Genomic DNA, 72,089 nt, shown 5'->3' with positions numbered 1-72,089 from the left:
TGGCTGGGCCATGCGTCGCCGCCCGGTGGAGGCATCCCCGCCGCTTGGCTCCACAGCACCGTCTCCGCCCTCTTCTTCACTTGACGCTGCGTAGAGGGAGACATAGAACACAAGCATCAGGGTACAGTACAAAATACCCTAGACAGGAAGCAATAACACATGAGTGGCACTGTCATCTGTCCTTCCACAACACATGGGTCAATGCATGCAACACACATGCAGAAACACTCCCGGCGCCTGCAATCAACATCAACACCCATGTACAAGTGCCCCTGTAAACCAAGATGTTGCCTTCAAAGTCACATGCATCCATGGCGTTTCAAAGTGAAACACACACTTCTCTGGCGCACACACACACACACACACACACACACACACACATGTGCACCATACATGTATATGACATCAGCACCCATTCCTCATCCCCCCTCCATGTCCAGGAACAGAGACTGGCATGTTTTCAGGTGTGCATTCTGCATAGAGGTCCCCATGTTGCATGAAAACACATGGACCTACAATGTGCTTCACACATAACTGGTCCCACATGCATGACCATGATGTCCCTGCACACACACATATCCATACATGGCCTATGTCACACATACAGGCAAGTATCAGACTACCACCACACTGCAACATGCCCTGTCTCACACAGCAATGCTTGGCCACTTACCGCTCAACTCCAGACGGGTCTGCCTCCGAAGGATCTGGGCGTGGAGCGCTGAGCGTACGCGTTCCAGGACCCTCATCTGGATGTTGCTCAGGCTGACCCGGCCCCCCTCTGCGAGGTGCCGGGCCTTGTTGAGGGTCCTGGACCTGAAGTCTTCCCAGCGCTTCTTGACATGATGGAATTGGTGGACTGCCACCCCCTCCGCGTTGATGGCAGTCACGATGTCCGTCCAGATCCTGGTCTGTCCTTTCTTGTTGGCGCATATTGTTCCGCAGAGGGCATCATAATGCCCCAGGACATGCTCAACCAGGACACCAACTTCGGTGGCAGTGAAGCTGGTGGCCCTCTGCCTCTCTGGCTGGGGGTTGCCAGTGATGGAGATGTGCCCGACATGGCAACCCCAGAGGCAGGTGTGGGTGGGCAACTGGGTCCTGGGGCTGGGCTGTGGAGCGATGGTATTCCAGTCGGGAGTCTTCAGTTCCAGCAGGGGTGGTCACAGCAACTGCACCCCTGGCTGATGTGCAGGCAGCAAATAGCAGGGCACGTGGGCAGCAGGCAGTCAGGCAGCAGCAGATGGCAGGTGGGAGCATGCTCGGGGCTCTGGGGGGCAGTGATTCCGCCTTTTGGGCAGGAGCGTGGTTTCCGTGTGTTTTCGCGTGGCCAGCTTGATACAGAGTGATTTGGCACGTGAAAAATGTGCACGTCAGTGTGAAAGGCCCATAGCGCGTAAGCGCGTCATCACTCGTACGCGCTTTCATTGGACCAAAGGCCCTTCAAGCGTAAGCGCCTCTGTGACGTGATGTGCGCGGGCGTGCGTGGGAGTTTCCCTCGTGACGTTAGCATAGTGGTTCAGCGCGCATGAAAAACTGCACATCCGCGTGTGAATGTGTGTAATCCGAGGAAAGGGCCTATGCCCGTAAGTGACGTGATGCGCGCGGGCGTTTCCCTCAGCACTGGTTAAAGCACTGGTTAAAGGTGAGCAGGGGCAGCAGTTCGCTGTACGTGCCTTTCGTGGAGACTGACGTGTGTTGCTGCTTCCTGTTGTTTCGCACGCCATCACAACTTCACAGCTATCAAGGACGTATCTCTTCTTTTGGCGGGGGTATAGGCTACGCGTGTTTTTCTGCATCGCGCTAGTCAGACGGTGAGTCGCACACGCTATTTTTCCCACTGCGGGTGCCCCTGTGTATCGCACCCATTTTCGAGGTCATAGTAGCCTGCGTGTCGCACGCGTACGCGTTATTCGTGTTACTTAACGCCCCTGTGTGCTGCGGGTGGATGATTCCCTGCACGTAGGCTGCAGGGTTGCGTGCACGGTTTTACTGCAGTTTTGGGGCGCTTGAGCGTTGCGTGACCCGTCACTACATCACCGGGGTCACATACAGCCTTGCAGGTGCAGGGGGGCTGTTAACATCTTGCTTCCCATCCCCTTGACCCCAATTGCCCTGGTCAATTGTGGTGTACACCTCCCATTGGCACTACTCCATCTGTGCCGGCACTACTACATCTGTGCCATGGTTGGGAGGCCACCAAAGGTGAGGGGCGCCTCAGCTGGGCGTACTCCTCGAGGCGGGCGTGGTCGGGGACGTGGCCGTGCTGACCAGGGAGTAGGGGGACTCCAGGGTGTCCAGGGGAGCCACAGAGGGGGAAGAGGCAGGGGTGCGCCACTTGAGCACAATGTTGTGCCATTTGTCGGTGCAGTCATGCCACCACCCTCTGTGGTTCCGGGAGATGCAGCTTCTGCATCTGGCACTGGCTCCCGTGTGACCCAGCAGTCCGTTCCATCGACTGCCACGGGCCCAAGGGTAGTGGTAGCTGCAGGTGTAGCTGTGGACACCGCCACCCAGGCTCACGGTCTGCCAGCGCAGGCTGCGTTGGCACTTGAGGAGCCCTTGGAAGATTTCCAACATGCCAGGAGGGAAACCGTAGAGGCACGCAGGGCTGCTCTGACCACGACACGTGTCCCTGGGGCAGTTATGTCATCTGCTGCCCCGAACAGCCGGGTGTTGGCAAGTGCAGGGGCAGATGCACCCAACAACACCCCGGTTGTGAGTCTGCCAACCAAGACCGTTGCGGTAAATGACCCTGCCACAACGGATGTTGCTGCGCAGGGTCCATTAGAGGGCACCCAGCTGCCACTGACACAAGTCAGGCCTTTGGTCGTCCCTCCACCTGCCACTCCCTTGGCTCAATCCACCGAACCCACTGGCCATACTGGTCAGGGCGGCATTAGCCAGCCAGGGTCTGCGCCACAGTCCAAGAGGAGGAAGGTTGCACCTGCAGCACAGGCTGGGACCCCACACACAGCCACGACCTCCTGCACGTCGAGGAAGAAGCCTTTCTGCAAGCAGGAACTGGACTTCCTCGTGGACTACGTGCGGGGCCACAGCCGTGACATGGTAGTGGGTGCCAATAGTCAGACTACGGCTGCCCACCGTGACACCCACTGGAAGCAAGTTGAGGAACATGTCAGTTCATTCGGCCATGAGGTGCGCACGGAGCAAGAGTGCAAAAAGCGTTGGAATGACTTCAAGCGCAGCGCTAAGGCTAAGCGTGCCTCAAATTACAACTTGACTCTGGTGACCGGCGGAGGGCCTGCATCAGAGGAGGAAGAGCTCACTCCGCATGAGTCACTTGTTGCGGAGTTCATACCATCTGAATCGGTTGAAGGAGTGGGAGAGATGCTGGACTTTGATGCCCAGTCCAGTGAGTGTTGATGCGTGTTTGTTGAGGACGTGTGTCTTTTACTTGTGAGATGTGTTGTGCATGATTGCCACTACATGTGACATGTGCATGGTGCTGATGTGCAAGTAATGCAATGCTTCCATAATGCATGTCTGCTGTGCTGGATGGTGGACATGTGGAGCAGACGGGGAGTGTCCGCATCACCACTATTGCACCCTACTCACATGCTGGTTACCAGTACACCCCTCCGGTCCATGTTCCAGCTCACTGGCCCTTCTGCATGTAGCGTGGGGTGACCTTCCTCTCAGCCCAGGCACAATGTCATAGCATGACTGACGTGCATGTGTCCTCTGCCTGCATGCGGGTACTCCATGTAGGAATGCTCCCTTGCCCCTCCTCCGCCACTCTGCACCCCAGTTCCACCTTTGCACTGGTCTGCTTCAATCTTGCCATTGGGTACTTTCCTGTTCATGCCTCCTGTGTACATGCTAACTTCCAGTGGACAATCTGCCTGACATATGCTGTGTGGTACAGCCTTAGTACTTGATGCAGGGTATCTCACTTGTACTGTGCAGAGGTCAGATGCCCCGCAGGGACATGAGTGCCCATTCATGCTCCATGTGCATTGCACGCATGCCCCTATGTGTCCTTGACTGGATGATCACTGTAATACAAGTCCTGGGTGACATACATTGCATGGCATCTCATCAGCTTTCCCATGTCAACTGTGGCTCAGTACTGCGTTGCACACATGTTTAGGGTCTGACAATCTGTGTGGGTCACAGGCCTCAGCCTGTTTAATGGCCAATGACTCTGTCCGACTGTTGTAGTGTCTTCTTCACACATGGGCGGCCTCCAGAGGTTTCATCATGTGTCCTGCTTACTGTCCCATCATCATTTGCAGTGTTGTCACTTGAATCACATTAAGCTGTTGATGCCAGTCAACACTGCCTGTCAATACACAGGTCTATGGTCAGCCTTTTGATACCATGCTAGGCATCCCTGCTTTTGCACTTGGGTGGAGGGGTGCTTTGCTTGTAGATATGCTACCCATTGAATGCACATTGCACGTGATGCCTGAAGTTGACCTTGCACTGCCTTCACATTTCCTGACACACACCATGAAGTCCTTGTACATGTAAGTAGTGAGTGACATACAAATTTGCTGCACTGCATAGACCCACTTCTATGCAAACTGCCACCTTTCAACAGGTCTGATCACAGAAGCAATTCAAAGTTGACCCAGCATGCATGCCAGGTTCTATTTTATGTGTCACATGTCTGCCTGGTGTGTTTGTTGTCGGTGTGTGTGTGTGTTGTGTGCTTCTGACATGTGTAGTGACCTTTTTTCTCTATATTTTTCAGATGATGACGCAATGGAGCTGGAGGATGGTGTTGTCATGCCAGACACAGGGTTGTTACTACTACATCAACCCGGCACAAGTGGGGGTCGTGGGGTGGTAGGCCACAAAAACCCCCAAGTGCTACAGTCCATCTTGTCTCTGGCTGCCTATGAGTCCAGCCCTGATGACGACTCTGACGTCCATGTCGAGTTGGATGAGCATCAAGTCCATGTGTCAGGGGTGAGTGATTCTGATGTGGATACTCCTCTGTCTGCGACACCTGCACTGAGGGGTCAGACAGTCTTGGTACCTCCGCCCGTGGTGGATCGGGACGCAGGGTCACCCTCCACACCAGTCACTGATGTGCCTGGGACATCACGTTGACGGGGGCATGTAGTCGTGCAGCCGCGGGCGGTGCCAACACAGCGAGGACACCCGTCCTTGGGTCCCGCAGGGGTCAAGCCCAGCAATGCGGTCGCCACGCGCAACCGCAGTATACTGAGTGGGAGCAAGACATGAGTGCCAATTCTGAACGGCAGGGGGCAGCAATGGAGAACATCGCTGGGAGCATGGAGCGTGTGGCCCGATCTGTGCCCCCCCCCCTGCTAGGCAGGTGCTTCTCCGGTAGCAGGCGGCACGGTCCACGGCCCGCTCGCTCAGGCTGGGCATGGCGGCCTCAGACAGGGCACGCCCGGCTGAAATGTCTTCTCTGCGTAAAGCAATTGCTGCTCACGCAGAGGCGCACATGGAGGCCCTGAGGGAGGAGTATGCTTCCCTCAAATCCACTCTGGGTGTCCTTCTGATGTTCCAGAGGCAGCGGGCAGAGGAGAGGTTTGCACAGCTTGAGCGTACCATCTCGGCTGAGCTACAGGCTTGCCGGTAGGTGCAGCGGTTGTCCAGCCAGGCCTTGCAGGAGGAACTCCGTGTTACACGTGCTACCTTGCAAGAGAAAGCACGTGTATCACGTGAGGTTCTGCATGCAGACCTACGTCACATCGCCACACAGAACCAGGCTCACCCGTCTGGCAGACTTGCTGCCGTCGAGGGGCAAGCTGCGGCTAGGCGTGGCCAGGCTACTGTGCCACGTCCTCCTTTCCAGGATGAGCCAGACTCGGACGACAATCTATCTCCCACATAGGTTGGGCTGTGCAGGCGTTGAGCCCATGGAGGTTTTTTTTTTGGCTCAGCATCATTGCATGTGGGTGTTGAGCAGCACCCTGTACCTCCCCCCTCCTGGGTGCCCCCCCCGGGTCGTATGTGGCCATTTTTGATTTTTCTTTTAGTTTAGTTAGTTAAGTTTCTGTTTGATATTTAGTTTAATTAGGTAATGTAGGTTTTTCATAGTTAGTGTAATTAGTTAATATAGTTTAAAATTGCTTGTCTGTTGTGCTTTCATGTGATGGTGCGGTGCTTTGTGGCTTTTGAAAGCATCCACTGTCTGTTCCAGCTGGGCCCTTCAGGCTTGTCTTGTGTATGTGTTTGCTGCTTGGGGTCCTTGACTCACATATGCCACTCCTGCTTCCCTTATCCATGGGCTCGCAAGGATGGTTCGGTGTAACAGCCTATTATAGAAGGGCTTTGGACTGTCATATCTGTGGCATGTCTGGTGCTGTGTAACTTGTGTTAACACCACTAGTGGGGATGATTGCGGTGTTATTGACCACTGTTCTGCTTTTGCTAGATGGGGTGTTTTATGATTAATGTGTACATTCATTGCTATGCATTGTGTAGTATGTTTCTTATCTTTACTGTACATGTGCTTGTTGCAAATCATGCCGTAGATAGTGTGTTCCACACTTTGGATGTGAAAGAGGGACTGATGGTGTGATTTCTGATGTACGTCTCTGACATGGTCCAGTAATGAGATGCCTGAAGAGACACACACAGATGACTCTAAAGCATTAATCATGTGTTTCATGCCCCTTCTGCAGGGGGATGAGCCTCCAGACCACCTTTGCCAGCAGACATGGCCCATTGGTGCCCACATGCACGTGTGTGCGCAAGCAGAGGCACAGGGATTGCAGACATACATCCTAGAACTGCTGACGTGTTTCAAGGGATTCCAGGCATGGTGAGCAGCACAGGGGGGCCACAACATAGCAAAGCTTCCACCAGGCCAGTTGCACATGCATGCTTAGTAGCAGCACTGACAGTGAGCTTGGACGAATATTGGTGTTGAAGCGCACAATACAGCTCAGATGTGTTGGTCGACTGATGGCTAGTTGATTGTAAGGTTGTCTGGGGCACCTGCAGGGGCAGTGGCACATACCCTCCGGTCCACCATGGGCCATTGAGGCACTTGTATCACCCATGTAGCCTTCCGAGACATGGAAAGGAGCACAACTTCTTCTGAAGTCATACCTTGCTATATGCGTCTGTCTGCTTACCCAGGGAACATTGCATGTTGTGTGAATCATGACACATTGGTGTTCCATTTGCCACACACCCACCAGCGCCTGACTTACTGCATTGACTGTGTATGAACCATCACAGGGGTAATGTTACGTATGGGTACGAAGCATCCACACCAGATTGCCTGTTTGTAGAGTAGTTTGTTGGTATAGGGCATATTTGGTGGTGTGTTTGTGTGTTATGGGCACGCACAGATTATTAACTGTGGCTCTCTTTGCGGCATTGAAGTGCTCCTGTAACCGGACCTGAGAGTGCGCAGGCAGGAGGCCAGCACTCAAAACCAGAGCTAAGTGTCTTGTTGTTTTTCTTTCGAACTGCTCTGCATAGGCTTGCTGGGCGTGTGTACTAATGCATGGATGAATGTGTAACTCAATTTGGTATGTTTTTTTTTCCCTAATCACCCCGAGTCCTATCCAATTCTAAACCCTGTACCCTCTACCCAGTGTTCCTGCTTCCCGTACCTATCCAACCAACGTTCCCTAACCCTCTTTCCCCGCTGGGGTTGCAGATGCCTGTGGAAGCCCCAAGCTTGCAGGCGCCAAAACCCTAGAGGGGGTGGTTGGTTCGTGCCACTCCTGCGCCTGGACTCCGGAAGGCCCTGACAATGATGTACAAGTTTGTTAGTATTGTGTATGTGTTAATGCAAGTACTACATTTTAGTGCATTCCCTACTTTCACGTGTCATTCCTACTCCCCTCTCCTGCCCCTCATTCCAGTTATCCAGTATGGCAACGCCTGTCCCGACTGCATATCCCTGACCCTCCTTCCCCACCAGGGTCTTAGAGGCCTGTGTGAGTTTGACCTTGCAGGCACCCAGGCCACGCTGGGGGTGGTTGGTTCGTGCCACTACTGCGCCTGTACACGGGAGCTGTGACAGTACACATCCGTTCGTGGTGCATCATTCTATGTTATGTACCACACATGGTTTGCATCCTGTTGTGACATTGTTTTACTGTGCTACCTTGGTTGTTACATCATTGTGGTAGTACTTGGCCTTTGTGAGGTACTGCTACTTACTTCAAGTCATCTACTGGAGGCTGTACTGGTCCGTTGTTCTGCCTTGGATTTTGTGTTTTTTGCAAATGAAGGTGGACTCTGAGGGAGCAGGCAACTTTTTACACACAAGGTGGGAGATGGTGACGAAGGGGAAGGGTGATCCTGTGGCCAGGTGAAATTGAGGGTTGAAGGCTCCATGACCCAGGTGCAGTTGTTCAGTGGGTCATGGTGATTTGTGAGGGGGGGGGTGGTTTGTTGTTGATAGTTGCCTTGCCCTGCAGTGTGATGGGAACCCTGAGATTGTAATTGTGGTATCCTATGTACATGATGTGTTCTGCTGATCAATGCCTGTTCATGTGTTGTGTTTACCTTTCAGGTGTGAGAGGATAGTTGTGGTTTGACATGCTGGGGTGTACACATGGTGAATGTTCACATGAGATGTGTAGAGGACACTGATGGTCACTTGATTGCACATGCATATGTTGAGTGCATGTCCTTACTGACCCACACACTCGCACTATGATGCACTACATGTACAACCACCCTTCGATATCCACGTGTACACTCTGTTTGCCTTCTGCTGATCACTGTGTCCCTGCAGCACATGTTCTGTGACCAATTATGGATCCTGTACATGCCTAATTTGCTTTTTGATGTGGTTTGTCGCTTAGATGTGATGCTCGGGGTGTGCATCACACACAATGGCTGTTCACTGTGCTGTGCGCTGAGCAGTGTGTTGCAGGAGTTGGACACAGCACACAGACGCTGCAGTGTTGATTTTGCAATGCACAATGTGCATGTAGACAGGCATTCATTGTTATGTTACGGCTATAACTTTTGTAATGCATTTGGGAATGACTTATTTTGGGTGGGAGGTTGTTGGTCAGTCATTTCATCTGATTCCATGTCAGGCATCATTGTCTGATGTCAATTTACATTTTTCACATGGCAATGTATACCTTATTGGTACTGTGTTGGTGTATGGCTATTGCTTGCCATGTCATGTTGCGGTTTGGGAGGGTTTGAGTGACGTAACAGTGATGGTCATGGCCTGTTTTGCAGGTGTGGTTGATTCACACCTTGCATGTCAGGGTCAGCCGCTTCTCGAAGCAACGAGCTGGGGGTAGATCTCTCTCCGCGGCAGGGGCCACCCTCTGGAACAGCCTTCCTGCCTCCCTGAAACTTGAGGAGAACCATCTCCGGTTCCGGAAGCACCTCAAAACCGTCCTCTTTGCTTCTGCTTTCTCTCTCCCTCTCCCTTGCTAATTTCTTCACTGAAACTGCACTGAATCTGCAACTGGGCCACTCTCACCGACCTCGGTCCCTGGCCCAGCCACTCTCCACTTGCACTGCCTCCCTGGCAACCCCTGCACTGTGGGACTGTCTCTGTAACCCTACAGCCCCCCCTTCCCAGCACTTGTCTGCACTTACCTTTGCGCTTGCCACCAGCTGGCCTATTTTTTTTTCTACTTACCCTGTACTGCACTCCTCCCCCCCCTTCCCCTTGCACTTTTCCCTTCCCCCTACCCCTGCACTTGCGCGATCTAAATGACACCTGGCCTAGTAGGATCGTTGTCTGTCTTCCCTTGTTCCCCCCTCCCTGCCTCGTCGCGCCTTGAAACACTTGTGTATAGGCGCGTTACAAAGGCCATATCATATCATATATCATATGTGTGCCTTTTGGTCTCACAGGATAGCTTGTGTTTAAGTAGCTAGGGATGCACACAATGTGGCACTTCCATGGCAACAATCTCAGGGTGGTAAGGTTGTGACAGTTGACTGTCTCTTTGTCATCATCGATGGTCACCTGGTATGTGCCAGGCCTGTGTGCACTCCGCAGGGGTGGGAGTTTAGGTGAAAAATGTGGCCACAAGCTGGGTCTGGCCTTCCTCGCCATGTGCCCTATCCCCTCCCATGGGCAGCGCCTGTGCCTGTGGTTGGGGATGTGGGGGCACCACCATGTCCACCGGTACGCCCTGCCGTGTTGCAACATTGTGCAGGACACATGCTGCCACAATGATCCTGCACACTACTGGGGGTGCATAGAGTAGCTGCCCGCCAGAGCGGTCAAGGGAGCGAGCGGAAGCGTGACTTGAGCACTCCGAATGTGCCCTCCACTATGGACCTGGTTGCAATATGGGCCGCGTTGTATCTTACCTGGGGTGGTGTGGTGGGGTTCCAGATTGGCGTCATCATGTGGTTGCTCAGAGGGTAGGCACTGTCCCCTGGGGAGGTGAAAGTGGTTGTGATTATTGGGGTTTGTGTATTTGTGTGTGTGTGTGTGACATGCATGCATGTGCAAGGGCATTTGTACTCACCTAGGAGCCATGTGTCGCCATGCTGCCCAGCTTCCAGGGCCCGGCTCAGGGCGGACATTCTGTATATGAAACTGCCATGGGTGGAGCCAGGGTAGTTTGAATAGACAGAGGTGATGATTCCCTTTGCATCACATACCACCTGTACATTGATGGAATGCCAGTGCTTGCGGTTTCAGTAGATGTGCTCAGTGGCCCTAGGTGGACGTGGGGCCACATGGGTGCAATCTATGGCATCGAACACTTTGGGGAAGTGTGCCACCCTGTAAAAATCCAGGACAATGGCCTGCCTTTCTGCGGGTGTTCTGGGCATGTATATGTGCCTGCGGACTGAGGGGCGCGCTGTCATGATTGCCAAGACCTGGTGTAGGCAGCGTGACTGCGTGGCCTGTGAGACCCCCCCCACTATGGCAGTAGTATGCTGAAATGACCCAGTGGCCAAAGAATGCAGGACATTGAGCACCTTCTCCAAGGGGCTCAATGCTTGGGAGCAAAGGGTGGGGGATGTAAGGTCATCTTCCCACTCCCTGACCAGGTCTAGGATGATATGGGGTGGAAACCTATACCTGCCGTAGACCTGGTCGTCAGGCATCCCAAAAAGGCTTGTCCGTGGTGAGAAAATGCGTGCCCTGGCTATTCTCCTCCTCCTGCGGTGTCCCACGATCAGTGCTGCGACAAATGGGGCATTCATTGTAGCTGTATATACGTGTTTGTTGTTTGCGCGCACTTTTATACTGTGCGTGGGGACGCTTCCGCCTGCCTTCGTGTGGCGGATGCGTTGACGCCTGTGCGCGTCTTTTAACGTGCGCGGGTTTCCCGAATTCAAATCCATGAATACAGGTTGTTCGCGTGCGTGTGGGCGTTCCGTGTAGTTCCCTGGAGTACTTCCCCAGTTACGCCTTCTTTTTCATGCGTTGTTCCCCATTCCGCGTGTTACGCCCACTGTTCCGCCCACTTTTGTTGTGTGCGCCGCGCTATCTGCACTTTTGCTGTGCGCGTAGCGCACGCCGTTTGATGATGTGTGTGCCCGTGTGCGACATGCATGGATTTGGCACACGACCAGCGGTAAACAAGCGCAGCGCCTTCCTTGAATCGCACGCGTGCGCATGCGCTTCATTTCTCACGCTTGCGCCACCTTTCTCCTGCTTGTGCTGGGATTTTCGGCGAACATTTGTTCCATGAATCGACCCCAATCTGTCTACCCTCTATGTGTGACTGTCTTCCTATATCATTCAATGAATCCCTGTATTTTCATGCTGATCAGTTTTTTTGTATAACTGATTTTTAAGAGAGCTGCAAAGCATTTAACTGTGATGCCTTGAGTATGTGGAATTACACAAGGTAAGTAGTGAAGAAAGTTTGGGTAAATTGCTCTGCCTCTCACCTCCTTTCCCCAGCCGTCCTTTGCGCATCTGCAGTCTCTATTCGATCAGCCTGTTTTCTTTCTTCTGGCCTGAAAGGGACACCACGGGAATCAATGGGCCATGAATATCACTGGGGTGGGGGCCATCACTGTTCAAAGTAGGCTTTCTACATGCTGGGCACACTATTGTTTTCCAAATGTGCATTTTACACTTTCATTAAAAAAAAAGTAATTTCCAAACTCAAAAATGCTGCATGCATTCGCTAGTTCACTGGTTTTCTTTGAAATGTGTTTTTTTTTTATTTTGTAGGACTACCACACAAATACTCTGTAATTTGTGTGCCCATTCCGCTGTGTTTTATCACAGGTTATATTTATAAGACGTTATATGCTTGTCAAACTTGTTAATCCCAAAATGCTTTTGTTGTGCTGACAGCAGTCATTAAGAAATTAAACTGTGGGGTTCATGGGTGCCAACTTTTGATTTTCACTACAGGGTCAGAATATCCCCACATCAGGCCTGAATATTAGCAAGCGACTAACCCACTCCATCCCCTGGCAAAACACATTTTATAGCACTTCTTTTTTTTAATAAGGAATTGCAAAAAGTCATACTATTAAACACCCAGTTTTGAATATATAACATCTCAGCAACTGTCCCTGAACCTGCTGAGCTACCCTGGTAGCCTTCTACTGTAGAGTGTGCCTATGGATCCCTTAATGTACTAAAAATCACTGCATTACCAACAGTACTTAAGGTGCACCGCTGTCATGGAAGTGATTTAAATTGGAATTGATGTACAGTGTGGAGCTGAAAAAGATGCAGCATAAAAGAAATTGCACCATTTTTAAACTATTATTTTGAACATTTCCTTTGAGCGGAATCCAACTGCCAGCTCTGCCTCCTCGGAACTCCGCCCGCTCTGAACTCCTCCCCTCCTCCAAACTCAAGCCCCACCCCGGCGCTTGTAGGAATCCCCCTAGACATATTTTTCCATTTCCACCACTGGATAAAATGGACTAGTGCCCCTCACGCCAAAAACCATGAAACACGGCCAGTGAAAGATCGGCATTTGCAGTGTAGTAGTACTGCTCTGTAATTCTGATCCCTGATGGGGTGTCATGGGGGAGTGGCTCCATTTTATCAGCACTCAGAAGGCACCCAGGTCAGAGTGTGTATGTGTATAGAAGCTGGTCAAAGCCACCAAACATGACGCCAGTCAGGAGTTGTGGCAAAACATTACTGTTATGTCTTTAAGCCGAAGTTGCAGCCTCTCGGGGACTCAGGCCTAGGGTCGAAGGCAGACTCTTCTGGTGGTGCAGTAAGGCACAGGAGACGTCTGTATGGTGCATTGCAACTGTTAGAGACCAGGGGCCAGATTACAGAAACGTTGCACCGGTGCGAGTGCAAAGTTTGCACGATAATAGCACTAGGGCAAAGTTAGCCCCATTTTAAAAAATAATGGGACACATTAAAAAACCACTGCACCTCAAAAAGTGCAGTTTGGCATATTAAAAGCACCAGGGCAAACCTTTCCCTAGTGCAAAAAAGAGGCATTTTCACATTTTTTCACCAGGGCAAAGTTTGCCCTAGTGCTAATACGGAATGGTATTAGCACTTGGGCAAACTTTGCCCTAATGCAAAAATGCATCAAAAATGCATCTTTTTTGAACTACGGCAATTTTAGCCAAGGTGATTTTATATGCTAAACTGCACTTGTCGAGGTGCAATGGTTTTTTAATGTGTCCCAGTGTTTTAAAAAAAAATAGGGCAACTTTTGCCCTAGTGTTAATGCCGTGCAAACTTTGCACTTGCACCGGTGCAACGTTTCTGTAATCGGGTCCCTTATGAGCATGGAACTGCTCTCTTTATTGATGCGCTGTGAGTTCACATGTCCCAGTCCATGCTTGTGTGCACACGTTGCGGGCATGTGACTCTGTGGCTCAACAGGAGCCTGCAGGGCTCAAACAAGTCGGTGCACGTGTATAGCATTCCTTTCATGATACAATACAAGTTGTACGCATTGCACACTCCATCGCATCCAAACATTGGCTAATAACCTGTCTCTTGTCTATCACAGTAACAACATTCCCACCCCTTTGAAGAAGTAGCACGTGTGAGAAGTTGAGTACTTGTGAATGAAAGTTGCATGCTCGTTTCTCAGGGTCACGCTGTTTCATTTTACTCCATGGATGTTTAGTGCCACCTTTGGATGTTTGTATGTACTACACCGGGGGTCCCTGACAACCTGTGAAGATCAGGACAATATCATATCTTCAGCACACACTCTTCATAGGTCAAAATAACCGTTACCGTGTACATCATAAATGTATTCAATAGGAACTGAATTCCTCATGTTACAGTTAAATATTGCATATCACAGTGGCCCGGCCATAGTGTGCAAAGCACTCGTATTTTATTTATTCACAACAATTCACAAATCCATTAAAAAAACACATCTGTGTACTAAAAAATACATTCAGTGCAAAGCATCATAACATTATAACCAATGCCAGTTTATCACACTCAAAACGTAAACACTCATTGTGTATAAACCCGGTAGTGTGGGTGTAATCGCTGGATGGCACACTCACACCCTTTGGATGGTGAGAAATGAACACTGAGCAGATCATTCAACAGTATCAGGGGGTCTGTTGCTACAACATGTCCCAATAATCATTCAAGGACTGCATAGCGCTGTGGGGATCACTGATGAACGATGATGACTCTTCACTCTTCTAGAGACATCGGTCTTTACAGGCTTGCATCTCTTGATGGCATTGGAGGTGAATGGCCAATATACCTTTACAGATGGACGAGTGCAGCCGACCAATATGAATGGGATTTGACCCAATATACTATTCCTGAATGAGAAGTCAATGACCCCCGGTGTGGTTTTGATTACACTAGCCCTAATTTGAAAAAGGCCGTTAGGGGCCGAAACACGTGTAATTAGAGGGCATTTATCTCACTACAGTTGAAATTAAAATTCATTTTGCAATTACCACTAACAAGGCGCTTTTGTCCTGGATCTTTTTGCATGCCTTGGCATACTAGTTTTACTATTTCTGATGGGTTTTCTTGTGGCTCACCGTCTATCGATACCTACAAGAAACAGAGGGGTTATTCCTGTCCCCACCCAAGATTTGGTTACAACCATATTTCACTTTAAATTAATGCTGAATGAGTCGCCCAACGGACCAGTTGTCACTGTAAGCCCAGTATATTTTTCTACCTTTACAGATGGCTCCTACTGTCCGACTAATGCTTCACCATGTTAACCCTCTCGACCTTTCCTGACAAAATTGTGGCCAGGGCCCTTTCATTTCCACTGAGGATACTGTAACAGAAGTTTATGTAAATGGTGGGGATGACCCAACCAGGGTGATTACTCGTGAGTGCATCCACGAAACAGAATCGTACCATAATGTCGTGACATCACTAAAATTGTGCCGGAGCACAGTACGAAAATCCCAATCCGCATTACTGCGCCCAAGCAGAGCAGGGGTTGCCTGGGTGTCCCCTGTTCTCCTTGGACGCAGTAACGGGGGCCGGGGGCTTTGGAGGTGCCCCCCACTTTCCATTACGGTAATCGGGGGATAATATATATATATTTTTTTTAAGGACAATGCAGCGTCAGCACCGCCCCACCTAAGTGGGAGGAGCTGACGCTGCAGGGGTACAAGGATGTCGGGGTGCACACAGGAGTGCACTGCAGTAAAGGTAAGTGCGGGGTGGGGGATTGCGGGCCAGGGCCCGGCAGGTGCAGTCGGGCAGAAGTGATCCATCTGATCACTGCGTCGCATCATAATTGCAGTCCACATTTTCGTCGGCGGAATTACGGGCGGCGCAGTCATCACATAGATTCCCATGAAACTATTACTATTACTGATGAAAAAGGAATAACTTGATAAACGTTCCCGAGTTTGAATCGGCAGTGCTGGTTGGATGGCTGCTTTGCATACCTCGCCAATGGGGACGCCTGGAGCAAGAGAAGAAATGGAATGAGGGTCGGGGGGCCTCGGTGCAGTGCTGGTCATACAATGGCCAATGAGCAACCGTTGCGAAAATACTGTAGCAAATGAAACACATGAGGTAAGATGATGTAATAAATGTGTGCATCCACGAATGACGGCAGACCCCAGGCAAGGAATACTGATCTCAGTGATGCTGGTCAGAACTTACAGGTAGTACGAATGAATTGGAAGAATACAATGCAGGGGAAATGCAAAGATTACACAGCATGACAAGATAACATGCAAGGTAAATGCATGTGTTACACAACCAGGCAATCGCATTGAAGAAATGTGGATTGCTCGCCAGAATATGGAAAACAGCTTTCGTCCCCTTTGGTCCTATCCCAGGACGGAGAAATAATCGCATTAAACTCTCACAGGCAGAGACACTTATTTGTGTCTTCGGATGGAGTGCTAGGATGTCCTGGGGCAGTTTGATTCTTTGCCTTTGTGCCTGCTGGTAAACCCAACATTATTCTCAAATCCTTAAGAGTCCACAACATGTTTTTTTTTTGTTTTTCTACAGCATGTTCTACCGTGGTGCACCTCCTTGGTTAACGCATACCTGCCTTCCAAGCAGGGGTGTTGCTAGGTCTGGATAAGATCTGGGGCTACTCTAATGTTGCGACGGTCGGGACTTGGGGTTAGCTAGCCTTTTGATTGTAGTTCCTGAGCATCTATCCGGGGCTACAACCAAAGACCCGGGGCTATAGCCCCCTCAGCCCCCACTCACCCTAGCAACGCCTCTGTTCCACTAAAATGTTGCTAATAGAGCCTCCAGAGAGTGGTAGACTTTTGTGCCTGCATATTTGTCTACTGACCGCTCTCGTCTTAGTTCTTCCAGTATTTGCTAAATGTCAGTTTTATTTCTCGCCTGATCTGAGGCCAAGTAGCGATTCCCTCATTTTGTATTAAAGTGATAGATTCTTTATGTTCTACAATGGCATCCGGCTCCACAGTGACTTCACCAGCAGTTCCTTCAGGCTGCACAAACACTGCATTGGATTCTGATGTAAGATATTCAAGAATTGCATTCAGGGACGTTGGCCTCCCTGAAGAATGTCAGTTTCAACTGTGGACGTCTGACCTATGTTATTGTAAAAAGGTTTGCCACGGTTCAGGTTATTAAGATCTTTTCCCACCGCCTAAGGACAGACGGGTGTTTAACCAAAGCTGTTTCTGCCACTGTCAAGGTACTGGACTATTGCTTCCAGGTTAGTGGTGTGCTGAAGAATTCACCAGATATAATATCACACAATCGCACTAAGATAGCAAGAACGCAGTGCAAGGCTATACATTCTGCTGGAATCAAAGTGGAATTATCTGTGTTGACTTCCTTCTCAGCTGAATGATCAGTTTCAGACACAGTTAAACACTCCTTACTTGCATGATGCGAAAGTGATCCCCCTACTGCAGAATTCATTAGAGATACATCGGGGATCCTCAGAAAGCTCTGATCACCTCCTTCCAGGCTGTTTATGACGATTTCAGACACATTGAGTGGATGTTTATGACCTGCAGCAGAGTAAATGCTGCTGGGCTGTCAGGCATGTGGTTAGGCACATTCTCCTTTCTGTGCATAATTGCTTCAATACTCTCACAGATAGTATGACTCCTCGAGTTCACCCCATTATTGAATCATGTAATTGACTATGAAGCAATGATTGACTCCCAATCAAGACAGGTCTAATGCTGATATAGATGATGTGCTATTGGAGAAAACGAATCATGTCCACTTTATTTAACTCGTTATTTGAGATTGATCGATCATTATAGATCACTCAGATGATGCATTCTAGCAATTCCTCCGAAGACTATAAGCTATAACAACTGATAATGTTCCTATACACTTTAGGTATCGTCACATTATCTGTTGGCCTCCCCTACCCCCAATCCATGTGCGGAAGTATCAGGTATCAAAGACTGCGCTGATTCAAGTTCCTCACTGCTGGGATTTGTGGACAATCATGCAGCCATGTTGTAGTAGATGTGCCTTAATAGCATACCCCTGTCTCACGGTTAATGGTGGTACATTGGGCATACTTTGCACACATCGCGATCATTGCCGCCAGACTGCTGAAATGTCACTTCCGCATTCGGTGCATTTTCGTAGCACCAGCAAGGGAGCAGTTCTTTAATGAAAGGCAGCTCAAGGAGCTTATCCCTGCTCTTTAATAGCTGTCGACTTGGCTTTTCTCAGCCACTAGTATCGCTTCATCTTCCATTGATGGCCTACATTCTGGATTCTCTTTGAGACTTTATGTTAACGTGGCTTATTTATCGAATGATCCTGAATGAGTCACACTCCCTTGACGGCCCCTTTGTACGTCACGCAGGAGTAATGAGACTAACTTATCGAGTGTTCTTTGAGGCATTATGCTTCCTTTTTCTTTGTTCCTTGGGCCATTCGTTTATAGATCAACACCACTGCGTATAGCAGTCAAAGCTGTGTCAACTAGGCTATTTCTGTATCGTGCCAAGCTCTATACAGAGAAGGTATTTGCCAAAAGGCTTCCATAAAGCCTTTAGTGGAAGATTGGAAGATGGTCCAGCCAGCAGAACAGAGATTGAGATCCAGGCCCTGGATGCGATGGGAGGGTTTTAGGAGTCACTTGAGGAACAGGCAGGAAATGTAGGAGGGATGAGAGCTGTTACCAGGAGCGCATTACGGCAGGAAGGATCAGAGGAACAATGGTTGGGAGGCATCAGTGGTACCGGATGATGGGCGGGCTCCCGCTCAGAGCAGGAAGCTGGGTAAATGACAGGCATGAAGCAGGAAGGAGTAGACACCAGGGCTGGGGAAATCCCTTTATGTCCAACTGTCACTGACCAGAGAATATTAGGACCAGTGCTCAGGGAAGGTGCTTGGAGTGCAGCATCCCCCAATGCACCGGAGCTACTGTTGGGAGACCTCACTCGTCGATCCTGCAGCACCACGGAGGGATTCAGAAAGTTAACCCAACCACCCACCCAAAGAGAGAGTGTTACTCCTAAACAGACTATACTCCCCTACTTATAAGGTCAAAGTGGCCACTGGAGAAGACAGGCAGAGGAAGCACATGTCACACCCGAAGGGGGAGGGATGGCCCACAGACACCAACAGGTGGACCAAGGGGTGGGCCCTAGACACAGGAGAACCTATCACAACCCCACAATTTTTTAAAAAATAAGTTAGTTTTTTTGGTCTACAGCAGGTAAAGGACGGGCATACCCATCTCTCCATAACATGTATAACAAACTGAGCAGATAGTACTAAAACTAAGAAACAAGGAACAAAATCAAATTCAAAACAAACAAAACATAGGCCGGTTCGTAATACAGTACAAGTAAGCAATTCCAGTTCATGGTAGGAAGGTGCGGGAAGCACTGACGGAGAGAGTCGGGGTCCACGGCGGTGATAGGTGACTCCCAAATCAGGTGCCCATTATTGCCCCCAGTTATGTGGTTGCGGTCCGTTTACCCCATACATTGAAGAATTTTCCAGGGCAGCCCATGGCAGTGTATATGCGCTTCTCTAGGGCCGCGCACCTGTCCATTTCGATAGTCCATCTGCTTAAGGTCGGACCTTCTTGTGCCTCCCACATGGTGGCAACGAGTCTTTTAATTTGCCCCATTGCAACAGCGAGGAACGTTTTTTCACCTCATGTGTGGTCCCCGTCCCCCCAGATTCCCAGCAATGCCACATTGGTTTCCACAACCCCACAATTGAGAAGGTTGGTTACATAAGAAAGGGAGCCTTTGTCTGACAGGGTTGTTCTTCATTCTATCCAAAGCAGGGCACAGAGAATAGGTGGAAGCGGGAGAGTACGTGTAGAGAGAATAGAAACCCAAAACCCAAGCCGAAAAAATAATCCAAAAGGCCAACTAACCACTGCACCTCTTTAAGGGAAAACAAGGTTTATTACATGCAAAAGGTTCTCATACGGTCCAGTAGAACCGAATTGACACGAAGCTCATCAAACCCCAAGAAGTTATACGTATATCGCGGAAAACTGAGAATCTGCATACATAGGTTGCAATGTTATCCCACCACACTCATTGGCAATCACCTATAGAGCATGCTAATACCCTCTGTATTCCCTGGAACAATTGGCCACACCTTATCTAAACCCATTCCCCCTATTCACGTGGCTCACTACATCATCACTATTGAATCCAGGTATGGGATTGGCTCATGAGTATATTGACAGACTAATAAATCATCACTGTCATGTGATGTGCAAAGTAACCTAACGAGGCCACCTCTGCTTTGATAAGACAATTGGCCTTCACATTATACCAGACACCACAGCACACACAAGCTGCACTCCTGACCGTATACTGAATTGATTGGCATCAACTCTGCTCCTCCTATCCCAAATCATGGAACATTCCGGACACGGCTCCCCCCTTATCTCCTTCAAATCCCATGTGCCTAGTAATGACGTGACCAGAGCACCACTTTTGAGTCTGAATTTCAAGGATTTATTTACTTTGGTTGTGCATCTACTTGTAATTTATTTATTTTGAAACTTCTTTTTATTGTTTTCAACAACAAGAAAAGAAAAAACACAAAAACACAAAGAAAAGGTAGTACAGTGGCATACCTCGCAGCATGGTATAAATGCAGCAAATTACATAATTTCCCTTCCATGTACCATACCTCTGAGCTTAGGAAAGTGCATTTAATGGATGGGACCACAATGAATAACTTCAAGTCCAAATTACTGAACCAACCCAGGAAGATGGCAAAGTACTGTTTTGTGCAGGATGGACCCCAGGCAACCCACAGGACTGGGCTTTTCCCAAACCGCACTTTAAGATGGAAGAGCAGCACCCGTTAGATGGATGGGGATGCAGATTACTACTCAAACATCAAATCAATATTGACAACTCAATGGTTTGGCAAAGGGAGTCCGTTTAATGACAAGTACAAAAAAAATGGGGAGTTATGAATATCCACGGTTGCGTGATCTTCCTTCTCGCTTCAACACTCCGATGAACTTCACAAAAATCACATCCTTTATACTAAAACCTCATCATCGCTGACGTAAAACGTTAAAATGTTGCATGCAATTCTATTGGTTATAGGTAGGTAACTTTACTATTGGTACTCTATCTATATATGATAGTAGCGTGTGAGGATTGGATAACTAGTGTCAGTTGGGGCATCTAAGCCCTTCCTTCAGAATAACTACTATGAACGTCACTAAAAGTACGACGTCCCATTGGTTCTACAAACTATAGGATCCTAGATAACTTGGTCCACTGTGATTGGGTTGGTACCACGTCACCTTGACCTTTTCCACTTCGCTTAGCAGCATGCAGAATGATCGGCCAGGTGCAGGGTGCCTATCCGCTCCCCCAGCCTCCCATCAACCAGTACCACCATCCATCACCGCCCCACTGGCCATGTGTCAATTAGTTTCTAGTTTGTAGGCCTCAATGTTGCCTCTCTGTCTGGGAGAACTCAGATATCTCTGCATGGCTCAAGACTGTGCGTAGATGTGAAGGCCCCAACTCTTCTTGCTTGGCAGGTCACGTGTTTCAGGCACCGTGAAATCGTCTCCATCTCCATGTAATTAGTGTATTTGATTTTTATCTTTCTGTCCACCAAATGCCTTCTGCTACTTATCTCAACTCCTTTGAACAGGATACTCTGCTCTTGGTGACATAAATTGTATTAGCCTGTGGCAGCTAAGATTACCTTGGTTTCTTTGCACGGGTCTCATGCATCTGAGTTTCGTTTCCGTCTTTGGCTTTGGATTCCTGTGTTTGAGGAGCTTCTCTCTGGGGACTCTTCGGAACTTGCGGTTGGTTCTGCCCTTTTGAAAAGTGGACATATACATTATATAAAGTGCTCCTTTAGAGATAGATATGTATAGGTGGCGCTTGCCGCAATCTATCCTTCTACTAAGCATAGCAAGCCTCACAATTTCCTCAGCTTTCTTGCATTTCCAAGCATATGTATATGTGTAAACTGATTGCATATCTTCTTCGCTATTATGGCATAAGCTTTTTATACTCCTTTTAACATCAACTCAGGATGTTGCTTATCCATAGTGTTTCGTCTCTACTCGTCCTTCATAGGTCATTGTTTTCTTTATCTGTGAATCAGTTCTTGTGATGTCACCATTCGTCTTCTTTTAGGACTTCCGTGGCTTCTTCAGGCATTATGTTTTGACAATCGTCATTGTGTCTCACTTGTCGATATGGTTTTCTCAATGGGTACCTTACTGTCCAAAGTTTCTTAAGTGCAGGTACTTCAATAGGTGCTGTCCATCTGATAGGTACCGGACAGATGCCTACTGCGGCTCTCTGCTGGTTTATTTGCTCAGCATACGTCACATATCTCGGCGTGAACGTTCCTGGCACTTCAAAATGGTCGGTTGGAGGGCAGGCCATATTTGAGGCTTCCTCTATACTCCCCCCTCTCGGCGATTCATCGACCACTTTCACCTTTCCCTTTTTAGCCATCTTTCCAGCATCCTCTGCCTTCATTTCCCCTTCATCTTCTGGATTTACGCATGAAGGTCTTTAGAAATGCTTCTTTGGGGTCCATATTTTTACTACTCCCTTCAAACTCCCTGCGGTTCTCACGTGTTCATCTTTGTTCCATGTCATAAGTTGACCTTGTCCATTTGGACTGCAATAAATCAATGTTCCCATGTAATTTCTGTGTTTCCTTGGATACCGCAACTTTATTCCTTCTGGTGCTAGCTTTCACAGAGTCTCTTATTTCTTCATCAGTCAGGTCTTTGGGTTTCCATCCTGGCTCATCGTCAACCACGATCTTCCTACCTATGGCTTTTTTCACAGCTTTCTGGCACTGAGAGATTATTATCTTGATAATACAAAATCCGAGCAATATCATCACTAGCAGGGCTCCTGGGAATTTGAATGCATCTGCCATCCATTTTGGAACACATGAAAACAGTGCTCCAAAACAACTGTCATCATCTACTTCATCAGTTTCATTAATCATTTGATTCTGTAGTTTCGTCAGCATGCCTATGGCTTCTGTTAAAGTTCCATTTTCTTCATCGTGAGAAGGTATAAATGTGCAACATGATTCTCCGATTTTTGAACAAACTCCTCCATCCATAGCTGTGACCATGTCAAAGACATATCGGTTTTGGAGAGTCATTAGTTTAATTGCCCTTAATCCTTGAATCCTTTTATGGTCGTGTTGATGGACTGTAGTAACTCACATCTGGTCATCTGTAACCTTTTAGTATTTGCTCCAACCTGAAATCTTGGCATCAGAATTGTCGTGAAATCAGATGAGGTTAGGCTGAACAGCCTGTGTTCATAAGGGATCGCATGAAAGGCTTCTTCTGATTTGGCAGAGAAGTAGTTTTCTCTTTTCATTCTGCTCATCAGCTCCACAGATCTTCTTTTCCTTAGGTAAACATCTGCTTTCGGGAAACTGTCAATATTCAAATCACGTTTTGGAATCACCAGTGCTGGAACATGGACATTTACTATTGTGCATATACCTCCCCAGTTTCTCAGCAGTCTGATATATGCTCTGGATCCACATGCCCAATAATGATCCATGATCACTGCGGTACCATGTATCATTCCTGGAGCATCAAAGCCACAATTCTAATTTTTCTCCCATTTTTCCAGTACCATTGTTTCTGAAGCATGGTTTAGCATTTTCTAATGGCACTATCTGTAGGAGTCCTCCTTTGTCTTCGACCCATGTCAATAGTTTTGCACGTCTTGGTCATAGTGGCTTACATATCTTCTGCGCATTTTCAGTTGCTTCTTTGCAGGCTCGGGTGACCATCCATGCTCTGCAGATCACAACCCCCTTTTCCCATCCGTCTGATGAAAGCACTGTTCCCCAGATTTGCATTTGACCTCTGTTCTTCCATCCACAAATTTCTTCTGCAGATTTTCCTGGACTCTCCAGTTTCTTGTTCACTTCCCATCTGATTCCAGCTCCTTTTACTCCAGGTTTGTCGTACCTGATCACATGATTCTTAGTATGAGCTCTGTTTCTTGTCTTTGTGTCTTGAACATAATTGTCTTCATCAGGATCAGTTGCTTCAATTGCCCATTTCAGTGAGGCATCATTTCCCATGAACTGGCCTCTTGTCTTGCACATTGCTACATGTGATAGACAGTGTGCTGTCGGGACGTCAATTTCTACTGCAACAAAGATCTTTGATTTCCCCATGCTGTAATGTAGGAGTGCGCCAACAAAGCATTCCTTCTCGGATTTCATCGTCCAAATTCTTTCATATACTGATACCATGGGCCTCATTACACGGAAGGCGGTAATGGTTAACGGCCACCGTTAATGGTAACGGTGGCCGTTAACCATTACCGCCTTACTACGAGGTCCCTTAGCGGGTTGGTGTTTTAACACCTGCTTTTTGCAGGCGTTAAAAACCAACCCGCTAAGGAACCTCGGAGCTAATTACGGCACCGCAAAATTGCGGTGCCGTAATTAGCGCCTTCCCCATTCCCATAGAGCCCTATGGGGCAGAAATGGGAATGGGGAAGGGCAATGGCGGAACGGGGATTTACCGCCCCACCAACCTTGGAATGGGGCGGTAAATCCCCTTTCCGCCAAGGCGGTGCCGGTAATTTACCGGCATGGTCCAGGGTGCTAATAGCACATGGACCACCGCCTTCCGTGTAATGAGGCCCCATATGATGTTTCCCAAATGTGCTGTGCTATCCAGGTAATCGTTTATTTCACTGTCACCTCCTTGCATGCTTCTCTTGATTCTGAAGGTTTTCATGTAGTTTGCTATCATCACATCCCTAATAACATCCATGTAGCTTCTCCTCACTGGGGGATTCGCAGGCACTTCCATCCATGGTTCAGGCCTCTTCATCTGTACCAATCAAGTAGGTGAAAGTCTTGCAATTTTTTCCCTGATCTTCTGTCCTTCCCTGGCTCTGGTTATGTATGGCCAAATTGATTCTGCTACTATCTCTGCACGTGATAGTTTTGCGAGACTTGTGCTTGTTCTCTTCATTGAAACAGGTGTGCTTGTCAATGCTGTCTCTGTTGTTTCATTCTTCAGCTCCTTTTGTAAAGGTTCCGCTTTTCCCTTTTGTCTTTTCTCTCCACCTGTGGGGTAGTTTCTCACAGTTGGTCGTCCTACCTTCTCCCCTTCTCTGGCCTGTGGGTCTGTGGTTTTTGAAATTAGACCTGGTGTATGTGCACTCATCGTTTGCATGCGTGTGGTTGTCAGTAACCTGTCTACATTCATATTTTGCCGACCCTGTCTCAGGCTTGTTAGTGTGCTTGTTACTGCAACTGTGTGTGTGTCATTGCTGCTCACATCCATCTCAATTTCACTTCCTCCATTGTCAGACCTTCTAGGGACTGGAATAACTACATAGGGTATGGGTGCCTTCATGGGCTTTATGTGCGCATCGTTAAGTGAGTGCACTGGACTCTGAACGCTTTGTTTACCAATAATAAATGCAGTTCTAATCGTCAGTGACAGTAAAACAACGATGAATATAATGTATAAGTATAAGATACCCTTATAGGTTAAATTGCAACATTTTCTTCCAGAAAAATAAGAGCATCTCTCCTCCTGGGGGAGGACACGGTTGCTATTTCGATTTCCCATCTCGAACATTTTAAAGAAAAAAGGCTAACGCTTGAATACAATCTTAGACAATATTATTTCTGGATTCTGCTGATTCCTCTTGCTGGTTGCATGTACTGAAACACTTGTCCCTCTTGCCTAAACACTGGATTGTTTGTTGTCTGTGGATGTAGTTCTCTTTTTCTACGTATGAGGAAATGTCAAAATCGGGTCATGGGGTCAACATGCCTCTTTACTGTGCATGTTCAAAGTACACAAATTCCCTGTTGATGCCTTTTACTTGCTTCATTCCAGACGAAATGTTGCGCCCTTGTCAGTGTAGCAAGAGTGGAGTCTCTAGCAATGCTTTCTCGATCTGTCCCTTGGCGGGAAGCTTCAAGGTCTCCTCTGGAAAATCTAATGGCAATTGGAGAGTTTTATTTGCACTACGATACCATGCAGGAGCATGTCTAGCTGGGTAGATTGTGCTGGGTCAATGATGAACGTGAGGACATCAGCACCGGCAGGTCTCGCTACAAGTTCTGGAAATTCCTCAATTGGGTGAAAAAAGACGTTGTTCGCCAATCTGCTATAATCTAGTGACAGGGACATTCGTCTAGTCCTACTGAATTCTGGAACAGTTCAGTACTCATTGTGAGTGGCTTCTTCGATCTAGGTTGGTGTGGAAAGTGACCTGGATTATAATTAGGGGTATACCGAATTGTACATTTACTATTCGGCCAAATACCGAATAGTTGACCGAAGTATTCTGCTGAAGCCGAAAAGTAACCGAATAGTAGATTACTACTGGGAAGGTGCTGTACAGGATCTTATGTTGCTGCAAGGCTCAGCGGCCTCCCAGGCAGAGCAATTCTTTTTTGTTGTCTTTGCAAGCCTATTGGCAGGTTGTGAACCCTGAAAGGTCACTGCCTGTTTCCTCTGTAGTATGCCTTCAAAGGAAGCGCACAAAGCATTGGTCAGGCACTTAGTGGAGTTTACTCTTTTCATAAGGTGGCTACCAGGACCAGCCAGGGGCTCCAGCCAGAAGACAGCTATGGCTGCCACTTAGGTCTCTGCAGGACCAGCATTGAAGGCACTCAAGCAGGAAGGTGAGGGACATGCGGCCAGAGAAGCCCGATAGGGCATGAGCATTACATACTGCGGCAGGCGGAGATGCAACCCCAAGCAAGGTGTTTCTGTGAGGACAGTGCCCAGCCTTTTATTCTTGGACCCCCTTTGCTCCCTCTGGGCCACTGTGTTATGGAACATTCCAGCAATGAAATGAGAGAAGAAAGACCCAGAACAGCTGTTCGCGTATTCTGCAAACATCTGGTACTGAGGCCAACACGGACCAGTCAGCGCGTGGAGCTGGCACTATCGGCTAAAGCATCTGGCTATTCCAGGGCGTGATGGAACCAAAAAAGGTTCTTCAACATTGGTCCTTTTCTATCTGCTGACAACAGGCCATGGCTATGACCAACACCCTTATAAAAATGAAATCCTCGCCCTTTTATAGCCTCTGGGTGGCACATGTTGGGAAGTAGTGATGGCACCGGGTGCCCAGCAGCCGTTTCTTGGTTGTGTGAGGTCAGCTGTACTTTTTAAAGTGTGGTTTGCCAGCGGTTGGGATTCTATGCAAAGCGACGTGTCTTGCCACCCTATTAAAGTGGCTAAATGTTACTATAGTGCCACGTGTGGTGCTGGACATCATGCAGGCTTCTTGATGCTAATTCTTCTCCTAGCCATCTTGCCACTCCCGAATAAAAGAATCATATTTTGTGTGTGTTCCCTGGTTTTTCTTCGGGTGAGTGTATGGACGAGTTCAGAGCCTGTGGTCCCTTTCAAGAGTAAAGTCTCTTGTTTACACACCATCAGCAGACACGAGAAATCTGTGTGGTAAATGGCAAACGGGGCCCTCACGCAACAGTCTCATGGGAAGGTGGGGGATCCGACAGACTTGAGGAAGCTGTTCAGCGCCGATGGATGAAAGTGCCCGCATCCTTCCCCATTGGGTGATTTGCAGTTCAATGGAATGCAAAATTCTCGGTGTGTGGGAGGGTTTCATAATCAAGGTGGACGCTAAAGTATTTTTCAGGAGGAAAGGTTGAGTGAGTGCAAAGGGCTTGACTGTTATGCGCACAGCAGGCAGTGCATGGCTAGTGGTTTCTGTGGTACAGGGTTTCAGGACCAAATTGTTTCTTCTGTGATGCATAAACTACATTTAATTATAGAAGTGGCTTGGAGAAGGCCATGCAATTAAGGTATTCCGTAGACTGTTTTTCAATGGCAGGATATGCTCTGGTTAATTGACGAGCTGAGCTTACAGAGAGGGCAGAGGGAGGGAATTGATGGGGTAGCGTGAGTGGGAGGGCAATGGATAATGCCTACCAATTCACTGATCAAGAAGACACGCATTTGTTTCTATCATGCACGAAAATCAGCGTTGACGAGAAAGGCAATGGACATGAGCAACTATTCAGAAATAAAGCCCCCAACATCCTATACGAATATTAAACAACGATGGGTGCATTGTGTGTTCCTAACTACAGTGCTCCTTCTTACGTGCAGTTTTTGTCAAAATCAAAAAGCCTCTTGCAATATCATCTGAACACTTAAGGATGAGCTCCCCTCCATTAAAAAAGTAAGGCAATTAGACCACCTTGTGCACGGCAGAAAATGTTTCCGTCTGATAACACAGCACATGGAACAAGGCCAAACAAGAACTAGGGGTGTAAGCAACTTCAGCTCTGAGTAAGATTCCAGTAACTATTCTGCCGAAAGCCGAATAGCTGATTTTAGCCGAACTTCGGCAGAATAGTTACTCAAAGCCGAAATTCGGCACACCCCTAATTATAATAGCGTTCAAAATTGTGCTCAAGCGTTCTGTGTTTGCCGGATCTCGAAGAAATGTTAATACATCAGTGTGCCTCATTACGAGGCTGGCGGAATGGGTTTAACGGCACTGGTAATGGTGCCGGTGCCGTTAAACCCATTCCGCCCTATTACTAGGTTCCCTTGCGGGACCCGCTCTGGACGTGTGGTTTTACCAGACGTCCAGAGGTTTTACCAGACATCCAGGGCGGGTCCCGCAAGGGGACCAGGGAGCTAACAACGGGCCCGTTATTAACGGGCCCGTTGTTCACTCCCTCCGCATTCCCGTTGAGCCCTATGAGGGCTCGATTGGGTATGGGGAAGGTCCGGGTCCGGGTTACCTGAAAGGGGAAATACCGGGCCCTCCAAGGTCGGAATGGCCCGGTATTTCCCCATTCAGGGAACCTGGACCCGGGTTTGGAGGCAGCCATGCCTTATTAAGGGCATAGCTACCTCAAAACTCGTAATGAGGCACAGTGTGTCTTACGACAAAGTTTGGGGTGTTCTTCAATTAGATGAAAAAATATCACGTTGATGAGCTTATTCGCTTCTTCTTCCGCTTGGGACATTTGTTTTTTCCTCTCTGTATTCTGGAAGCAGGACGAACTTCTCGGCGATCACTGTGAGCAGCCTCCTTATTGTCTTTTTGTTTTCAGGATCTTGCAGAACTTCGGGGATACTAGTGAGCCTTCCCACTAGTGACGGGTATGACCGCAAGACTAGGTCAAAGTAGTTTAAAATGTCTTTAGTAATGTCGCGGCTGTGGGACGTCATCTGTGAGTCCAAACAATGTTCCTGTTTTGAACAAGTCTGGATACTGTATTTTATTCCAGTTTGTGTGTCTGCGATTGAAATTTGACATATTCTTTTCTTATCAAGGCTTCAGTGTCCCTCAGTTCAAAATTGAAAGTCAATAACCTCTGCAGTGGCTTACATATGCACTTCTCTTCTTCACCCTGCAACTAGGATGCACAGAGTGTCCATTTTTATGTCCTTATCCTCTTTTTCTTTTTGCTCAGAGGAATGTCCACTTTTAGCCACAAAACTGCACAAAAGTTCTTTGTCTTTGCTTTGCTGCTGGTCATGCGTCCTTTTTCCCCGTCATGGATCTCTTCTGCACGTGCTGTTGTTCTTCCCTGTTGTCTGTAGTCTCTTCGCGGTGGGGTGCAGACAGGGGGATCTCTCCGACGTATGGCTTGATGTTGTCCAGGAAGATCCAGGCTCTTCTTCCTTGTAGCTTGACTGCAGATGGAGTGACGTCTTCAACTGTGAACGGTCCGTTGAACCTTGGCTCGTCCCACTTTTTCCTTGTGTGATTCCTCACCAGGACGGTGTCTCCAGGGAAGATTGAAGGAACACATAGGGGGTCATTACGAGTGAGGCGGTAAGGGGTTAACGGCACCGGTAATGGTGCCGGAGCTGTCAACCCCTTACCGCCACATTATGAGTCTGCTCGCGGGAACCCACTAAGGACGCCTGGTTTTACCAGACGCCCTTAGCAGGTCCTGCGAGCAGACCATGGTGCTAACAACGGGCCTGTTATTAACAGACCCGTTGTTAGCACCCTCCGCATTCCCATTGAGCCCTATGGGAGCTCAAATGGGAATGGGGATGGCTTCTTTGAATGAGGAATTACCGGGCCCTCCAAGGTCGGAATGGCCTGGTAATTCCTCATTCAAGGAACCTGGACCCGGTACACGGTAAGGGGTAGAAATGCCACTAATAGTGGCATGGATACCTCCTACCTTGTAATGACCCCCATAAACTCTGAGCTGTGTCTGCAGTAGCATCTCCTTCTGTGCTCTGTGCTGCCCAGCACCCTTTTCGGCATCGCTGCAGCTGGCCTGCAATTACAGTAAGACAAGATGTCATGCAGTACAAGTAATTTTGCATTTCAGACCCTAAGATTTCACTTGTCGGCTGTGCATCACACCTCATTCCACTTCGGGGTGTCAGGGGAGTGCGCATCCCTCTTCCTGTGACTCTTTTGTGCGGCGTAAGGTGATGGTCAGAACCAGGTTGGTTTCTGAGTGTATATAGTGCCAGTGGTAGGCAGTGCAGCCATCCTTTCCTTAGAGTAAGCTTCAATTTGTCTATCCTTTCCTTTAACAAGCCGTTGAGCTTCTCACAGAATCCATTACCTTGACGGTGATATGCTGACGAGAACTTGTGCTTTATACCAAGCAACAAGCTAATCTGTTCAAAAACTTTGTTGACAAAGTGAGCCCCATTATCTGATCTCATGACTTCACATACTCCCCACCTAGGAAATACCTCTCTCACCAGAAATTTGGCCGCACAGGTAGAGTCTGGTTGTGTACATGGACCTGCTTCTATCCATCTAGAGAATGGACACACCACAACAATTAGGTATCTGTACCCGTTACATACTTGAATCATATCGACGTAATCGACATGCAAGTGCTGAAAAGGTCCATTGGGCCTTGGGATGACTCCTCTAATTACCTTTAGTGTGTGCTCAGCCGTGAACTGCTGGCAGATCATACAGTTCATCATAAAAAATGCAACATGCTCTGCTAAATTAGGTATAAACCAGTCTTCAGCAAGCGTTGCCGCAAGATTCTCTTTTGTCATGTGGTGCTGGATAGTGCAACTGCTTCAGTGTTAATTTTAACAGGGCTATAGGCATTACTGGTTTACCAGTGCTGTCTTGTCGCCACAAGCTTTGGGAGGGGTTTAAAGAACACCCTTGCTGCTTCCAGAGGTTCTTCTCCTCCTGTGGTGCCTCCCCTTGGAGTTCCATTAACTGAGTTTGCCCCATGTTTTTACAGCTCTCAGGTTCACTTCGTGCAACAATCATTTTCTCATTTACATCAGTTATTTCTACGTCCATTATGGGTTCACCCTTGGACGCCATACGCTTGGCCTCTGTGTCTACTGCTTGATTTCCTCGTGAGATCAAATCTGTCCCCTTCGTATGGGCACCTCATTTCACAACCGCTATGCCCACTGTGAGCTGTAGTGCCTTGATAAGCCTGTCCAATAAGGCTGTGTGCTGCACTGGTGTGCCATCTGCTCGGAGGTAGCTCCTTCTTTTCCAGCAGGCTAAGCCTGCGTTAACTGTTGATGTCACATAGACAGAGTCACTGTACACTGTTACTTCTTGGTTGGCATGATTCTCAATTGCGAGTATCAATGCCTATAATTCTGCAGCCTATGCTGAATAGTGTGATGGTAATCGTGCACTATGGAGCACTCGAAATTCTCAATTTGCTGTGTGCTTCATTACAGCAGCGCCTGTATATCTTTGCCCATCATTTTGGTCAATTCTCGAGGAACCGTCAACAAAGACAATTTCTCCTCCTGCCAAAGCATTTTCATTCACTCTGAGAATCTCATCATAAAATTCTTCACAGTTTGCGCAGTCAGCTATTGGCTCTCCTTCAGTGACTGGCTCTGCTATAAACAAAGCTGGATTGACTATCTTGCATCGAACGATCTTAATAGATGGATTCGATATGATTACTCCATAAGCATAAGCTCTCTGAGATGTCAACGTGTCATTTGGTTTCTCTAGAATAGCAAACAGTGCGTGCTCGACGTACAACATCATTGAGCATCCCATCACAATGGTTGTTGCTTTGTCTATGGCGAACACTGCGGCAGCTAAACTTTGTTCGCACGGAAAGTGGCCTCTCATCACTGGGTCCAAATTCCCACTGGGAATCCTTAGAACTGGTGCCGTGCAGATGGCTTTCTTGAGTTCAGTACACCCTTCCTCCATGGTCTCGGACCGCACGATTTTCTCTTTCGTCACATGTGCCTTCTTTAGGGCCTGTAACTAGGGCTTGGTATATGAGCTGTAGTCAAAGACCCATGCCCTGACATAATTGAAAAGGCCTAGAAAGCTCTGAATCTGTTTTATCGTGTGTGGCTTAGCTGTGTTCATTATGGCTTCAGCCCTTTCCGGGGTAACTCTTTTCTCCTCATGTGAGATCAATTGGCCTATCTACAGCACTTCTTGTTGACAATGTTGTAACTTTTCCTTGTCAACCTTATATCCTTTCTCAGCCAGTATAGTCAATAGCTGAATGGAATTGTGTCTGCACTTTTCCTGTGTGGTGCTGCAAATTAAGATGTGATCTACATATTGCAAGACAACACTCTCTAATGCGATATTGCTTAAGTCTGCAGGCATCTGTTGAAAATCGAGGGAGACTCACAGTACCCATGGGGTAATCTTGTGCTTTTCAGATGCATCTGCCTGAAGGTAAATGACATTAGATCTTGTGAGACTTGGTGCAATGGGATTGAGAAAAATGCATTGTTCAATTCAATCACAGTGAAATATTTGGCCTCAATAGGTATATTGCATAAGATCATGGCTGGGTTCGGGACTAAAGGGAACTCGGCCTCTACAATATCGTTTATCGGGTGTAGATCTTGAATTAGCCTCCAAGACCCTCCCTTTGATTTCTTGACAGGATAAACTGCAGCATTGCAAGACAACTCTGACGTCACTAAGATGCCCTGTTCCATCATAGCCGAAATTGTCTTAAAAATGACCTCATCTGCCGCCCTAGACATGGGATACTGTCTTGCCTTTGGTAAAATAGCTCCTGGTTTCAGTTTAATTTTGACTTCCCCTACTCCTTTCAATAAGCCTACATCATAGGGGCCTGTGGTCCATACTGAGACAGGCACCTTGGCCATATCGACCTCAAAATATTCAGAACGATTCTGTGCCAACATCATTCTCTGGGGCACTTCTCTTTTGATGATCTTTGCCCAAAAAATGAGATTCACTTAAATTGTTATTTCCTCAGCGTTTGTTCGTTTGTCGAACAGATTGTCATCTGTGACGTCGGTCAGCATGTACCCTTCTTCAATGGCGATCACTGTGCACACTGTCAGCCTTCATCATCACACCCATCGATCATAGTCATTTTCCCTCATATTATGGCTGTGTGCATCATTAAAGGAAATACTTGTCCTTTTTCCCCGTGCATAGGTATTCTTGGCCTGAACAGAAACTTATCTGGGGTTCTCATGGTTTTGTCTGCAAGGCCTGGTAGCCATGCCATCAGAACCCGTACTCTGTATGCAAATATTTCTGGCTCCAATAGAACAGCTCTCAAAGCCGTGTGTCCTGCGTATGCTCTAATCATCTCGCATACGTTCAAATAGTGCATTCCTGGAGTTGAACATACTATGCCCTTCTCGTGAACGAGATTGTCATGTTTAACTTTGTCATTAAGTCTCGTCTCAATACTTTCTGGGGTTTGCCTTGAATATAACAGTGGCACATTCATGTCACATTCTCGTATAGAGACTGGAAGTGTGTGTGTAAAAGGAACACAACTTGTTGCTCCTGTGAAGCCCTGAGTATTTAGAGCATCGCCGGACCAGGAAAACTTGCCTTCACGTATGCACAAGCATGTCGCACCGTGTCAACTAAGAAGGAATCATCTTTATCCCCTATAACGACATCCACCCTTGGTTCCTGATGAGGGTCAGGTGTCACTGATAGGATAGAACACATCAGGTTTCCAAGTAAGATGTCCTAGTTCATATACAATTTTATCCCATTTTGCGTGAACCGTCAAACCCCCATCACCAGTGTTAACTCTTAGCCCATCGTTCACAGCATGACCTATACTTGTTGTTTGTGACATTTGCATTGCTGACCATTGGGGCTGTCCCTGTGGACAAATTATCAAATTCTGAGGTTGAGAGCTTTGCTGTGCTCCTGGCGCCTGCGGTTGCACTGTGTGATTTTGTGTAACTCCATTTCCTCCTTGTTGTAATAACACAGGTGGATTCACCATACCTGCTCTGGCTCCTTGGTCAATTGGCACCATGCCTTGACTTCTGCATGTGCGTGGTGGGTGCCCTGTCATCCCACACACCCAACATATTGGTGGGGGTCTGATCATTTGCCCATTTGACGTATCTTGACTTTCATTTTGCATGTTTTGGAAACCTCCCTGATTACTCTGCCATCCTCTTCCTCGAAAGCCTCTCCCTCTGGGGTAAAACCCATTACTGCCCTGATTAACCTGCTGTTGATTATTGGCCTGATGCATGTTTGATCCATCCGTGTTAGTTATCATTGCCCCTTCAATGACATATTTTGACAATTTCTTCTGCACTAATTTCACCTCTTCACCTTTTCGTGTAGCCTCTTTTTTACGATTTATTTTTTGCAGCAGCCTGCAATAGTGAGCTATGGTCAACTGTATTTCAGACCACGGGTTGGCCTCAATTCCTACCAATTTCTCGAGCTGCTTCTGTACCTGATCTGGCAGCCCTTGGCAAAATATATGATAGAACACGGGTATGGATTTTCCCCAAGATTTTCACGTTTCCAGTACCCATATGTCTTAGAAATTCTGAATGTAAAGAAAAGGGTCTACTGACTCCTTCATTTTTTGGAACACTATAGCTGCCATGTCAGAAGTATCCGGGTAGAGCGATGCTAATGCTCTCCATACTGCAGCTCTGCAGTTGTTAAACGGTGCTCTGTCATGCGCAGTATTCACTGTAGTCACACCAGGGTAACCTGTGCATGTCCACACATCGCCAGCTCTATCACCAAGTATGGCGATTAACAGTCCCTTTATATCCCCTATAGCTAACGTGTTCCCTCCCGTCATTTTTTCTAACTCATGTATCCATTTTTCAGCTCCCGAAGTCAGCATTGTAAGCTTGTTTTTCAGGTTTTCCCATTCCATATCTGGCCATGGAATATACTGTGGTCTCGCTCCTCCTTTCTCGAGCAACAGAAATTGGGATGCATAACCCTCTCTCTCCTCTCTTTGTTTTTCTATCTACTGCAGGAGTAATATTCTTGCATCATTGCCTACCTGGTAATGTCCTCAGTCGGCTCACATAGGGCGGTGGAGACACCCCCTTCTGACCATACAATATTTCTTCGCGTCGGTTTGACTGTGTGTCTGATTCCGATGCCCTCGGTGCAGACAGACTAGAATCCGACCACCTTATTTCCTATCCCCTTGAGAAACATCTTTTGTGTCTTTTCTCATCTTCCTTTTCTTCATATTCCTCTCTTTCCGCGTCAGACATTGCCTGTGCCCAACTTGTGCAACTTCTCGCATCCTCCTTGTTCTTACTAATTTCCAATCTATCTAGGTATAGCTCTCTATGAACGTGAGGAAGTCAGCACCGGCAGGTCTCGCTACAAGTTCTGGAAAGGCCTCAATTGGGTGAAAAAAGACGTTGTTCACCAATCTGCTATCTTCTAGTGACATGGACATTTGTCTAGTCCTGCTGAATTCTGGAATAGTTCAATACTCATTGTGAGTGGCTTCTCTGATCTAGGTTGGTGTGGAAAGTGATATAATTAGGGGTGTACCGAATTGTACATTTTCAATTTTGCCGAATACCGAATAGTTGACCAAAGCATTCTGCTGAAGCCGAATAGTAACCGAATAGTAGATTACTACTGGGAATGTGTTGTACAGGATCTTGTGTTGCTGCAAGGCTCAGTGTCCTCCCAGGCAGAGCAATTCTTTTTTGATGTCTTTGCAAGCCTATTGGCAGGTTGTGAACCCTGAAAGGCCACTGCCTGTTTCCTCTGTAGTAGGCCTTCAAAGGAAGCGCACAAAGCATTGGTCAGACACTTAGTGGAGTTTACTCTTTTCATAAGGTGGTTCCCAGGACCAGCCAGGGGCTCCAGCTAGAAGACAGCTATGGCTGCCGCTCAGGTGTCTAGAGGACCAGCATTGAAGGCACTCAAGCAGAAAGGTGAGGGACATGCGGCCAGAGAAGCACGGTAGGGCATGTGCCTTACATACTGAGGCAGGTGGAGATGCAACCCCAAGCAAGGTGTTTCCGTGAGGACAGTGCCCAGCCTTTTATTCTTGGACCCCCTTTGTTCCCTCTAGGCCACTGTGTTATGGAACATTCCAGCAATGAAATGAGAGAAGAAAGACACAGAACAGCTGTTCGCGTATTCTGCAAACATCTGGCACTGAGGCCAAAACGGACCAGTCAGCGCGTGGGTAAAGGGGCATACCTTGGCACCCATCTCAGCAAGCTGGCACTCTCGGCTAAAGCATCTGGCTATTCCAGGGCGTGATGTAACCAAAAAAGGTTCTTCAACATTGGTCCTTTTCTATCTGCTGACAACAGGCCATGCCTATGACCAACACCCTTATAAAAGTGAAATCCTCGCCCTTGTTATAGCCTCTGGGTGGCACATGTCGGGAAGTAGTGATGGCACCGGGTGCCCAGCAGCCGTTTCTTGGTCGTGTGAGGTCATCTGGACTTTTTAAAATGTGGTTTGCCAGCGGTTGGGATTCTATGCAAAGCGACGTGTCTTGCCACCCTATTAAAGTGGCTAAATGTTACTATAGTGCCGCGTGTGGTGATGGACATCATGCAGGCTTCTTGATGCTAATGCTTCTCCTAGCCATCTTGCCACTCCCGAATAAAAGAATCATTTTTTGTGTGTGTTCCCTGGTTTTTCTTCGGGTGAGTGTATGGACGAGTTCAGAGCCTGTGGTCCCTTTCAAGAGTTAAGTCTCTTGTTTACACACCATCAGCAGACACGAGAAACCTGTGTGGTAAATGGCAAAGGGGGCCCTCACGCAACAGTCTCATGGGAAGGTGGGGGATCCGACAGACTGGAGGAAGCTGTTCAGCGCCGATGGATGAAAGTGCCCGCATCCTCCCCCATTGCGTGATTTGCAGTTCAATAGAATGCAAAACTCTCGGTGTGTGGGAGGGTTCCATAATCAAGGTGGACGCTAAAGTATTTTTCAGGAGGAAAGGTTGAGTGAGTGCAAAGGGCTTGACTGTTATGCGCACAGCAGGCGGTGCACGGCTAGTGGTTTCTGTGGTACAGGGTTTCAGGACCGAATTGTTTCTTCTGTGATGCATAAACTACATTTAATTATAGAAGTGGCTTGGAGAAGGCCATGCAATTAAGGTATTCCGTAGACTGTTTTTCAATGGCAGGATATGCTCTGGTTAATTGACGAGCTGAGCGTACAGAAAGGGCAGAGGGAGGGAATTGATGGGGTAGCGTGAGTGGGAGGGCAATGGATAACGCCTACCAATTCACTGATCAAGAAAACACGTATTAGTTTCTATCATGCATGAAAATCAGCATTGATTAGAAAGGCAATAGACACAAGCAACTGTTCAGAAATAATGCCCCCCAACATCCTATATGAATATTAAATAACGATGGGTGCATTGTGTGTTCCTAACTGCAGTGCTCCTTCTTACGTGCAGTTTTTGTCAAAATCAAAAAGCCTCTTGCAATAACATCTGAACACTTAAGGATGAGCTCCCCTCCATTAAAAAAGTAAGGCAATTACACCACCTTGTGCATGGCAGAAAATGTTTCCGTCCGATAACACAGCACATGGAATGAGGCCAACCAAGAACTAGGGGTGTAAGCAACTTTGCCTTCGAGTAAGATTCCAGTAACTATTCTGCCGAAAGCCGAATAGCTGATTTTAGCCGAACTTCGGCAGAATAGTTACTCGAAGCGGAAATTCGGTACACCCCTAATTATAATACCGTTCAAAATTATGCTCAAGCGTTCTGTGTTTGCCGGATCTCGAAGAAATGTTAATACATCATTGTGCCTCATTACGAGGCTGGCGGAATGGTTTTAACGGCACCGGTAATGGTACTGGTGCCGTTAAACCCATTCCGCCCTATTACGAGGTTCCCTTGCGGGACCCGCTCTGGACGTCTGGCTTTACCAGACGTCCAGAGCGGGTCCCGCAAGGGGACCAGGGAGCTAACAACGGGCTCGTTATTAACAGGCCCGTTGTTCGCTCCCTCCCCATTCCCATTGAGCCCTATTGGGGCTCGAATGGGAATGGAGAAGGTCCGTGTTCCCTGAAAGGGGAAATACCGGGCCCTCCAAGGTTGGAATGGCCCGGTATTTCCCCATTCAGGGAACCCAGACCTGAGTTTGGAGGCAGCCATGCCCTTGTTAAGGGCATGGCTACCTCAAAACTCATAATGAGGCCCAGTGTCTCTTCCGACAAAGTTTGGGTGTTCTTCAATTAGATGAAAGAATATCACGTTGATGAGCGTATTCGCTTCTTTTAGCCACAAAACTGCACAAAAGTTCTTTGTCTTTGCTTTGCTGCTGGTCATGTGTCCTTTTTCCCCATCATGGATCTCGTCTGCACGTGATGTGGTTCTTCCCCATTGTCTGTAGTCTCTTCGCGGCGGTGTGCAGATAGGAGGATCTCTCCGAACTATGGCTTGATGTTGCCCAGGAAGATCCAGGCTCTTCTTCCTTGTAGCTTGACTGCAGATGGAGTGACGTCTTCAACTATGAACGGTCCATTGAACCTTGGCTCGTTCCACTTTTTTCTTGTGTGATTCCTCACCAGGAAGGTGTCTCCAGGGAAGATTGAAGGAACACATAGGGGGTCATTACGAGTGAGGCGGTAAGGGGATAACGGCGCCTGTAATGGTGCCGGAGCCGTCAACCCCTTAACGCCTCATTATGAATCTGTTCGCGGGAACCCACTAAGGATGCCTGGTTTTACCAGGCGCCCTTAGCAGGTCCCGCGAGCAGACCATGGTGCTAACAACGGGCCTGTTATGAAGGGGCCGTTGTTAGCACCCTCCGCATTCCCATTGAGCCCTATGGGGGCTCAAATGGGAATGGGGATGGCTTCTTTGAATGAGGAATTATCGGGCCCTCCAAGGTCGAAATGGCTTGGTAATTCCTCATTCAAGGAACCTGGAGCAGGTACATGGTAAGGGGTAGCCATGCCGCCAATAGCGGCATGGATACCTCCTACCTTGTAATGCCCCCCCATAGACTCTGAGCTGTGTCTGCAGTAGCATCTCCTTCTGTGCTCTGTGCTGCCCAGCACCCTTTTTCGGCGTCGCTGCAGCTGGCCAGCAATTACAGTAAGACAAGATGTCATGCAGTTCGAGTAATTTTGCATTTCAAACCCTAAGATTTCCCTTGTCGGCTGTGCATCACACCTCGTTCTGCTTCGGGGTGTCAGGGGAGTGCGCACCCTTCTTCCTGTGACTCTTTTGTGCGGCGTAAGGTGATGGTCAGAACCAGGTTGGTTTCTGAGTGCATACAGTGCCAGTGGTAGGCAGTGCAGCCATCCTTTCCTTAGAGTAAGCTTCAATTTGTCTATCCTTTCCTTTAACAAGCTGCTGAGCTTCTTACAGAACCCATTACCTTGCATGTGATACGCTGACGAGAACCTGTGCTTTATACCAAGCAACAAGCTAATCTGTTCAAAAACTTTGTTGACAAAGTGAGCCCCATTATCTGATCTCATGACTTCACATACTCCCCACCTGGGAAATCCCTCTCTCACCAGAAATTTGGCCGCACAGGTAGAGTCTGGGTGTGTACATGGACCTGCTTCTATCCATCTAGAGAATGGACACACCACAACAATTAGGTACCTTTACCCGTTACATACTTGAATCATATCAACGTAATCGACATGCAAGTGCTGAAAAGGTCCATTGGGCCTTGGGATGACTCCTCTAATTGCCTTTAGTGTGTGCCCAGCCGTGAACTGCTGGCAGATCATACAGTTCATCATAAAAAATGCAACGTGCTCTGCTAAGTTCGGTATAAACCAGCCTTCAGCGAGCGTTGCCGCAAGATTCTCTTTTGTCATGTGTGCTGGATAGTGTAACTGCTCCAGTGTTAATTTTAACAGGGCTATAGGCATTACTGGTTTACCAGTGCTGTCTTGTCGCCACACGCTTTTGGAGGGGTTTAAAGAACACCCTTGCGGCTTCCAAAGGTTCTTCTCCTCCTGTGGTGCCTCCCCTTGGAGTTCCATTAACTGAGTTTGCCCCATGTTATTACAGTTCTCAGGTTCACTTCGTGGAACAATCCCTTTCTCGTTTACATCAGTTATTTCTACGTCCATTATGGGTTCACCCTTCGACGCCATACGCTTGGCCTCTGTGTCTGCTGCTTGATTTCCTCGTGAGATCAAATCTGTCCCGTTCGTGTGGGCGGCGCATTTCATGACCGCTATGCCCACTGGGAGCTGTAATGCCTTGATAAGCCTGTCCAATAAGGCTGTGTGCTGCATTGGTGTGCCATCTGCTCGGAGGTAGCTCCTTCTTTTCCAGCAGGCTAAGCCTGCATGTACTGTTGATGTCACATAGACGGAGTCACTGTACACTGTTACTTCTTGGTCTGCATGATTCTCAATTGCGAGTATCAATGCCAATAATTCTGCAGCCTTTGCTGAATAGTGAGATGGTAATCGTGCACTATGGAGCACACAAAATTCTCCATTTGCTGTATGCTTCATTACGGCAGCGCCTGTATATCTTTGCCCATCATATTGGTCAATTTGCGAGGAACCGTGAACGAAGATAATTTCTCCTCCTGCCAATGCATTTTCTTTCACTCTGGGAATCTCATCATAAAATTCTTCACAGTTTGCGCAGTCAGGTATTGGCTCTCCTTCAGTGACTGGCTCTGCTATAAACAAAGCTGGATTGACTATCTTGCATCGAACAATCTTAATAGATGGATTTGATATGATTACTTCATAAGCAGAAGCTCTCTGAGATGTCAACGTGCCATTTGGTTTCTCTAGAATAGCAAACAGTGCATGCTCGACGCACAACATCATTGAGCATCCCATCACAATGGTTGTCGCTTTGTCTATGGCGAACACTGCGGCAGCTAAACTTTGTTCGCACGGAAAGTGGCCTCTCATCACTGGGTCCAAATTCCCACTGTAATATGCCAGGGGCTTGTACCCCAATGTGGTTCTCTGTGTGAGTACTGCGGTCATGACGCTGCCATTCGTGTGTGAAAACATATAGAATTCCTCTGCATAATTGGGAATCCCTAGAACTGGTGCCATGCAGATGCTTTCTTGAGTTCAGTGCACCCTTCCTCCATGGTCTCGGACCGCACAATTTTCTCTTTCGTCACATGTGCCTTCTTTATGGCCTGTAACTAGGGCTTGGTATATGAGCTGTAGTCAAAGACCTGTGCCCTAACATAATTGAAAAGGCCTAGAAAGCTCTGCATCTGTTTTATCGTGTGTGGCTTAGCTGTGTTCAGTATGGCTTCAGCCCTTTCCGGGGTAACTCTTTTCCCCTCGTGTGAGATCAATTGGCCTATATACAGCACTTCTTGTTGACAATATTGTAACTTTTCCTTGTCAACCTTATATCCTTTCTCAGCCAGTATAGTCAATAGCTGAATGGAATTTTGTCAGCACTTTTGTGTGTGGTGCTGCAAATTAAGATGTCCTCTACATATTGCAAGACAACACTCTCTAATGCGATATTGCTTAAGTCTGCAGGCATTTGTTGAAAATCGAGGGAGACTCACAGTACCCATGGGGTAACCTTGTGCTTTTCAGATGCATCTGGCTGAAGGTAAAGGACGTTAGATCTTGTGAGTCTCGGTGCAATGGAATTGAAAAAAATGCATTTTTCAATTCAATCACCGTGAAATATTTGGCCTCAATAGGTATATTGCATAAGATCGTGGCTGTGTTCGGGACTAAAGGGAACTCAGCCTCTACAATATCATTTATCTGGTTTAGATCTTGAATTAGCCTCCAAGACCCTCCCTTTGATTTCTTGACAGGATAAACTGTGGCATTGCAAGACGACTCTGATGTTACTAAGATGCCCTGTTCCATCATAGCCGAAATTGTCTCAAAAATTCCCTCATATGCCTCCCTAGGCATGGGATACTGTCGTGCCTTTGGTAAAATAGCTCCTGGTTTCAGTTTAATTTTGACTTCCCCTACTCCTTTCAATAAGCCTACATCATAGGGGCCTGTGGTCCATACTGAGACAGGCACCTGAGCCATATCGACCTCAAAATATTCAGGACGGTTTTGTGCCAATATCATTCTCTGGGGCACTTCTCTTTTGATGATCTTTGCCCAAAAAATGAGATTCACTTCAATTGTTATTTCCTCAGCGTTTGTTCGTCGACCAGATCGTCATCTCTGACATCAGTCAGCCTGTACCCTTCTTCAATGGCGATCACTGTGCACCACTGTCAGCCTTCATCATCACACCCATCGATCATAGCCATTTTCCCTCATATTATGGCTGTGTGCATCATTAAGGGAAATACTTGTCCCTTTTCCTCGTGCATAGGTATTCTTGGCCTAAACAGAAACTCATCTGGGGTTCTCATGGTTTTGTCTACAAGGCCTGGTAGCCATGGCATCAGCACCCGTACTCTGTATGCAAATATTTCTGGCTCCAATAGAACAGCTCTCATAGTGTGTCCTGCGTATGCTGTAATCATCTTGCATACGTTCAAATAGTGCATTCCTGCAGTTGAACATACTATGCCCTTCCCGTAATATGAGATTGTCATGTTTAACTTTGTCATTAAGTCTCGTCCCAATATTTTCTGGGGTTTGCCTTGAATATAACAGTGGCACATTCATGTTGCATTCTCGTATAGAGACTGGAAGTGTGTCTGTAAAAGGAACACAACTTGTTGCTCCTGTGAAGCCCTGTGTATTTAGAGCATCGCCAGACAAGGAAAACTTGCCTTCACGTATGCACAAGCGTGTCGCACCGTGTCAACTAAGAAGGAATTATCTTTATCCCATATAATGACATCCACCCTTGGTCCCTGATGAGGGTCAGGTGTCACTGATAGGATAGAACACATCACATTTTCCAGTGAGCTGTCCTAGTTCATATACAATTTTGTCCCATTTTGCGTGAATGGTCTTCCCCCATCACCAGTGTTAACTCTTATACCATCGTTCACAGCCTGACCTATACTTGTCGTTTGTGACATTTGCATTGCCGACCATTGGGGCTGTCCCTGTGGACAATTTATCCAATTCTGAGGTTGCGAGCTTTGCTGTGCTCCTGGCGCCTGCGGTTGCACTGTGTGATTTTGCGTAACTCCATTTCCTCCTTGTTGTAATAACACAGGTGGATTCAGCATACCTGCTCTGGCTCCTTGGTCAATTGGCACCATGCCTTGACTTCTGCATGTGCGTGCTAGGTGCCCTGTCATCCCGCACACTCAACATATTGGCGGTGGTCTGATCATTTGCCCATTTGACGTATCTTGACTTTCATTTTGCATATTTTGGAAACCTCCCTGATTACTCTGCCATCCTCTTCCTCGAAAGCATCTCCCTCTGGGGTAAAACCCATTACTGCCCTGATTAACCTGCTGTTGATTATTGGGCTGATGCATGTTTGAGCCGTCCGTGTTAGTTATCATTGCCCCTTCAATGGCATATTTTGACAATTTCTTCTGCATTAATTTTGCCTCTTCACCTTTTCGTGTAGCCTCTTTTTTGCGATTCTTTTTTAGCAGCAGCCTGCAATCGTGAGCTATGGTCAACTGTATTTCAGACCACGGTTTAGCCTCAATTCCTACCAATTTCTTGAGCCGCTTCTTTACCTGATCTGGCAGCCCTTGGCATAATATATGATAGAACACGGGTATGGATTTTCCCCAAGATTCTCATGTTTCCAGTACCCACACATTTTGGAAATTCAGAATGTAAAGCAAAGGGTCTTCTGACTCCTTCATTTTTCGTGACATTGTAGCTCCCATCTCAGAAGTATCCGTGTAGAGCGATCCTAATGCTCTCCATACTGCAACTCTGCAGTTGTTAAACGGTGCTCTGTCATGCGCAGTATTAACTGTAGTTACACCAGGGTAACCTGCGCAACTCCACACATCGCCAGCTCTATCACCAAGTATGGCGATTAACTGTCCCTTTATATCCCCTATAGCTAACGTGTTCACTCCCGTCATTTTTTCTAACTCATGTATCCATTTTCCGGCTCACGAAGTCAGCATTGGAAGCTTGTTTTTCAGGTTTTCCCGATCCATGTGTGGCCATGGAATATACTGTGGTCTCGCTCCTCCTTTCTCGAGCAACGGAAATTGGGATGCATAACCCTCTCTCTCCTCTCTTTGTTTTTCTATCTACTGCAGGAGTGATATTCTCGCAACATTGCCTACCTGGTAATGTCCTCAGTCAGCTCACATAGGGCGGTGGAGACACCCCCTCTGTCCGTACAATATTTCTTTGCGTCGGCTTGACTGTGTGGCTGATTCCGATGCCCTCGGTGCAGACACACTAGAATCCGCCCACCTTATTCCCTTTCCCCTTGAGAAACATCTTTCGCGTCTTTTCTCATCTTCCTTTTCTTCATATTCCTCTCTTTCCACGTCAGACATTGCCTGTGCCCAACTTGTGCAACTTCTCGCATCCTCCTTGTTCTTACTATTTTCCAACCTATCTAGGGATAGCTCTCTATTTCTACTATTCAGGGTGACGTCCTCAGCATCATAAAGCTGAGTGCTCTCCTGGCGCTCGTCCTCCCCATTCCCTTGGGGTACTTGTTCTAGCCCCATCTCATCGTATATTCTATCGATCGTCTCCCCGATGCTTCTGGTGTCGAAGTCATCCTCAATATTTGCCCTAGATGTGCCTGGTACTGAATCGTACTCAGGAAATAATTCTTCGATGTCTTCCTAATCTACTACTGGATCAGGTCTTTTATCCTCTCTTTCCAGATATTCAAAATTGTGTGCTCTCTGTCTTCGCTTACGTTCTATGTCATCATTGTATTCTCTGCACCTCCTCTCTTCCTTTCTGACCCTATCTTCTTCCTCTTTCTTGCCATTTCTACGTTCATTTGCCCTTCGTATTTCCTCATTCCTTCGTCTCTTTGTCTTTATCTCCCATATCCTTTGCACATCTTCTATTAGCCTTCGTTCCTGTCTGTCTTGATCAGTAGATGCTCTCCGTTTATGATCCGTGGTCTTTTTAGTTTTTCACGATATAACTGCTCTCGTCTCTGCCTATCTTTTTTCCTAATGTTTTCGTCTCTCTATCCTTTTTCCCTTTCCTTCTCTGTTCTCTGTACATCGTCTAACTTCTCTTTTTCGATTTGCGTCATCCATGCTTTTACCATCGAGTTTCAATAAAATCTGACCTTCCATCCATTCGTTCTGTGCGAATGCTATCTCATCAGTTCTATCCTCATTTCCTTTCCATCTTTTGTCTTCTCTCTCTCTGTATCGAGAAATGTACTTTCTTGTGCTTGGTCTTTCCTCTCGTTTTTGCATCTCTCCTTGTCCCTTGGGACCTTGGAGGGGATATCTCTATCTCTGTCTTTGTCTGGGCTTTCGTCACTACTTTGCATAGGTGACTCATATGCCGGGATGCTATACCCCGTGGCTGTTTTAAGCTCTCTTAGCGGGTATAATCCTTCGTCCTTACTAACTTCGATTTTTGTTTCAGATGGGGCAGGTAGTGCTGAAGGCGTCTCACGCCCCTCTGTACATACTTAGAGTATCCAATCTACCGGTGGCTCCTCCTCCTTATCCTATTGATACATCTTCCAAAGCTCTAAACTAGCTAGGCCTTTATCTAACTTTTTATCTTTGTATGTGGTGTGCAAACATGTCGTCATGTGCTGAAGGATCGCTTTAGACAGCGATCCAACCTGGGGCCATGGCATAAACATTTTGTTTGCGGTTCCTTTGACAACCCATTCTGCACTGTACTTTTTCAGCTTGGGTGCATGTTTCGGCAACTGTTTGACAGGTTTACTAATGGAGTCATATCTTCAATGCTTAAATCTGTTCCCCTTTCCTTCATATAACACTTGTTATGCCCTTCTGTCTTCTCAAACAACTTCGACAATATAAGCGAGCACCAATCGTCGCAAGCTCCAATCCCATTTTTTCCACAAAACTAATACTTCCTTTTTTCAACCCACAAACATCAATTCGTATTTTAAAATACCTCAGTTACTCAATCGTATAGTTTTTATGCTAGTTCCTTAAAGAAAAAATGTCATCCTATGATGTCACAACACAAAACACATAAGACAAACGTTAAGAGACTCGACAAACTCCAGCTGGCTACATAGAATTCTGCCCCTAATGTTACCATGACATGGGGTGCAAGCCCATCCCTTTCACAAGCATCTTTAACCATTGTGGTCTCCTATTCATTCCCGTTTTTGTTCAGGACTATGAATGCAGGCTTCTTCTAACCGCTATATTAACCGTAGGAATGTTGGGCCTATACTTTCTTTTCTCAAGTGTGCTCCCCAGTATTCTCCTCTTTTCTCAGGTATCCTCCTGGTATCCCCCTCTTCTCGGGTGTCTTCCCCGGTATTCTTATCCACTACTTGGTCACCCCTTCAGTCACTATTTCCTTCCCCATATTACATGGCCACGGTAGTGGCCATGTAGTTATGGTTAAGTTGGTGTTTCCATAGGAAGAGCACTTTTTGGGTGGCTTATAACTTCGCTCTCCCTGGACGGATCCTCACCAAACTTTGCAAAAAAAGTATTTGGGTCACTCTGAATTGTCTTGCAAAGTTTGGTGAGGATTCGTCCGGGGGGGGAAAAGTTATAGGGGGGGTCCCAAAACTTTTTTTTCCCCATAGACTGAATGGGAAAAAAAATGTGCTCGCGCTTACAGCCCAAACCGCTGGACGGATTTCCATCAAATTTGGACCAGGAGCAGCGGCTTGGTCCCAAAAGCGTGCTTTTGCAAATTTGGTGAAAATCCGTCCAGTAGTTTTTTTTAAAATGACCGAAAATAAGGTAAAAAAAATTAGTGATATCGGTGTTCGGTTCGCGGACACACTTCCCTGTTCGCTCCGCGGACAGTGTCCGGATTGGCCAATCGTCTTGCGTGATGTTCGCGGACATGCAACGTGTTCGCTGATTGGACGGCGTGGAGCGTGAAGCGCATCAGATTTTTCGGTAGCGCCCGCCATCTTGGATTTGCGGACGTCCGCGGACAGCGCGGTGAAACTTTGTTCAAAATGTGTATTTTGTAGAGTGTGTTGGTGTGTAGGAGTGTTTGGGGAGGGTGGGAGTGTATGAGTTGGATGAAAGTTGTGTTTTTTATGTGTTAGATGTTCTTTTTGTGTTCGATTTGTTTGCGGACATCACAGGTGTTCTGAAATGTTCTAAATAAACTGACTAGGGGGTGTTCTAAGGACTCAATATGTGTCCGTTTTGTTCGCAAGCAAAGTGAAACTGTTCTGAGAACACTCGCGGTGCACGGGGAGTGTTCGTAGGGGGTGTCCTGAGGACGCTGTCCGTATTGTTCTCTGTCAAGTTGAATGTGTTCTAAGAACACCCGCGGTGTCCTGAAATGTTCGCAAATAAACAAAATGGGGGTGTTCTGAAGACGTTTTTGAGAACACTCCCGGTGTCCTGAAATGTTCGTAGGGGGTGTCCTGAGGACGCTGTCCGTATTGTTCTCTGTCAAGTTGAATGTGTTCTAAGAACACCCGCGGTGTCCTGAAATGTTCGAAAATAAACAAAATGGGGGTGTTCTGAAGACGCTTCTAAGAACACTTGCGGTATCCGGGGAGTGTTCGTAGGGGGTGTTCTGAGGACGCTGTCCGTATTGTTCTCTGTCAAGTTGAATGTGTCCTAAGAACACTCGCGGTGTCCTGAAATGTTCGCAAATAAACAAAATGGGGGTGTTCTGAAGACGCTTCTAAGAACACTCGCGGTGTCCGGGGAGTGTTCGTATGGGGTGTCCTGAGGACGCTGTCCGTATTGTTCTCTGTCAAATTGAATGTGTCCTAAGAACACTCGCGGTGTCCTGAAATGTTTGCAAATAAACAAAATGGTGGTGTTTTGAAGACGCTTCTAAGAACACTTGCGGTGTCCGGGGAGTGTTCGTAGGGGGTGTCCTGAGGACGCTGTCCGTATTGTTCTCTGTCAAGTTGAATGTGTCCTAAGAACACTCGCGGTGTCCTGAAATGTTCGCAAATAAACAAAATGGGGGTGTTCTGATGATGCTTCTAAGAACACTCGCGGTGTACGGGAAGTGTTCGTAGGGGGTGTCCTGAGGACGCTGTCCGTATTGTTCTCTGTCAAGTTGAATGTGTCCTAAGAACACTCGCGGTGTCCTGAAATGTTCGCAAATAAACAAGATGGTGGTGTTCTGAAGACGCTTCTAAGAACACTCCCGGTGTCCTGGAATGTTCGTAGGGGGTGTCCTAAGGACGCTGTCCGTATTGTTCTCTGTCAAGTTGAATGTGTACTAAGAACACCCGTGGTGTCCTGAAATGTTCGCAAATAAACAAAATGGGAGTGTTCTGAAGACGCTTCTAAGAACACTTGCGGTGTCCGGGGAGTGTTTGTAGGGGGTGTCCTGAGGACGCTGTCCGTATTGTTCTCTGTCAAGTTGAATGTGTCCTAAGAACACTCGCGGTGTCCTGAAATGTTCGCAAATAAACAAGATGGTGGTGTTCTGAAGACGTTTCTAAGAACACTCGCGGTGTCCGGGGAGTGTTCGTAGGGGGTGTCCTGAGGACGCTGTCCGTATTGTTCTCTGTCAAGTTGAATGTGTCCTAAGAACACTCGCGGTGTCCTGAAATGTTCGCAAATAAACAAGATGGTGGTGTTCTGAAGACGCTTCTAAGAACACTCGCGGTGTCCGGGGAGTGTTTGTAGGGGGTGTCCTGAGGACGCTGTCCGTATTGTTCTCTGTCAAGTTGAATGTGTTCTAAGAACACCCGCGGTGTCCTCAAATGTTCGCAAATAAACAAAATGGGGGTGTTCTGAAGACGTTTTTGAGAACACTCCCGGTGTCCTGGAATGTTCGTAGGGGGTGTCCTTAGGACGCTGTCCGTATTGTTCGTTGTTAAGTTGAAAGTGTTCTAAGAACTATTGCGTTGTTCTGAAATGTTCGTAGGGGGTGTCCTGAAAACGGTGTCCGTATTGTTCGCTGGCAAGTTCAAAGTGTTCTAAGAACACTCACATTGTTCGCGGACATTAAAAGTTTCCCATAGATCATAGTTGAAATGTTTGACTCTATGGATGTGATATGCTGCGGTGGTTGTTGCCAGGGCATAGAGTCTTGGGTGCATGGCCATTTGGCCATGCACCCAAGACTCTATGCCCTGGCAACAACCACCGCAGCATATCACATTCATATTTGCTTATAACTTTGGGTGAAAAACAAATGTATAAGGAACAAAGGTATTAGATACTATGGATGTGATGTGCTGCTATGGTTGTCCTTATTATTGTATACTTACTGTTTGGTCTAGTAATGGGAGTCCATGTTTTTCTTCTTCATTTCTGTGATAAAAGAAAATAGCATGTTAGTATTAGTATTTTGTAATGACTTATTACATTGTATAAGCAATATAATTTTATTTTTTTTCAACCCTCATATTTAGTAGAGTACAAATCAGAGTACTGTGCAATTTGCTCAGTTTCTGTATTTGTTGCTAAAATTATTGGGTCTGTGGGAGAAAAAAAAATCCATGTTGGATTAAAAAAAAACCTTTTTCTGTTATGCTACAGTTTATTTGTTTGTTTGTTTGTTTTCAGTGTTCACTTGTTGTTTCTGGCTAATGCTTTATACTTTGCTTTGTTGTATTTTTTTTGGAGCAGTAACAGATTCTTCATTTGTTTTGATATTATAAAATTTTGGAGCAGTTAGATACCAATTGGCGTATTCTGTCTATTTTTTTAATATATTTTAGTGGTTTTGATCTAACTATTTGGATATTGTTAAATTTTGGGACAGTTAGATACCAATTGGCGTATTCTAACTGTGTATTTTCTGGCCTAATTTAGTGGTATTCATTTATCTGATTAGTTGTTGTAGAATCTTTGAGCTGTTAGATAGCTTTTGGAGTATTCTAACAGTTTATATTATTTTAACACAAATGTATAATTTTGGGACAGTTAGATACCAATTGGCGTATTCTAACTGTGTATTTATTGGTCTAATTTAATGGTATTCATTTATCTGATTAGATGTTGTAGAATTTTAGAGCAGTTAGATAGCTTTTGGAGTATTCTAACAGTTTATATTTTTTTAACACAAATTTACTTTACTTAAATACAGTTTATTTATCAAATTTTGGTTTTAAGAAAATCAAATAAGCGTTTGTAAGATTTGCTGGTAATCTCTGCTTTAGAGTAATGGTACTATCATTACATTCAAACCATCCACATTTCTTTTTTATATATGCAGTGTAGTGCCCTGAATTGGTTGTGGCTCCTGCGTGGTAGATTATACCTATTGTTGTGAAGGTTTTCTTACCAAGTGATATTTGACCATGTGTGAATCCAGTCAGCTTGCAGTTGTTTTTGGTACCATCTGCATTGTAACGTAGCAGCATTAGTATTACGTATTTACTATGTGTTTGTATTACTAACGTGGAGCGATTATCTGAATTGCAGGTAGAGCATAATCTACCATGGTTTGCATTTTGTGCAAGTTGCTGAAATGGAATGGATTCACAATTTGGTATTGATATATATATGAAGCGTTCATTGGGGATTTCTTCTTGAGTCACATTGTTGCAGAGAGTGCATGTATGTTTCCACATGTATGAAATCTGAAAGATTTCATTTATAGGTATGTTTTTGTTTTCCAGTACTTGTAGTAAGTACATTAGAAATTCTTGTGGATCTTCCTGTGAGTTTATAGTGAATTTCACCATTCCAGCACAGTAGTCCAATTGTCGCCTTATTCCAAAAACACTATATGTGTTGTCAGGATTATTTGCTGCATTTCTGTGAAGTACTAACATTTGCAAACACAATGGGTCTGTACTGTGTAAGTAAATGTTGTCAACAATTGGTGGTAATTGAAATAGAATATTCATTGCTACATTTGCATAGCAACTTACACCAACTATATTTGAGAATTTAAATGGTCCAGGTAGTTCTGTATCTAACTGCTTTTTTTGGAGTTTGTCTTCCTTCTTTAAAGAAGTACCTGGTTTACTTTCTCTAATTGATTCTTTTTTGTTTGTGGTACTTGATGAAGTATTAGTTTCTTTTACTCTCTTTGGAGGATTTGCAGTGACGTCCTGTTGCATTTCTGTTTGATTTAGTTTTCTTTTACAACATTTTAGTTTTTGTGGAACAGAATATGTGTTTAGATGGGGAGTGTATAATGAGCAAGGAATATCAGCGTTTACTTTACTTGCATCAACGTTGATTAGAAATAGACCGTCAAGTGTACGTAAGCGTGATAGTGCTACGTAGCTCATGCCTTCTTTAAAGACTGTGTTACCAATATCTATCATTGCTTTGTCTAGGGTAAGCCTTGTGATTTATGAATCGTGACTGAGTATGCAAGAGTTAGAGAAAATTGTTCTCTGCGTACATACATATCTTTGAAGAGAAGGAATCTAGCTGTTGAGCGTCCTATCCGTTTTACTTCTGAAAATTTGTCAAAGAGTATATTGACAAACTGAATTTTGTTGTCATGTGGGTATGTTTGAAAGCCAACAACTGTACCCAGTGCTCCATTAACTAGTCCTTGGTCCACGTCAAGGTTACGTTTAAGCATTACTCTGCAATTTAAGGATAATTTTAACATCTTTTCTAAGCCTGCTGTGTTTGAGATTGATTTTTCTAAATTGTTTAGTCTTGTTGTGGCTTGGTCACACATGGGTAGTGTCATACCATGTACATCTAGTTTGTCTGTGGCGCTAATTTCCATTATTGGTTGCATTTCTTTACTTAACATTATTTCATTGAATTTGAGACAGCTTGCAAGAGTTGGCATTACGCCCATACAATTGACATTTTTGTGGGCTAATTGTTCCATAACATCTGTAGCACATGCATTATCGCCATAAAGTGCATTAATGTGCCGGGTTTTCAATGTTGCTTCTGCTACTTTAGAAAGTATACCAACTCTCAAACTTTTAAAAATGTTGGCATAAGTTAGATCTGCAGATTGGCGCATGTTTTCTGTTAATTCTCTGTATTGGAAATGTTGCCAAAGGTTGACATTTCCAATGCTGCCAACAGTTTTACGGCAGAGTTTGTGCCCTAATGTTTTAAAAATAGGTTCACCTTTTACTGGTGTTAATTGAAGCAGATCTCCAAAAACAATAATGTGTTTTCCTGCAAAGAGCTCTTCATAGTCTGTTTTGAGTACTTCTTGTAATCTGAGGTGAATCAAAGCTAACATCAGGTTGGAGACCATGCTCACTTCATCTATTAGTAGCATTTTCATTTGTTTCAATACTCTGCGTAATTCCATTGCAGCTTCTGCAGAAAGTTTGTAATAGTCTAATTTGTTCTGTTGTTCTACTGGTAATAGTAGTAATCTGTGTAATGTAACACCACCTATGTTGTAGGCAGCTAAACCTGTGGGGGCAGTGACAACAGCTGACAGTTTGTTGTTTGTCAATTGTTGAAGGAACTTACTAATGATTTTGATTAGGAATGTTTTGCCAGAACCAGCTTCACCACTGACGTACAGTAGTATAGGTTTATAATTATGGCAGGAACATTCTTTATTTTCATGTTTTACACCATGTGCAATTTGTTTTGTTACTTCAGTAGTTTTTTTTAAAATGACCGAAAATAAGGTAAAAAAAATTAGTGATATCGGTGTTCGGTTCGCGGACACACTTCCCTGTTCGCTCCGCGGACAGTGTCCGGATTGGCCAATCGTCTTGCGTGATGTTCGCGGACATGCAACGTGTTCGCTGATTGGACGGCGTGGAGCGTGAAGCGCATCAGATTTTTCGGTAGCGCCCGCCATCTTGGATTTGCGGACATCCGCGGACAGCGCGGTGAAACTTTGTTCAAAATGTGTATTTTGTAGAGTGTGTTGGTGTGTAGGAGTGTTTGGGGAGGGTGGGAGTGTATGAGTTGGATGAAAGTTGTGTTTTTTATGTGTTAGATGTTCTTTTTGTGTTCGATTTGTTTGCGGACATCACAGGTGTTCTGAAATGTTCTAAATAAACTGACTAGGGGGTGTTCTAAGGACTCAATATGTGTCCGTTTTGTTCGCAAGCAAAGTGAAACTGTTCTGAGAACACTCGCGGTGCACGGGGAGTTTTCGTAGGGGGTGTCCTGAGGACGCTGTCCGTATTGTTCTCTGTCAAGTTGAATGTGTTCTAAGAACACCCGCGGTGTCCTGAAATGTTCGCAAATAAACAAAATGGGGGTGTTCTGAAGACGTTTTTGAGAACACTCCCGGTGTCCTGAAATGTTCGTAGGGGGTGTCCTGAGGACGCTGTCCGTATTGTTCTCTGTCAAGTTGAATGTGTTCTAAGAACACCCGCGGTGTCCTGAAATGTTCGAAAATAAACAAAATGGGGGTGTTCTGAAGACGCTTCTAAGAACACTCGCGGTATCCGGGGAGTGTTCGTAGGGGGTGTTCTGAGGACGCTGTCCGTATTGTTCTCTGTCAAGTTGAATGTGTCCTAAGAACACTCGCGGTGTCCTGAAATGTTCGCAAATAAACAAAATGGGGGTGTTCTGAAGACGCTTCTAAGAACACTCGCGGTGTCCGGGGAGTGTTCGTATGGGGTGTCCTGAGGACGCTGTCCGTATTGTTCTCTGTCAAATTGAATGTGTCCTAAGAACACTCGCGGTGTCCTGAAATGTTTGCAAATAAACAAGATGGTGGTGTTTTGAAGACGCTTCTAAGAACACTTGCGGTGTCCGGGGAGTGTTCGTAGGGGGTGTCCTGAGGACGCTGTCCGTATTGTTCTCTGTCAAGTTGAATGTGTCCTAAGAACACTCGCGGTGTCCTGAAATGTTCGCAAATAAACAAGATGGTGGTGTTCTGAAGACGTTTCTAAGAACACTCGCGGTGTCCGGGGAGTGTTCGTAGGGGGTGTCCTGAGGACGCTGTCCGTATTGTTCTCTGTCAAATTGAATGTGTCCTAAGAACACTCGCGGTGTCCTGAAATGTTTGCAAATAAACAAAATGGTGGTGTTTTGAAGACGCTTCTAAGAACACTTGCGGTGTCCGGGGAGTGTTCGTAGGGGGTGTCCTGAGGACGCTGTCCGTATTGTTCTCTGTCAAGTTGAATGTGTCCTAAGAACACTCGCGGTGTCCTGAAATGTTCGCAAATAAACAAAATGGGGGTGTCTGATGATGCTTCTAAGAACACTCGCGGTGTATGGGAAGTGTTCGTAGGGGGTGTCCTGAGGACGCTGTCCGTATTGTTCTCTGTCAAGTTGAATGTGTCCTAAGAACACTCGCGGTGTCCTGAAATGTTCGCAAATAAACAAGATGGTGGTGTTCTGAAGACGCTTCTAAGAACACTCCCGGTGTCCTGGAATGTTCGTAGGGGGTGTCCTAAGGACGCTGTCCGTATTGTTCTCTGTCAAGTTGAATGTGTACTAAGAACACCCGTGGTGTCCTGAAATGTTCGCAAATAAACAAAATGGGAGTGTTCTGAAGACGCTTCTAAGAACACTTGCGGTGTCCGGGGAGTGTTTGTAGGGGGTGTCCTGAGGACGCTGTCCGTATTGTTCTCTGTCAAGTTGAATGTGTCCTAAGAACACTCGCGGTGTCCTGAAATGTTCGCAAATAAACAAGATGGTGGTGTTCTGAAGACGTTTCTAAGAACACTCGCGGTGTCCGGGGAGTGTTCGTAGGGGGTGTCCTGAGGACGCTGTCCGTATTGTTCTCTGTCAAGTTGAATGTGTCCTAAGAACACTCGCGGTGTCCTGAAATGTTCGCAAATAAACAAGATGGTGGTGTTCTGAAGACGCTTCTAAGAACACTCGCGGTGTCCGGGGAGTGTTTGTAGGGGGTGTCCTGAGGACGCTGTCCGTATTGTTCTCTGTCAAGTTGAATGTGTTCTAAGAACACCCGCGGTGTCCTCAAATGTTCGCAAATAAACAAAATGGGGGTGTTCTGAAGACGTTTTTGAGAACACTCCCGGTGTCCTGGAATGTTCGTAGGGGGTGTCCTTAGGACGCTGTCCGTATTGTTCGTTGTTAAGTTGAAAGTGTTCTAAGAACTATTGCGTTGTTCTGAAATGTTCGTAGGGGGTGTCCTGAAAACGGTGTCCGTATTGTTCGCTGGCAAGTTCAAAGTGTTCTAAGAACACTCACATTGTTCGCGGACATTAAAAGTTTCCCATAGATCATAGTTGAAATGTTTGACTCTATGGATGTGATATGCTGCGGTGGTTGTTGCCAGGGCATAGAGTCTTGGGTGCATGGCCATTTGGCCATGCACCCAAGACTCTATGCCCTGGCAACAACCACCGCAGCATATCACATTCATATTTGCTTATAACTTTGGGTGAAAAACAAATGTATAAGGAACAAAGGTATTAGATACTATGGATGTGATGTGCTGCTATGGTTGTCCTTATTATTGTATACTTACTGTTTGGTCTAGTAATGGGAGTCCATGTTTTTCTTCTTCATTTCTGTGATAAAAGAAAATAGCATGTTAGTATTAGTATTTTGTAATGACTTATTACATTGTATAAGCAATATAATTTTATTTTTTTTCAACCCTCATATTTAGTAGAGTACAAATCAGAGTACTGTGCAATTTGCTCAGTTTCTGTATTTGTTGCTAAAATTATTGGGTCTGTGGGAGAAAAAAAAATCCATGTTGGATTAAAAAAAAACCTTTTTCTGTTATGCTACAGTTTATTTGTTTGTTTGTTTGTTTTCAGTGTTCACTTGTTGTTTCTGGCTAATGCTTTATACTTTGCTTTGTTGTATTTTTTTTGGAGCAGTAACAGATTCTTCATTTGTTTTGATATTATAAAATTTTGGAGCAGTTAGATACCAATTGGCGTATTCTGTCTATTTTTTTAATATATTTTAGTGGTTTTGATCTAACTATTTGGATATTGTTAAATTTTGGGACAGTTAGATACCAATTGGCGTATTCTAACTGTGTATTTTCTGGCCTAATTTAGTGGTATTCATTTATCTGATTAGTTGTTGTAGAATCTTTGAGCTGTTAGATAGCTTTTGGAGTATTCTAACAGTTTATATTATTTTAACACAAATGTATAATTTTGGGACAGTTAGATACCAATTGGCGTATTCTAACTGTGTATTTTTTGGTCTAATTTAATGGTATTCATTTATCTGATTAGATGTTGTAGAATTTTAGAGCAGTTAGATAGCTTTTGGAGTATTCTAACAGTTTATATTTTTTTAACACAAATTTACTTAAAGGTTTAAATACAGTTTATTTATCAAATTTTGGTTTTAAGAAAATCAAATAAGCGTTTGTAAGATTTGCTGGTAATCTCTGCTTTAGAGTAATGGTACTATCATTACATTCAAACCATCCACATTTCTTTTTTATATATGCAGTGTAGTGCCCTGAATTGGTTGTGGCTCCTGCGTGGTAGATTATACCTATTGTTGTGAAGGTTTTCTTACCAAGTGATATTTGACCATGTGTGAATCCAGTCAGCTTGCAGTTGTTTTTGGTACCATCTGCATTGTAACGTAGCAGCATTAGTATTACGTATTTACTATGTGTTTGTATTACTAACGTGGAGCGATTATCTGAATTGCAGGTATAGCATAATCTACCATGGTTTGCATTTTGTGCAAGTTGCTGAAATGGAATGGATTCACAATTTGGTATTGATATATATATGAAGCGTTCATTGGGGATTTCTTCTTGAGTCACATTGTTGCAGAGAGTGCATGTATGTTTCCACATGTATGAAATCTGAAAGATTTCATTTATAGGTATGTTTTTGTTTTCCAGTACTTGTAGTAAGTACATTAGAAATTCTTGTGGATCTTCCTGTGAGTTTATAGTGAATTTCACCATTCCAGCACAGTAGTCCAATTGTCGCCTTATTCCAAAAACACTATATGTGTTGTCAGGATTATTTGCTGCATTTCTGTGAAGTACTAACATTTGCAAACACAATGGGTCTGTACTGTGTAAGTAAATGTTGTCAACAATTGGTGGTAATTGAAATAGAATATTCATTGCTACATTTGCATAGCAACTTACACCAACTATATTTGAGAATTTAAATGGTCCAGGTAGTTCTGTATCTAACTGCTTTTTTTGGAGTTTGTCTTCCTTCTTTAAAGAAGTACCTGGTTTACTTTCTCTAATTGATTCTTTTTTGTTTGTGGTACTTGATGAAGTATTAGTTTCTTTTACTCTCTTTGGAGGATTTGCAGTGACGTCCTGTTGCATTTCTGTTTGATTTAGTTTTCTTTTACAACATTTTAGTTTTTGTGGAACAGAATATGTGTTTAGATGGGGAGTGTATAATGAGCAAGGAATATCAGCGTTTACTTTACTTGCATCAACGTTGATTAGAAATAGACCGTCAAGTGTACGTAAGCGTGATAGTGCTACGTAGCTCATGCCTTCTTTAAAGACTGTGTTACCAATATCTATCATTGCTTTGTCTAGGGTAAGCCTTGTGATTTATGAATCGTGACTGAGTATGCAAGAGTTAGAGAAAATTGTTCTCTGCGTACATACATATCTTTGAAGAGAAGGAATCTAGCTGTTGAGCGTCCTATCCGTTTTACTTCTGAAAATTTGTCAAAGAGTATATTGACAAACTGAATTTTGTTGTCATGTGGGTATGTTTGAAAGCCAACAACTGTACCCAGTGCTCCATTAACTAGTCCTTGGTCCACGTCAAGGTTACGTTTAAGCATTACTCTGCAATTTAAGGATAATTTTAACATCTTTTCTAAGCCTGCTGTGTTTGAGATTGATTTTTCTAAATTGTTTAGTCTTGTTGTGGCTTGGTCACACATGGGTAGTGTCATACCATGTACATCTAGTTTGTCTGTGGCGCTAATTTCCATTATTGGTTGCATTTCTTTACTTAACATTATTTCATTGAATTTGAGACAGCTTGCAAGAGTTGGCATTACGCCCATACAATTGACATTTTTGTGGGCTAATTGTTCCATAACATCTGTAGCACATGCATTATCGCCATAAAGTGCATTAATGTGCCGGGTTTTCAATGTTGCTTCTGCTACTTTAGAAAGTATACCAACTCTCAAACTTTTAAAAATGTTGGCATAAGTTAGATCTGCAGATTGGCGCATGTTTTCTGTTAATTCTCTGTATTGGAAATGTTGCCAAAGGTTGACATTTCCAATGCTGCCAACAGTTTTACGGCAGAGTTTGTGCCCTAATGTTTTAAAAATAGGTTCACCTTTTACTGGTGTTAATTGAAGCAGATCTCCAAAAACAATAATGTGTTTTCCTGCAAAGAGCTCTTCATAGTCTGTTTTGAGTACTTCTTGTAATCTGAGGTGAATCAAAGCTAACATCAGGTTGGAGACCATGCTCACTTCATCTATTAGTAGCATTTTCATTTGTTTCAATACTCTGCGTAATTCCATTGCAGCTTCTGCAGAAAGTTTGTAATAGTCTAATTTGTTCTGTTGTTCTACTGGTAATAGTAGTAATCTGTGTAATGTAACACCACCTATGTTGTAGGCAGCTAAACCTGTGGGGGCAGTGACAACAGCTGACAGTTTGTTGTTTGTCAATTGTTGAAGGAACTTACTAATGATTTTGATTAGGAATGTTTTGCCAGAACCAGCTTCACCACTGACGTACAGTAGTATAGGTTTATAATTATGGCAGGAACATTCTTTATTTTCATGTTTTACACCATGTGCAATTTGTTTTGTTACTTCAGTAGTTTTTTTTAAAATGACCGAAAATAAGGTAAAAAAAATTAGTGATATCGGTGTTCGGTTCGCGGACACACTTCCCTGTTCGCTCCGCGGACAGTGTCCGGATTGGCCAATCGTCTTGCGTGATGTTCGCGGACATGCAACGTGTTCGCTGATTGGACGGCGTGGAGCGTGAAGCGCATCAGATTTTTCGGTAGCGCCCGCCATCTTGGATTTGCGGACATCCGCGGACAGCGCGGTGAAACTTTGTTCAAAATGTGTATTTTGTAGAGTGTGTTGGTGTGTAGGAGTGTTTGGGGAGGGTGGGAGTGTATGAGTTGGATGAAAGTTGTGTTTTTTATGTGTTAGATGTTCTTTTTGTGTTCGATTTGTTTGCGGACATCACAGGTGTTCTGAAATGTTCTAAATAAACTGACTAGGGGGTGTTCTAAGGACTCAATATGTGTCCGTTTTGTTCGCAAGCAAAGTGAAACTGTTCTGAGAACACTCGCGGTGCACGGGGAGTTTTCGTAGGGGGTGTCCTGAGGACGCTGTCCGTATTGTTCTCTGTCAAGTTGAATGTGTTCTAAGAACACCCGCGGTGTCCTGAAATGTTCGCAAATAAACAAAATGGGGGTGTTCTGAAGACGTTTTTGAGAACACTCCCGGTGTCCTGAAATGTTCGTAGGGGGTGTCCTGAGGACGCTGTCCGTATTGTTCTCTGTCAAGTTGAATGTGTTCTAAGAACACCCGCGGTGTCCTGAAATGTTCGAAAATAAACAAAATGGGGGTGTTCTGAAGACGCTTCTAAGAACACTCGCGGTATCCGGGGAGTGTTCGTAGGGGGTGTTCTGAGGACGCTGTCCGTATTGTTCTCTGTCAAGTTGAATGTGTCCTAAGAACACTCGCGGTGTCCTGAAATGTTCGCAAATAAACAAAATGGGGGTGTTCTGAAGACGCTTCTAAGAACACTCGCGGTGTCCGGGGAGTGTTCGTATGGGGTGTCCTGAGGACGCTGTCCGTATTGTTCTCTGTCAAATTGAATGTGTCCTAAGAACACTCGCGGTGTCCTGAAATGTTTGCAAATAAACAAGATGGTGGTGTTTTGAAGACGCTTCTAAGAACACTTGCGGTGTCCGGGGAGTGTTCGTAGGGGGTGTCCTGAGGACGCTGTCCGTATTGTTCTCTGTCAAGTTGAATGTGTCCTAAGAACACTCGCGGTGTCCTGAAATGTTCGCAAATAAACAAAATGGGGGTGTTCTGATGATGCTTCTAAGAACACTCGCGGTGTACGGGAAGTGTTCGTAGGGGGTGTCCTGAGGACGCTGTCCGTATTGTTCTCTGTCAAGTTGAATGTGTCCTAAGAACACTCGCGGTGTCCTGAAATGTTCGCAAATAAACAAGATGGTGGTGTTCTGAAGACGCTTCTAAGAACACTCCCGGTGTCCTGGAATGTTCGTAGGGGGTGTCCTAAGGACGCTGTCCGTATTGTTCTCTGTCAAGTTGAATGTGTACTAAGAACACCCGTGGTGTCCTGAAATGTTCGCAAATAAACAAAATGGGAGTGTTCTGAAGACGCTTCTAAGAACACTCGCGGTGTCCGGGGAGTGTTCGTAGGGGGTGTCCTGAGGACGCTGTCCGTATTGTTCTCTGTCAAGTTGAATGTGTCCTAAGAACACTCGCGGTGTCCTGAAATGTTCGCAAATAAACAAGATGGTGGTGTTCTGAAGACGTTTCTAAGAACACTCGCGGTGTCCGGGGAGTGTTCGTAGGGGGTGTCCTGAGGACGCTGTCCGTATTGTTCTCTGTCAAGTTGAATGTGTCCTAAGAACACTCGCGGTGTCCTGAAATGTTCGCAAATAAACAAGATGGTGGTGTTCTGAAGACGCTTCTAAGAACACTCGCGGTGTCCGGGGAGTGTTTGTAGGGGGTGTCCTGAGGACGCTGTCCGTATTGTTCTCTGTCAAGTTGAATGTGTTCTAAGAACACCCGCGGTGTCCTCAAATGTTCGCAAATAAACAAAATGGGGGTGTTCTGAAGACGTTTTTGAGAACACTCCCGGTGTCCTGGAATGTTCGTAGGGGGTGTCCTTAGGACGCTGTCCGTATTGTTCGTTGTTAAGTTGAAAGTGTTCTAAGAACTATTGCGTTGTTCTGAAATGTTCGTAGGGGGTGTCCTGAAAACGGTGTCCGTATTGTTCGCTGGCAAGTTCAAAGTGTTCTAAGAACACTCACATTGTTCGCGGACATTAAAAGTTTCCCATAGATCATAGTTGAAATGTTTGACTCTATGGATGTGATATGCTGCGGTGGTTGTTGCCAGGGCATAGAGTCTTGGGTGCATGGCCATTTGGCCATGCACCCAAGACTCTATGCCCTGGCAACAACCACCGCAGCATATCACATTCATATTTGCTTATAACTTTGGGTGAAAAACAAATGTATAAGGAACAAAGGTATTAGATACTATGGATGTGATGTGCTGCTATGGTTGTCCTTATTATTGTATACTTACTGTTTGGTCTAGTAATGGGAGTCCATGTTTTTCTTCTTCATTTCTGTGATAAAAGAAAATAGCATGTTAGTATTAGTATTTTGTAATGACTTATTACATTGTATAAGCAATATAATTTTATTTTTTTTCAACCCTCATATTTAGTAGAGTACAAATCAGAGTACTGTGCAATTTGCTCAGTTTCTGTATTTGTTGCTAAAATTATTGGGTCTGTGGGAGAAAAAAAAATCCATGTTGGATTAAAAAAAAACCTTTTTCTGTTATGCTACAGTTTATTTGTTTGTTTGTTTGTTTTCAGTGTTCACTTGTTGTTTCTGGCTAATGCTTTATACTTTGCTTTGTTGTATTTTTTTTGGAGCAGTAACAGATTCTTCATTTGTTTTGATATTATAAAATTTTGGAGCAGTTAGATACCAATTGGCGTATTCTGTCTATTTTTTTAATATATTTTAGTGGTTTTGATTTAACTATTTGGATATTGTTAAATTTTGGGACAGTTAGATACCAATTGGCGTATTCTAACTGTGTATTTTCTGGCCTAATTTAGTGGTATTCATTTATCTGATTAGTTGTTGTAGAATCTTTGAGCTGTTAGATAGCTTTTGGAGTATTCTAACAGTTTATATTATTTTAACACAAATGTATAATTTTGGGACAGTTAGATACCAATTGGCGTATTCTAACTGTGTATTCTTTGGTCTAATTTAATGGTATTCATTTATCTGATTAGATGTTGTAGAATTTTAGAGCAGTTAGATAGCTTTTGGAGTATTCTAACAGTTTATATTTTTTTAACACAAATTTACTTAAAGGTTTAAATACAGTTTATTTATCAAATTTTGGTTTTAAGAAAATCAAATAAGCGTTTGTAAGATTTGCTGGTAATCTCTGCTTTAGAGTAATGGTACTATCATTACATTCAAACCATCCACATTTCTTTTTTATAAATGCAGTGTAGTGCCCTGAATTGGTTGTGGCTCCTGCGTGGTAGATTATACCTATTGTTGTGAAGGTTTTCTTACCAAGTGATATTTGACCATGTGTGAATCCAGTCAGCTTGCAGTTGTTTTTGGTACCATCTGCATTGTAACGTAGCAGCATTAGTATTACGTATTTACTATGTGTTTGTATTACTAACGTGGAGCGATTATCTGAATTGCAGGTAGAGCATAATCTACCATGGTTTGCATTTTGTGCAAGTTGCTGAAATGGAATGGATTCACAATTTGGTATTGATATATATATGAAGCGTTCATTGGGGATTTCTTCTTGAGTCACATTGTTGCAGAGAGTGCATGTATGTTTCCACATGTATGAAATCTGAAAGATTTCATTTATAGGTATGTTTTTGTTTTCCAGTACTTGTAGTAAGTACATTAGAAATTCTTGTGGATCTTCCTGTGAGTTTATAGTGAATTTCACCATTCCAGCACAGTAGTCCAATTGTCGCCTTATTCCAAAAACACTATATGTGTTGTCAGGATTATTTGCTGCATTTCTGTGAAGTACTAACATTTGCAAACACAATGGGTCTGTACTGTGTAAGTAAATGTTGTCAACAATTGGTGGTAATTGAAATAGAATATTCATTGCTACATTTGCATAGCAACTTACACCAACTATATTTGAGAATTTAAATGGTCCAGGTAGTTCTGTATCTAACTGCTTTTTTTGGAGTTTGTCTTCCTTCTTTAAAGAAGTACCTGGTTTACTTTCTCTAATTGATTCTTTTTTGTTTGTGGTACTTGATGAAGTATTAGTTTCTTTTACTCTCTTTGGAGGATTTGCAGTGACGTCCTGTTGCATTTCTGTTTGATTTAGTTTTCTTTTACAACATTTTAGTTTTTGTGGAACAGAATATGTGTTTAGATGGGGAGTGTATAATGAGCAAGGAATATCAGCGTTTACTTTACTTGCATCAACGTTGATTAGAAATAGACCGTCAAGTGTACGTAAGCGTGGTAGTGCTACGTAGCTCATGCCTTCTTTAAAGACTGTGTTACCAATATCTATCATTGCTTTGTCTAGGGTAAGCCTTGTGATTTATGAATCGTGACTGAGTATGCAAGAGTTAGAGAAAATTGTTCTCTGCGTACATACATATCTTTGAAGAGAAGGAATCTAGCTGTTGAGCGTCCTATCCGTTTTACTTCTGAAAATTTGTCAAAGAGTATATTGACAAACTGAATTTTGTTGTCATGTGGGTATGTTTGAAAGCCAACAACTGTACCCAGTGCTCCATTAACTAGTCCTTGGTCCACGTCAAGGTTACGTTTAAGCATTACTCTGCAATTTAAGGATAATTTTAACATCTTTTCTAAGCCTGCTGTGTTTGAGATTGATTTTTCTAAATTGTTTAGTCTTGTTGTGGCTTGGTCACACATGGGTAGTGTCATACCATGTACATCTAGTTTGTCTGTGGCGCTAATTTCCATTATTGGTTGCATTTCTTTACTTAACATTATTTCATTGAATTTGAGACAGCTTGCAAGAGTTGGCATTACGCCCATACAATTGACATTTTTGTGGGCTAATTGTTCCATAACATCTGTAGCACATGCATTATCGCCATAAAGTGCATTAATGTGCCGGGTTTTCAATGTTGCTTCTGCTACTTTAGAAAGTATACCAACTCTCAAACTTTTAAAAATGTTGGCATAAGTTAGATCTGCAGATTGGCGCATGTTTTCTGTTAATTCTCTGTATTGGAAATGTTGCCAAAGGTTGACATTTCCAATGCTGCCAACAGTTTTACGGCAGAGTTTGTGCCCTAATGTTTTAAAAATAGGTTCACCTTTTACTGGTGTTAATTGAAGCAGATCTCCAAAAACAATAATGTGTTTTCCTGCAAAGAGCTCTTCATAGTCTGTTTTGAGTACTTCTTGTAATCTGAGGTGAATCAAAGCAAACATCAGGTTGGAGACCATGCTCACTTCATCTATTAGTAGCATTTTCATTTGTTTCAATACTCTGCGTAATTCCATTGCAGCTTCTGCAGAAAGTTTGTAATAGTCTAATTTGTTCTGTTGTTCTACTGGTAATAGTAGTAATCTGTGTAATGTAACACCACCTATGTTGTAGGCAGCTAAACCTGTGGGGGCAGTGACAACAGCTGACAGTTTGTTGTTTGTCAATTGTTGAAGGAACTTACTAATGATTTTGATTAGGAATGTTTTGCCAGAACCAGCTTCACCACTGACGTACAGTAGTATAGGTTTATAATTATGGCAGGAACATTCTTTATTTTCATGTTTTACACCATGTGCAATTTGTTTTGTTACTTCTTGAAAAATGCTACTTTGCTCATTGTTTAGTTTTGATTGTAGTATAGTTAAGCCTTCCTTATCTTCATACTGACACATGGTGTTTTCTACTTCTATCATAGCTAATTCTGCCTCATTTGTTATTAGTGGTACTCCCAGTGGTTCTTGGCTTCCTGTTACAGAAGGTTGACTACTGTCAGGAGTATCCTTATCTAGTTGGGCTTGGAGTTCTTCTTCATGTTGCTGTTCATTGTGCAACATTGTTTTGTACTGTGTAAAGTTTACATCAGTTATAGTGCTTTCATTTGCTTGGAAAGCATCCTCATATGAGTCATAGTTATCTAGCAATTGTTCTTCTTTTCTCCATGGTTTGAAGAGTTGTAGCAGGGACATGTAATATACTTCTTTATGTTGAGGAGTCTTCAATGACAATTTGATATGATTAATTAAATTTGGTTTAGTGAGTTTAACTAAGCTGCCTTCACAGTCTGTCACTCTATATTTACCTTTTTTTTCATCAGGTTTCATATTATTTTTGTATGTGTAGTTTTGGGCTATTTGGTATAGACACATGTTTTCCAAAGTATTACTTCTGTTTGGGTAGTATGTGTCCAATAAATTGTTTTTTAAAATGTCTTGGCTGTTGGGATCATGTTTGGCTATTGTTTCTATATCTTCATATGATTTTAGAACTCTTTTTCTAGATTTAGCTGGACCAAGACTTAGCCATACTATATTTTCAGATTTACCATACAATGAAGTACCAGTTAAACGATCAGCTGCTTCATAAGATCCACATTCTCTATGGGTGAGCATTTTTATGCCCAAGCTGTATAATTTCTGAGATACTGTTTTATCTGATGACAGGTCATTCCAGAGGTCTTGGAGCTCTGTCTTTTCTGCTTTAGTTAAGTATGCTGTGACATATTGTGCAACTGCAGTAGAATTGTCTGCAATGTACTGCACATCTATGTTTGCATTCCATAAGTGGGCAATGATTGCATTATAATCATTGATATATTTTTCTTCTTCTTTTCTTTTTATGTAATATGTATTTTTAGGTGACTTGCCTTTAACACTATGTCTAACTGAAGACATGAGGTTGTTCACTTGACCTGTATTTGTAACTGGTCTAGGGAAACCAAATCGGCATTTGGTGTAGTATTTGCCTTTGTTTTTGTAATTGCGACGACAATATTTTCCACATTTGTGTCTTTGAAATTGTAAAATTTGTGCACGAAGATCACTATTTGTGGCTTCTGATGGAATTTCACAAGTGACATATTTTTCAATAAACTGTAAAACAGTGGCATCACTGTCTTGACCAAATTTAGGAGCATCTTTAATCCATAAAAGCATGTGGATATGTGGTGCTCCTCTGGCTTGGTATTCTTTTCTCCAAAAGAAGTGTTGCACTTCTCCAAGGGGAGGAACAGTTTTATTACAAATAAAATGTAGCATAGCAATGAAGCGATGGTGAAAATATCTTGAAACATTAACAGGATCCAAAGAACAAAGTTCTCCAGGTGTTAGAATATCTATGTTTGTTTTTGTTTTTATTTGATATGCGTAGGAAATCATGTAAATCTTCCCATGCATATTCTGCACAACTTAATGTAACAAACCAAGTGGGTGGGCCAAGGTTTCTGATCATACAACGTACATCTCCATGACGTTGAAACCAGTACTCTTTAGTACCACGCATATTTGCTAATAGATTTGTAATATTTGATTGTAAAACCTCATCCTTTTGTTGCACTTTCTCTAATAATTGTGTAGCTGTCATATTTTGAAAGTGTGATCCTGATTTTAATATGTGTGCAACTCCGTAACATAAAGTTGCTAGTTCACTTTCAAAGAGTAGGTGGAATATGTATTCCATATTTTGTCTAAATCTGGGATCTTCAGAATACATCCGTAATGAGCGGTATTCTGAAGCTAATATTTGAATAGGTCTATCATCATACCTTCCTCCTTTGCCAGTAGGAAAGAGTAGAGAAAAACCACGTGCTTCTATACTTTTTCCCATATACTGATTGGCGATCCTTTTGTCTAACGCATTTGGTAAGTTTCCAGTACATCTTGTACGGTGTCATTACAGTGCAAAGGATGAATTGTATAATGGTCTAAAGTATTTGATATTGTAGCAGGATCTAGTAGCTCCAATTGACCAGATTCTTGTGTTTCTTGAATTATTTCAGTTGTATCTTTCAAGTTTTCTTCAATATTAATTTCTTTGTAATATTCATTATTCTCTTTAAGATATTGGAAGGCTTGTCTAACTTTATATAAATCTACCAGCTGTTGCCATATTTTTTTGTCTTTTGTAGGTACTCCATTTACTAATATAATTAAAGATTGCTGCATTGGACGTTGCACTCCTAGAGTATGCACATTTTCTTTTAGATTTAATGGTAAATAATCTACTTTTCCACGAATGCCTTTTACCAATTCAGAGGGAGGTAATTTTGCTGTTTTTGGTTGAAGGCGTATTATTGCTTGAAATGGGTGTACTGTTTGAATTATGATGCTCTCATATAAATTAAGTTATTGTACAGGTTTTGGTACTGGGTATAATTCCAAATTATTTGTGATAGAACGTGAAGGAGTTTGGTTGTTGTCAAGTTTTGTAGTGCAATAACTGCAAAGTATTAAGGGCTCAGTTATTTCATATTTGTTTTCTGCTACAAGGTAGAGAGCTAATTCAAACCATTTAGAATCTTCATTGTCTTCTATTTTGTATGATAGGTCCACAGTTTTTGTGTTACTTTTATAAAAAATTCTACGGCAACATACACATACATGGTTTGGTACTTCAGCTGATGTACTTTTAAATTTTAGTATTTCTTTTTTGTATGTGTTTAGCAAAAGGTTGCCATGTGTAGAATTGTTGCTTAATTGGTTTAAAGCTAGTTCATTCTGTAAATGGCTTTCACTTCCAAAATATTTTTTCTGGATATAGTGAATTTCTTCAAGTAGGTCTTTTGCTGTACCATATAGAAGGATGTTATTTAACTTTGCTAGTGCTAAAGCAGGACTTTTAGCATAGTACAGTTTATAGACTAGATTTCTTATAGTTGAATGATGTGTTGATATCCTTTTGATATCATGGAAAGTGGTTTTACAAGTAGGTCCTGTAATGCAGGCCAATGAATGTCCTTGTAGTCCTGTGTACTTGCGCACTGGACAGGTATCTATATTTTGCAGTAATTTAATTTTGATTTTGTCTTTGCTTTTTACATATTTATTGAGGAATTGGCGTAAAGATTTGAAACATTGTTTGCATGGCCATTTCTACACTAGACGTTCTGATTCAGTTGAATGGAGGGGTAATTCTAAGTTTTCAGGGCATATTTTTGTAAGGAGTACTTCTTGTTCCATTATGGTATTATTCACTTTTTCATAACCTCGACCACTGCTATTTATGGCAATTGTATTTGTTTGCTTTTGTTTGTACGCTTCTTCATTAAAATATGGTTCTGTGCTCGTAGTGTGATTCCATTCACCTCCGCAGATACTTAAGAAGTTCTTTCTGTTGACATTTTGCTTATTGAGAAGTCTTTTTTGTAATTTAGTTATTAGTTTTGTTAGTGGTTTCATTTTGTTTAACAGTAAAATAAATACATTTCTTTTGAGAAGAATTGCACTGTCCATCAATGCTTCTAAGATTAATTTCCTACGATAGGTTTTAAGCTTTGAACCTGATATCTCTCCTGTTTTTATAAGATTTTGAAGGACTTTGTGACAGTATATTTTGGCTAAAATACTTTTCTTGGTATGCTTACTTTGCACTATATTAAAATTTGAAGAAGTAGTTTTATCTGTACTGATAGCTGATTTTCTGTTAATTGTTTTTTGGTTTGTTTTAGATTTTGATAGAGGAAGCAAAGTTGTTGCACTTGAAACTTCTTGTGTTTCACTAAATGATTGTATTAGCTGTTTTGTTTCAACTTTTTTTTACAAATTCTGCTACAGATGGATGCTTATGTTGGACACCTTTATTTTCATTTGCTCTACTTTTGCGTTGCTTTCTACGGACTTGACTTTTGGTAGGCATTCTTTAGGGTCTGTTGAAAAAAATAAAGAAGATATGGGTTGGGGTGTTCTGGAATGTATGTGTGCTGTGTGCATGAGTGTTTGAGTAAGATGATAAAGATGTATGTAATGGTGTGTGATTGTGCATTGGGAACTAAAACTAGTAGGGATAGGTATTCTTGAATTTATGTGTTACTAAACTGGGGTTCAGATGACAAAAAAAGTAAGCTAGTGGTGTGGAAAAGTACAAATAGTAAATCTAATGTATACAATTAAAACAGTTGTTTGTTCTATAATATGAAAATTGTAGTGGTTCAGTTGGGTAATTTGTGTGTCCAAAAATAGACATTTGTGGGCCATTCTGGCTGTAAATCGCTGTTTAAGACATGGACATTTTTGGACAAAATGGTACAAAATCTCTATTTTTAGAAACCGAAATAGCTCGTATTAATGTTATAGTATATTTGATTAATAATACAAATATTATGGTGATATTTTACTTACTTTTTTTAAAATTAACAGGTAACTTCTTAGTTTTTCTTTCTTCTTCGAATTCGGCTGCTTCTTTTCAGGAAACTGGTCTTCACTGCAATTGTAAAAGCTTCAAATTAGTAACTTTGTTTGTATATAGCACTGATTTTAATTTAGATATTGATTTTTTTAATTGAAATCCTCAGTGCCTTCTGTAAAACCATTAAACTAATTTATTTACATAAGATACATTGCATCAGTTCAGTACATATGATATGTTCTTAATGAACAAATTGTATTGAATGACTAACTGTAGCAAAAAAAAAATATCTTTACTATGTCTTGTGAAATTTATAATATATTAGTGAATACCACTATTTCTGTAAGTAAACTGTTCTAGGTAATAGCGCCTCAATGTCATGTCTAATTTAAAGTAATTAAGTAAATAAATAAATAAAAACAAAAAATATGAAATTGTATAAGTATTTTTATAAAGGTTTAAACATAGATTGTGTTTGCATGCAATTTTGTTTCAATATATGTAGTCTATATATTTCATTTAAAAAATGTTAGTTTAACATGATTTGAGTGTGTGTGTATAAAGAAAGTAAAAAGTATAAAGGTTTATAAGTGATAGTTGATTTTAGGAAATTGAAAAAAGTACAGTAAATTCATTTTACAGATTTTACAAGGTAAAAGTCTGTTTGAAAATGTGTTCATCTACTATACATAAAATATGCATACCTGAAGTTTGTGTTCATGCATATGGATATGCATGGAGCTGCAAGTAGAAATCTTGAAGACTTGTACAGTATTTCTGGTAGATGCTGCTTGCCAATGATATGACACTTGTACTCAGAGAGATTCAGAGTACATTTGCAGTGCTGATCTATGATGATGAAGTTAGATGTAGAGGTCTTGAATGTGATTGGTGCATGGTCATGTGATTTTTGAGGTACATCCAATGAGGGAATGGCAGAGAGAGTGTAGTGGAAATGGTAGAAGGGCTGTTCATGTTATGATATGTCCGTGGACATGGCGGTAGTTCGCTGACATCGGGAGTTACATCTGGGGATATTTGGGTTCAGAAGTCATGCAAATGAGAACAAGCACTGAAAGGGATTGGTCAGGAAAGTTTGGTGGGTGTGTTGTGGCAGGAGAGATTTTCTCAGATACTCTTTCTCTGAGAGAACAAAAGATAGCTATGGCTGTGTGTTTCAGAAAACAGATTGTTTGGATTTTAGGAGATTCGTGGATACATTGGTTGAAGGTGCATGCAGAAAGCTGTGGAGTAGCTGTAGATCTTGGACAGTGATGTCATCAATGACATTTGTGATGCCATCTTTGATGTCCTGGGTGTTAGTCTTAGCAGTGCACGGCGGTTGCGCGATTTATGGTTGCTTAGCTTACCATAACTGGCGAATTTCAAGGGTTTTTCGGTTTTACTTGGAACAAAGGTTTTTCACTGAATTTCATAGGTTTTTAGTAGCGCAACTTAACCATAACGTCCCTTCAACAAAGTTTTTTTCACTGAATATATATACACATTCTACTATACTTCGGACTATATTTTTGTTTTCGTTTCTCTTCTCCCGCCTCCCTCTGTTACCTTTGCTTACTTGTTCTAAGGCATGCACTTTTGCCAAAGCGTTCAGTCTTTTCCACTCACCGTTCACATATTTCCTCTCTTGATGCTCGGGATCACTGCCTCCATCACTGCCTTTCCTTCCGTTCGCCCGCTCAGCTGCTTGTAGAAGTGGGAAGGGGTTCATAGGGGAAAGTACAGGTCCCTTCAGACCTACACCTGCAGGTTTTTCACTTTATTCTAACCATTGTCTGTGCGGAGCTTCACGGTCTACTTAGCCGCATGGCAAAGGACTTGTGATATTGCAGAGGACCTAGAGTTACTTTATGTCGATGCTCAAAGGGTGTCTTATTTAATCGATAATCGATAACCATCCTCTCTGCTACCAAGTGTGCAGGAGGGACCCCAGCCGGCCATTAGGACTGGGGTTTTCCCAAACCGCACTTTAAGATGGAATAGCAGCACCCGTGAGATGGATGGGGATGCAGATTACTATTCAAGCATCAAATCAATAATGACAACTCAATGGTTTGGGAAAGGGAGTCTGTTTAATGACAAGTACAAAAAACGGGGAGTTATGAATATCCACGGTTGCGTGATCTTCCTTCTCGCTTCAACACTCTGATGAACTTCACAAAAATCACATCCTTTATACTAAAACCTCGTCATCGCTGACGAAAACGCTAAAATGTTGCATGCAATTCTATTGGTTATAAGAAGGTAACTTTACTATAGGCACTATATCTATATATGAAAGTAGCATGTGAGGATTGGATAACTAGTGTCAGTTGGGGCATCTAAGCCCTTCCTTCAGAATAACTACTGTGAACGTCACTAAAAGTACGACGTCCCATTGGTTCTACAAACTATAGGATCCTAGATAACTTGGTCCACTGTGATTGGGTTGGTACCACGTCACCTTGTACTTTTCCACTTCGCTTAGCAGCATCGGCCAGGTGCAGGGTGCCTATCCGCTCCCCTAGCCTCCCGCCAACCAGTACCACCATCCATCACCGCCCCACTGGCCATGTGTCAATTAGTTTCTAGTTTGTAGGCCTTGATGTTGCCACTCTGTCTGGGAGAACTCAGCTATCTGTGCATGGCTCAAGGCTGCGCATAGGTGTGAAGGCCCCAATTCTTCTTGCTTGGCAGGTCTCGTGTTTCAGGCACTGCGAAATCATCTCTGTCTCCATGTAATTCGTGTATTTGATGTTTAGCTTTCTGTCCACCAAATGCCTTCTGCTGCTTATCTCGACTCCTTTGAACAGGATACTCCGCTCTTGGTGTCATAAATTGTATTAGCCTGTGGTAGCTAAAATGACCTTGGTTTCTTTGCACGGGTCTCATGCATCTGAGTTTCGTTTCTGTCTTTGGCTTTTGATTCCCGTGTTTGAGGGGCTTCTCTCTGGGGCCTCTTCGTAACTTCCAGTTGGATCTGCCCTTTTGCAAAGTGGACATATACATTATATAAAGTGCTCCTTTTGAGGTAGATATGTATAGGTGGCGCTTGCCGCAATCTATCCTTCTACTAAGCACAGCAAGCTGCACGATTTCCTCAGCTTTCTTGTGTTTCCAAGCATATGTACACGTGTAAACTGATTGCATATCTTCTTCGCTCTTATGGCATAAGCTTCTTATACTTGACATCG

This window comes from Ambystoma mexicanum, chromosome 6q (genome assembly GCF_040938575.1).
Source record: "Ambystoma mexicanum isolate Mex_15411 chromosome 6q, UKY_AmexF1_1, whole genome shotgun sequence".
NCBI classification, from domain to species: domain Eukaryota; kingdom Metazoa; phylum Chordata; class Amphibia; order Caudata; family Ambystomatidae; genus Ambystoma; species Ambystoma mexicanum.
The sequence above is the reverse complement of the archived record's forward strand: the minus strand, read 5'-3'. Positions refer to the sequence as shown.